Source organism: Parasteatoda tepidariorum, chromosome 11, assembly GCF_982258835.1.
Source record: "Parasteatoda tepidariorum strain Cologne lab strain chromosome 11, Ptep-v5.0, whole genome shotgun sequence".
NCBI classification, from domain to species: domain Eukaryota; kingdom Metazoa; phylum Arthropoda; class Arachnida; order Araneae; family Theridiidae; genus Parasteatoda; species Parasteatoda tepidariorum.
The window spans coordinates 95,036,226-95,098,388 of NC_141765.1; the positions used below are offsets into that span (position 1 = coordinate 95,036,226).

Below are 62,163 nucleotides of genomic sequence, written 5' to 3' on the forward strand. Positions count from 1 at the left end.
GAAATCCGAATTTATCGAAAGAAAGACATGTTTATTCAGAGGAATTTTGTTTTTGTGTCGGATTTCGTAACTTTAAATATCGTATAAGCTAATTAATTAGCATGTTTGAGATCACCCCTCGACTCATTAAAAATGAGTCCTAGAATGTGTGAAAATACAATCAATAGGTCAAAAATTATTCTGAGTGGTTCGTTTTTTTTCCGCACTGAACAGTGAGCAGAAAAAAATGATATCACTTTTAATAACTTTCGATCTAATGTTCAGGTTTTTACGTAATTAAGAGTCAATCTTAATGGTTTCTGGTTGTTGCTTCAAATATGCTAATTGATTAGTGCTAACAATTAATTAATTATATTTTTGTGAAATCAGACACGAAAACGCCCTTTCTCTGAATAAACATGTACATTTCTTTTTTAGTCATTTGAATTCCTGATTCTCGAAATAAGGGGGGGGGGGTAATAAACAGATTTTTGGAAAAATTGGATCAAAGTTTAGGGTGCTAAGAAGTTTTATATATTTGGAGGAAGAGGCAAAGACTGATCGAAATATTAGAAATTTAATATAACTATCCTCTAACAGCGTAAATGACAGGAGAGAAATAATACGTTGCTAAGCAACCAAGCTGAGAGAATAAAAAAGAATGAAATGAAAACTGAAAACTACTCTTCGTTTGTGTGTTAACTCTGGTCAGAAAGACTTTTTTTTAAAAATTGTTTATATGAAAATATCTTTTTATAATAAGTAATAATATTGTATATAAATATTATAAGTTTCTTGGCAGCAATTTTGTTTTTTGTTGCCCAAAACCCAAAGATTGCTTTCATTTTTATCTTTTTTAAAAATAAAATTTAAATCGATTTATAAATTATTTATAATTTTACAGATTTTAGTATATGAACAAAAACTTTTTATAAGACATTTTTATTTAAGTTTTTTTGAAAAATGTTTTTTAAGTTTTGAAAAATGCTTGTTTAAGAATATTGTATAACTCATTTTTTAAAAATCGTTTCATTCTATCGAATATGAGTTGTACGTGACTTTCCTTAGATAAAGATAATTTGCAAATAGCATCTGGATCTTTTTAAACATTCTGAAACGGATCTTCTTAAAATGTCGCTCAACATGTTGAACAGTTACGATCACCAAATATTGTTAATATAATTTAATTGCTTCATTTCTTTACTAACTTCAATTAAAAAAATAAGCCCTATTCAATAAAGCTCAATTCCCTTATTAACTATTCAAAACTTATTTTACGATTCCTTACAGTCATTACATACATTCATCTCCATTTAACCTTTTCCTTGCGGCTGATACGACATGTGGACCACATGTGATGGTAGAATATAGTACACCGTAAGCAAAGGGTTAAACAGAATTCGTGAGTTCCTTAAGAAACTACAACTAGTGGCATCAGAGCTAAAAACATAAATGTATTTCATTACCGTTACCACAGTATTTAATAGCCAATTAGAATATATAAAACTTCACATATCTGGTAACAAAATCTTCAGTTTTGAAATTTAAACTTTAAAGTTAAAAATAACATCTTTATTTCAATATAGGCGTCGCAGTTTTTTTAAAATGTTTTACGGACCGCAGGAACTCTGTTTAAAGAACAATTTACAAATCTTTGCTTTTTTCAGTATAAGATTCTGATCAAAATAATGATCAAGAAAGATCCGTTATAATAAAAACTTCACTTCCGGGAAATGCAAATCAGGGCAAAATGTATTTTTACGTTCCATGGATGGAGGGCGTGAGACTAATAGAGTTAACAAGAGAATCTACATTCATATGAAAAAAATAAGATTCCCGTGTATCAAGTTGAGCAGATGTGGCTGGGTTGATATTATCGAGATTAAATTTATTCTCAAGATGCAAAGAATTTGTGGCAATAGAATTATCGTATTCTTGAAAATGGACTTATCTACCGTGTTCCTTTAGTCTAAATGACTCCTCTAGTCCTAGGTAGAACGCGATAAACATTTGCTTCAAATGTTGCCATTCTGAGGACTCGCTAGACAATAATGACTCGCCACATGAATATTTGAATGCTCAAAACATCTCGACTTTTATTTATATTTTCATATTTTTGAAGATAATGCAATTTTTATCTTCCCACATTATTTTTGGGGATTATTTATTTATGGGCACAAAATATGAAATTAAAATATTTAATGTGATATTAAAATTAGTTTTACCTAAGATAATGGATATGGCTCTTAGATGGAAAAAAAATATAATATGTAATTTATCAAACTTTCTAAAAAATTCAAAGTGCATTTTTATTTATTTTATTTCATTTATTTATTTATTTATTGATTGCTGCTCTGAAAAACATTTTGTAGTATGTTAAACAATTCCGTCTACAAGTAAATTTTAAAAGTCGAGTGAATTATAGGAATGATCCCACTTCCCTGGAATCGAAGTTAAGTACATACCTGCCAACTCTCCCGCATTTTGCGGGAGATTTTATTTTCATATTTAAAGTGGTAGTAAATATATACTATTTTTTCTTTTATGAATTTAATTTTTAAATGATTTTGATCACCACTATTCTTACAAAAATTAAGCTTATATGTTAATATGTGTTACTATCATGATTGTCAACTTAATTTTTTTCAAATACAACGCATTTGTTTGCTTAAAATTGAAGTTTTAATTCCATTTTAATACCACTGGGAAAAATGATAATGGAAGGGATTAAAAGTTGGCAGGTCTGTAAGTAGCTACAAATCAATTATTTCGAACAAGTTAACGCCTAATTCGAAGTTCTTGGAAAATATATTTTTCATCTATCGATCCAAAATCTATCTTGCATATGTTTTAGTGTATACTTAAGGACATATTTCAATAGAATTTATATTTTACCCCTTATTTATTTATTTTTTTGTTTAACCAACTCAAGTTAAATGTATGAATAGTAAGTATGATGGCAAACGGGGTACTTTTCCTCTCTTTTCCTACAGCTCAAAACAAAATTATAAAATAAGTTTAATTTTTTTCTCTTTATTAAATAAGGAATAACTTAGACGACTACGAAAGAAACATCGTATTTTATAATTTAAGAAAATGATGAACAATCTGTTATTATATTTCGGGAAAATCGGTCAAAATTGGTAATCGGAAGCTACAAGCGCGTTAGTTTCTCATAAGTTATCTTCATTTAAATATTAATTGCCCCATTTAAATATTTATTTATTGTCCCCAAATTATTTCTTAAAAATAATTAATTACAATTTTTCTCGGCTTCTACAAAATATAACTCTAGAAACTTCAGATTTTGCAATAGAAAAATACGTGGATTAATATTTTATAAAAAATGTATACCTCGCAGAATTAAAAATTTTTTTATCCACAATTAAATTATTTTATAAAAAAATAATTACTATAAATTATTTTTGCATGGGTAAACTGGTTTTGTGAGTGGTTGCAATTTTTTTTTAAAATTCGCTTAATTAGTTTTAAAAATATGACTTAAAACATAGCAAAAGAAATTAACATTAAAATGTCCGAAACTTAGGATCACCCTCCTGACCAAACTAAGGCAACCATATTTCCCAGATTGCTGCTACGATTTCGTAAATTAACTAATAGGTAGCACTATATAATTAGCAAATTTAAAGTCACCCTCAGGAACCATTAAGATTGACAGTTAGTTCGTAGAAATTTCATTATTAGAACAAAAGTTATATTGGGTAATTGTTTTTTTTTTTTTGTGTGTGTGCTTGCTGTCCATAAACCGTTCTTCTGTCCATAACTGTTCGTTCTTCTAATCATCAGGTACCACTATATAATTAGCAAATTTAAAGTCACCCTCAGGAACCATTAAGATTGACAGTTAGTTCGTAGAAATTCCATCATTAGAACAAAAATTATATTGGGTGATTTTTTTCCTTTTTTTTTTTTTTTTTGTGCTTGCTGTCCATAAACTGTTCTTCTGTCCATAACCGTTCGTTCTTCTAATCATCAGGTACCTTTATAATTCCTATTTAAATTACTAATTCAAACAAAAGTAATTTTATAAGTTGTTGCAACAAGTGAATAAAATTTACTAAATTTCTCAAAAGATATGTTTAATTTTCTTTTTCAATATTCAGTAGTGAAAAATGATCCATTAAAAAATTTGCTTAATTATCTAATAATTTAAATTATATTTCAGGAGAGGCGAGTGAAACGTTTTAAGAAGAATGTTGCGTACGGGTAAGTAATCATCTGATTTATCGTTAATATTATGATGCTGGAATTATAATAAACTTCAAAAGTTATATTTTCTGAAAATTTTTATACTTTAATTTTAAGTTTTAATTTAATATATTTTAATTCAATTTAAAAGTAACCTTCATATTGGAAGATTTTTAAACTTTCGTATGAATAGTGGCACTCCTTAAAATTTTTACAGCTACTGAGTGTTCATTCAAATTTACCAAGTTTATGATCCAGCATCATTACGCATGAGTTTTTTTAATGTTATTAATAATTGAATTGTCACAATCCTGACCACGTATTTTAACAGAATATAATTTTTTTTCAGGGGCCAACCTCCCAGTTCAGAATCCTCTTCTGATTCAGAAGTTGATGTTCAACTGATTGCAGCCCAGGTGGCTTCAATTGACTATGCCTGCAGCCAGCGTGTAACAGCGGAGCGGAGACCGCAGGCCGTAAGTTTTTCTTAGAACTTTATCTCTAATGATGGTGTCGACATGTCTGTAATTAAATGAGAATTATGTTTAAAAAAAATTAGATATCTTACATAATATTGTTTTAAGCTTTTGGTGGTTTAAATAATAAGTAGTAAGATAACCAAGTGAAGGAACAGTTCTTACCTGTGAATAAACACTAAATTTTCCAGTGAATGAACACTTAATTTTGCAAATGTTTGATGCTCCTTAGGAGTCCATAGGCCACACAAATGTCTAAAAACAAGATTTTTCTTGGAATTACAATATATAACCACAGTTAACGTGGAAAATGTTACTTTTTTTCAGTCATGGAATGGAAAGTAAAATATGTTTGAATACATAATTTAAAAAAAAAATGTTTATCATTTTTTTCCCCTCACAGTTTAATAGTCCATTGTAAATTATGAATGTTTAGCATAGTGTAATCCGATGAAGTTTTTATTATTATTATTATTCGATCACTTTTCTGTTTACTCTTTTCCCCGTATTTTTGAAGTTTTTTTTTTTTTTGTCTTTTCGAGTATTTTTTTTTCTTTTCGTCATACTTTCTGCCTTAACTTTTTTTCCAGCTCTCTCAATCTCTTTAAATTTTCGTTCCTTTTCTGAAGTTAATGCAAAAAAGTAATTTGTTTCTTTTTCTTTTGATTTAACCTTCCTCTTTTCTCCAAATTTTCGACCAATGTAAATGTATCTTCGAAATATCTTTTGATTTTCCAGTACCATTTCTAGAATTCCTCACTGGATAATAAATGAGAAAAAGGAGTTTCAAAGTTTGAGTAAAATCCATCTCTCATTGACTTATATCTAGTGGGTCTTCAGCAGTACTGACCATTTACTTATGGAAACAATTGTGAATGCCTCAAGAGGACTTATCTTAAAATCAGTTTTCAAGATACTTTCATTATCAATGTTAGTTGTATCAGCTTCAGTGCCAAAATTTGATTAACTAAATGTTCTTTTTGAAATAAATTCTTCAATATTGAGAAAAGCACAGGCAACTGCACAATGGGCTATTGGCGACGGTCTGGGAAACATCCCTGAGAATGATCCGAAGACATGCCATCACAATTTTGATCCTCTGCAGAGGGGATGGCACCCCCGCTTTGGTAGCCCAACGACCTGCACGCGAAGTCGAGCACTTTACGGTAGCATAGTGTAACGAGGACCAATACCGCACACCCTCAGTCCATACGCAGACTGATCTAAGTGGGTCACCCACCCGCACACTGACCACAGCCAGTGATGCTTGACTACGGTGATCTGCTGGGAACCGTGTCTTAACGATCAGTCCACTGCGGGACGACAAAAGGTACAAGAAAATTAAAAATTTGCTTTTATTTTCATTAACTTGAAAAAATCCCAGTGAAGGAACACTTGTTTATTCATTGGTGTTTCATTGTTTGGTAATCCAGTTAATAAACACCCCCTAATCTCAGTCCTTGATACTAACAAATTCAAAACTTTTTCCAGAGTAGACTCTAAGACCAGGTAACTCAATGCATTGTTTGATGACTTCCTATTGTTAGCAAACATTTCTCCATTGTAACAAATATACTGTATCAAATATTTCTCTTATTAACTATTATGCATTTTTTTTTGAAAAACATGGTTTCTTTTTCAGGCTGCTTTTTATGCTTCTATAGCTGGCCCCTCGGGAGCTGGCCCGTCTGGAGCTGGCCCGTCTAGAGCTGGTCCCTCGGGAGCTGGCCCGTCTGGAGCTTCATCGCGGGAGCACACGAGGGATAGGGATACGTCGCAGAGAAGCTCCATCACTCCCGCTCATGGCGGTGGACAAAGGGCACCCCTCTTGCGGACACCGCAGAGGTTGTCTCTGCCTCTTGCAGACAGGGGGAATCTTTGTGATGCCTGCAGAGTGGACCTTTCCGTCATACGGGAGCTTGATGAGAGTCTTTCTCCAGGACGACATGCATCTCTCGATGACCTGCGCGAGAGGCTAAACACCTCTCGTCGTAACGAGGCAGCTGCCCTAGAACGAGCTGAGAGGGCAGAGCGGGAAGTCCAGTACTTGAGAAACCAGCTGGCTCTGGGTGTGGGAGGAGTCGGGGTTGACGATGGTGCGGTAAGTGATGGACCTGGTGGGAGAAGTGGTCAAGATGAAGTGAGGCAGGTGAGCGAGCCAGATTCAGTTCGTGGCTCAAATCCCAGCCCTTCGTCTTCTCCATCTTTACCTGCCAGTAGTTCATCTTCTGGACCTGGTGGGAGAAGTGGTCAAGATGAAGTGAGGCAGGTGAGCGAGCCAGATTCAGTTCGTGGCTCAAATCCCAGCCCTTCGTCTTCTCCATCTTCACCTGCCAGCAGTTCCTCTTCTGCACCTGTCCCTCCTCGAACTCCAACACCACCTCGACGTAGACGTCCTAGGAATCCTAGGAGCACCCAGTTAGCCATGCTGTTGTCTGATTTCTCGTACTCGGCACCCCCGTCTCAGGGTCAGTTAGATGATGCACGTCCAGTGTCTTCCAGACTGCGACCTCCAAATCCCTCGGTGACTTACCGACAGCCTAGGCTGCGTCCGCTCCGCCGCCGGCAGAGGTGAGTCATTTAATTTTTATTTATTTTTCTAAACTCTAAATAGCCCTTAATAAGTAATTTTTTTTAAAATTAAATTGCTAAATCAAGAAATTTATTTGATTTCGTAAATTACTTACATTTTAATTACTGAAATTAAATATTTCGATTAATATCTAGCTATTTTTTTCCTTCCATTTTAACCTTTTTAAAAATTTTATACCAACTTTGTAAGGAATTCTCCAAAACGTTCAAAAGAGATGGAATTCGGGGCGGGGGAAAAAATTCACAACTGTATGAGAGCTGTATTGAACCAGATATTGTGAAATTCAATCAAATACTAAAGTTAAAGTGGGCCTTCTTCAGGATAGCAGATAACAGAAATGCCAAAAAAGTTTTCGTGGCCGAACCATATGGCATTCGAGGAGTGGAAGAGCAAAACTATGATTTTCTTGAACAGGTTCGTGAAATATTCAAAATTAAGTTTTTTTTTTCAACTCTTACTTTTATTTTCTTTTATAATTATTTTTTTATGGAGAGTGTGAGAATGAATGAATGGCGCCTCTGGCGCGGCCGAAAGGCCCGTAAGTCGACTGAATCTAGACCTCTGGCGTGGCCCTAAAAGGCCCGTAAGTCTGAATGAAAGGGCAACCTCTGGCGTGGTGTAATAACCCGTAAGTTTAATGCCGTATGTCTGATGTGTGAATGGTGGTGTCAGGGGATTAAACTCTTATTTTTTCTACTTTTTTTTATTTCTATATTTTTTTTTAAATTTTATAATTAATCGTAGTCCTTAAAGTGGCTGCAAGGCAAATGGGTTTAGTCATAAACGTAGAGAAAACAAAATATATGCTTTTCTCAATAAACAGAGTCCCAGGCCCATAGCTTGAAATAAATTCTTATAGATTTGAAACAGTAATTAGTTTTACTTACATAGGACCAATTATTACCATTGACAACAGAATAATGGAGAAATCTTCAGAGGAAGGCATTGGCTCACATTGGGCTGTCTGGCCAACTATGATGATGAATTAATCATGGCATTTATGTATCATATTTAATTAGCCTAAATAGTTTTCATTAATTAAATAATATTTATTTTTAAATCATTAATTCAAAATAGACTCAAATAAATGTAAAATTCGGCTCATTAATTTAGATTTTTTTTTCAAACTCTTTTAAAAAACATTCCTGTTAGTAATTTATTTAATTTGATTGCCTCATTATAAAAAATAATATTTTTACATCGAAATGTAATTTTTTGAGTGATTAAAATGTAAGTAAATTTATTGAAATAAGCTTTCTTACTATTGAATCATCATGATTTTTTTTCCCTCTTTCAATGGAAGAAATTTTATCAAAATTAAAATAAAAAAACTAATTATGAATAAGTAAATATTGTTTTCAATGTGATGAAGAGCGATAACCTCTGTTAATTAAAACATGGTGCGTAGATTTTTAAAAAAAAAAGTGCTTAACGGTGCTTATTTTCGTTTTTTAAAAGTGATTAAAGGTGACTTTCTTATAGAGTGTATTTAAAAGGTGCTTAATTTTTCCTTCTCGAAAATGTGATTTTTTTTTCTGTACCATGTTGATTTTCACCATAGATTATGCAAAAGAGTGATTTTCCAACTAAAAGTATCTTCGATGTAAAAACAAATTTTTTATCATAAATAAGGTAAGTCTTTTTGAAAATTGTTTTGCCTTACGTTAAAGTATTTTTTATTGCTTAAAAATATTTTTTGAGAGCTTATTTTTTGTTGAAAGATTTTGCTACGCACCCTATAAAAATAAATTTGGGCCAATATTTGTTTTAACAAAATTTAAAAAACTTGGTGATTTTTTTAAAAAAATTTCTTGATTTAGCACCTTGAGCAGTTAACATAAAAGCCTTTCGAAGATGTTGTTATTATTAAAGTAAAAAATATATTGCCTCCTATTGTCTTTATATAATTGTCTCCATCTGAAATATGTCACATTTATGTCGTAAGCTGCTGATTTTTCTAAAATCTCTAATTTGTATTGAGCAAAAAAGTTACAAGTACGTTCCTTTTTTAAAAAAAATATTTGAACCTATTATTATTAATATTAGGTCCCTCGATAGCCTAGTGATTGTGTGCTTCCTCCTAATATATTCAGCACAGGGCAAACACTTTGAATTTTTTTTTACAGATTTGAGTCCTGATAGACTGATTAAATATCCATGTTTAACAGTGCATATAATTAATGGGTGTAAGAATTTTTTTTGTAGGAAATTAAAAAAAAAAAAAAAAAATATTATGCTAAGAGTTTATGATAACTGCTTTTACTTTTTTGAAGTTAGTTGAACAGTCTTACTTTAAGTTCATTCCTTTATGGATTTTTGTTATAGAAAACATATTATGAATATATATAGGAAATATATGGTTTTATATTTATCTTTAAGTATTTCTATTTCTGGAATAGCTATTAACCATTAAAAAACACTTGTTTTTCGTTAACGCTATTGTTCAGTTATTGATCTCCAGTTTAATCACAAAGCAAATTCAAATTAATTTTCAGTGAGCTACTTTTATCCATAAGAAATTTCCTTTAGGCAATAATTTATTTTATTCTGGGAAAAGGCTTTTCTAATTCATGGAATTAAATTGACATTATTAATTAAAAAATAGAAAATAAGTACATTTTGAGAGGTTATTTATTCAAGTATTCATCTCGTGAATATTTCAAGAAAAAATATAACGTAAAAATTAAATTAATATCAGATTTTTCTTAATTAGAAATCTAATATTTTAAAACAGAAAACGACTAAATACACAAAGTGTAGCAGTGTGTTGAATCAGTGAATGTAAAAAAAAATGTTTGTCAACAAACTAAAATCGAGATTTTAAAAAAAAATTGATGCAGACAGCTGTTTACAACTGCTTTTATTTATTATTTCACTTTTGGTATTTTTTGTAAAAAAAGAAAGAAAAAAAACATGTTTCCAACATTGTTTCTTCTCACAAAAAATATTTTATCAAATAATAAACTTTGGGCAATAATAAACTGTCAAGCAATCTACAGATTGAAACAAAGCTTTGCACAAAGTATTTCTTATTCGTATTTCTCGTACAAAGAAAAAAGAACTTAAACAATGAAAATCGAAACTTTTCTCAACTCTTTAAACATAAAGTCTAATTTTTACAAGAACTTCAGAAATTAAATTCGCTTTATTACTTTTGATATACATTTAATATTTATAAATGCGTTTCAGCCATTCAAATTATTTCTAAACAATCTTATTTTGAGGAGATAAAGAGAAAACAAATGTTATTTTAGTTTAAAAAAACATTCTAAGAAAGAATGGATATTTGAATAAAAAAAAATTTTTTTTTTCCAGTTCAGTTGATCTTTAAAAATGGTAACTGAAACAATGTAAAGGTTAAGTATTGTTATACATTCATTCTAAGATATATTTTGTTTATTACCAGATGTTGAATTGTAATTGATTAAAAGACAAACATCAAACTTTAAATGTTATTTTGCATTTAAAGTTTATCTAAAGTTAATTCTAAGTAAGTAACTTTACATTTAAAGTTACTTATAAATTTAAGAAATATATTTCAGTACACTTAATATTCCTTTCAAAATCAATCTTGTAAATTATCACATTCATTTAGCTTGTTAAAACAATGCATTGCATTAGAAAGAAAAATACACTGAGTGAAATAAAAAAAAAGTTTCACTCAGCAAAAAAAGAAAAGAAAAAAAATTTACTCAATTTTTTTGTCATTATATTATTTTTTCCTTTTAAAAAAAATATTTGGAGGACTTTAGTCCTTTAAATAATGTATCTCTTTTTTCCCTTTTGTTAAAAAAAAATTCTTAGACGGAATAAAACATCCGTACTGATGAATGTGATAATTTCTTAAAAAATAGACTGTAGAATTTTTTTTAAAATTTTCTTTTACTAGAATTTTAATTTTTCTTCAGAATATTTTTTAATGTTTTGCATTTAGCTTCAGGAGGTAAATTTTCTATACATTGGTCAATTTTACAAGAAAATTATTCATTTACGTATTCATTTATTTCTTCATTTTTTTTTTAATAATTGACTTGCAAACATGGTGGAAATTTTGACTGTTGTATAAAACTGTGATGTAATATTAAGAGTACAAAATGTTAAATGTGTTTATTGTGCTATCACACCACATTTTTAAAATATATTTGTAATACATTTAGCCATAGCCTTTTTTGCTATCTTTAAGAATGGCTTCTCTAACTTAATTTCAAGAATTGTGTCTTATTTTCTTAATATTTATTGTCTGATAGAAAAATGACTTCTATTATCTATCTAAATGTTCACGAGGAAACAAAAATAGTTAATATGAATTCATATGAATTTATTATTGTCATTTGGTCTGTGAAAAAAACATTTTAGGGGATGTTGTGGCCCTGGAAAGGAAATTGCGTATGGCAAACATTTTTTGACAGTGATCTTTACTAAAATTTTAAAGAGCCCTCCATCATCGAAATCATTGAGGCATACTATATAAGATAGTTTGGAACTGGCCAATAAATGGAGAAGGAGAGTTAACTTTGAACTCTACAAGATTTATAAACAATCTGATATTATTTAATACATGAAAATAAATCAAATGAATTGGATGGCCCACGTGATTCGAATGAGTGATGATTTTAGACCCACTGGAAAAAGAAAGCGGGGAAGGCCGCGGTTGAGATGGGCTGACTCAGTGGAGTCTGATTTTCTCGCAATTAATGAAAAGAATTGGAGATCAAAGGTGAATCAGAAGTCATCATGCAGAAATCTTCAGAGGAAGGCATGGGCTCACATTGGGCCGTCTGGCCAACTATGATGGTGATAAGATGACTTAACAAGATGTCTTGATAAGATGGCCTGGTAAGAAACTACTTGTCAACCCTTTGGCACCAGGAAAAGTGAGAACTGACAGAGACAGTGGCCTCAGATGGAAAGTGATGACGGAAAAGAGCAGTAAGATAGACTTGCCAAGGATCTTATTAATCTGAGCCTCATCTGCGTAACAAATGAATGATGGGCTCTTGATGAGCTGAACCATTATTTTAAAGATTTCTTTTTTTATGAGACTGTTAACTTTTTTCTGGCTTTAATGCTCATCTCAATTCTGAATAGATTTGATGAACTCAGACTCATGGTACAGGGGAAAGTGTTACAGCTTCTGTTGGCCGAAAGTGACCTGGAGCACCACAGGTAGAAGACTGATTTAGCTTCATAGTTTCACCTGCTAGCATTAGCTGGGCATAATGGAATGGGCTTCACGCCTAGGGTGGCCCTACCAGGAGCTAGGCTCCCGACGTACTTCGCCCAGTGGCACCCCCTCGCCACGGTGAGGCAGCTAGCAGGATTTGAGGGGAATAGATTTGATTGAACTTTTAGTGATAGCTAAAATTTTATTGTTTTATAGTACTCTTAAATTCTACTCAATACGAATTATTCGTATTTTGCATGATGTATTTTTTGTTGATATAATTGTATATAAAATTAACAGTTTGCATAAAAAAATTGAAAAAAAAAAAGTTTTAAAAAAAAGAAGAAAAAAAATGAAAAAAAGAAAAGAATAAATAAAAAAATGAGAAAAAAAATAAATAAAGAAAAAAAAAATAAAGAAAAATAATAACTAAAAAAAAAAAAAAAAAAAATGAAAAAAAAAAAAGAAAAAAAAAAAAAAGAAGAAAAAAAAATTGGAAAAAAAAAATGAGAAAAATAAATAAATAAATGCAAACTAAATATAATTGTTTTTCTTTTAAATTATGTTACAATTTTATGTTGTCCAACCTTACAATTTTATGTTGCTGTTATCTGTATAGTTCAGTTTCGAATTGTCTAAACTTCTTATTGTATGCAAATAAGTTCAAATGTATATTCTCAAAGAAAAATTGTATATGTTTGCAAGTCAGATTTTTTTTTTTAACTCTCAATTCGAGTGCATTAATTTAAGTTGAATTAACAGTTTGCAAATGGCAAAACTACAGTTTTAAACATTTTTTTCATAAATTTATTTCATTGAATCATAAACATTAAATTTCTTTCTTCCATTCTCCTTAAAAAATTTTTCTTTTTTTTTCAATTAATTAATAGTTATTGTAATGATCAATTGCAATATTAATTATGCAAATTTTTAAGATTATATAAATATTTAAAAATAGTAAGGAGTGGTAAAGATTATAAAATGATTTTTACCACCAAATTAGTAGCCTTGGTCTCGCCATTCCGCTTAGAGAGCTGTCTGTTAAGGGTTAATTCGTTTCACATTTAAAATTTATTTACTTAATTCATTTATTATTTTATTAATTTTGCATCTATTTTTCAAGATATTAATTACAATTATTTATAAATTTTTTAACTGAATTATGAGTTTCAGGTTTATCATTTTAAATCATTCATACTTGTACTGAAATATATTTCTTAAAAAATATATTTTAACACATAAAATCAAGGCATTTTAACACTGAAAATATGCCTATGAATATATGATCTATGACTAAAAAAATTTATATGATTTATTAGAATCTTTGAATCAGTTTTATTTCAACATTTGTTGTTAGTTAATCAGATAGAATAATTTTAGTTAGTGGGAGCAAATGCAGCTAAATGACTAGTTATAGTAAATACTAGTTCAACTGTTAGGAAAGATTCAACTTTCATAGTTGAACTTTGTCTTTAAAATTATAAGTACTTAACCTTTAAAAAGTGGAAGTTATCTTTATTTTTTTTCAAAAGTTTTGAAGTTTGAAAGTTGAAATGTCAAATATTCATTTTTACTTATTAGTAATTTTCATTTTTCTAAGACTTTAAAATACTCCTCATATGTTTTTTAGATTTTATAAATAAATTTGAATATATTTATAAAATCTAAAGTCATCTTATTAAATTTTATTTGTTTAAAAAATTCGATTTTTCTTAGTATGGTTTTGGTTGAAATACACAAGTATAAAAAAATATTAAATGCTATATCCATGATTTAAATAAATAAAATCTTCATTCTGATAATTATTATCACTGATTTGAATTAGGCTTCAGTACACACTTATTTCTGTAGATTGAATCACTTTTTCCAGTGAAATTATTCAATCCACTCTAAAATCAAATTCGAGATTTTAAATTACTAATCAGTTGATTCAAATGAAATCTGTTCGCCAATTACATGATGCGATTCCTTTGTTTCGAAATTTTACTAGTTTATTTTAATTAAATTTTTTAATGAATTAAATTTTTGCTTGTGAATCCCAAAATTGATCACGGGTAGTTCTCACGGTTTGGATAAAAACTTTATTTGCCTTCCAATTCAACAACACAAGCCATGAAAAATAGATATTTGCATGGCTTTTTTTTTAGAATAGGAGATTCGAAATTAAAGATTGATAAAGTATTATTAAATTTCTATAATCCAAATAGACATATACTGCTCTTGAACTGATTTCTGAGATAGCTTCTAATATAAATAAATGGTGAAAAAACAATTTAGAAACATGTTTTTTTTACATAAAAAAATATTTATGAAACAGAATTTGTGCATTCCAAAGTAAGTCAGTACTGTTTTTACTGAAACACAAATGATATAAATTTAGCATTGAACGATTATTTTTTTTCAAGAGAAATATATTCTCGAAGGAAATAAGAACAATATTTTTTAAATTAAATATTATGAAGTTCTTCTGTAACTAACAAAGCATCTAATACATATATCTTTGTAGATTATTTCAATGAATAAAAATTGATCGCATTTAGTTCTTTAACTTTCATTAATATAATTTTATAATTCCGAATTTAAGTGAAAATGCTTGAAAATTGGCGTAATTTCATCTAGTAAAACACGTAGTTTAGATCATCACATGGAGAGAGATTTTCAAATATATGTCGAATATGCCACCTCAAACCTAAAGAGTTTACCTTTATACAGAATAAAAAGAAATTTCAGAAACAAGAATTGAAATCCCAAACTTAAGATAATTAATCTCATTGCACATGTTGCTACACTAACATTAAATGAATCCAAATGAAGGCTGTTCAACATTTGCTTGATTTGAATGTAAAAATCAAAGAAAATTTATTTTTATCTTCAAAAAAGAGAAAAGCTGTTTTTATTTTGTTTCTAAGAGATATTTAATTAAAGATATTATATAATAGAGAGTTATTTTTCGAATCAATGTTTCTTAAGGAGATGTGTATCAAACCAAATTACATCTCCGTTTATTTAATCCTTCATAAGAAAATAATATACTTCTTAACTATTCATCGTTCTAAACTACGTAGATAAATTTTTGATCAAAAATTTTATAAAAAGTATTCATATTCAAAGTTTGCTTTTAAACATATTTTTTTTATTTTGATGGAGAAATCAGAAATATGAAGGGATACATAGTTGCATTGATTTCTGGTATGAATAAAGCTCTCATACATGTCTTTTTTTCTGTTCATTTAACTTTGAAATTGGCTCATATGTTCAGAATATTTAGGTTTGCACAACAAAAATGATCATTGCACTTTATACGATTTCGCATGTTTTAAAATGCAAAGTTGTAACAAAATAAAAAGCAAGATGAGTTTTCAAATTACAAATACTTTAATTTCTCTTAAAAGCAAACTTAATTTTAAGAATTTATTAATTAATTTTTATTCAAATATTAAAAAAATAACTTTAGGATGTTAATATTTATTTTTTATAAAAAATAATTGTTAGCCAATCTATAAATATCTAATTACTTGTTTTTAACTAATAATATATCGATGTAAATTTTCCAGTTATATTTTTTGAAGTTTGTAAAACAATTTTAAAATAATCTTAAACCTTCATATGAAATACTTAGAAAATTGCAAATTCACATATTTAATATTTAAGATAAATTATTTAAATTCAATACAAGTTAGAGCTATTGAACTCAATATTTATAATTAATTTAATGCAGTTTTTTTTAATTGGTTTTTTTAAATGGAGACAATTATATTTTTGGTTTAAAATTATATTGGATATTTTGTTGTGTGAGAAGTAGTTCTAAAAATTACTTATTTTTACTCTTTCAACTTATGTCATAAACGTGAAAAGTTTTGGCATTTATATTTAAATTTCAGTTTATGTTCCTAAATGTCTCTCTTGCAACAGATAGAGATATTCATATTTTGGAAATCTAAAAAGTAACTTTTTCAAACTCATAATGAAAATGCCGACTGGAATTTATTTTTGAATTTTTACATACCGATTAAATTTTTATTTACTTTATTATTTACTTTATTTTTTTATTATTAATAGTATATTTAAAAAAATTACTTTTCGAGAAATAATGAAACCAGAGGGGCCAACTATTACATTTATTCTTGATAATTACGATTTCATAGTAAAAATTTTGATCTTATGGTTGAGTAATAAAAATTGCTGTTCTCTTAGAATATCAGCAATAATCAGTATAAAATAAGTTTTTTTTCTTCTTCTTTAAATATCAAGGGTTATCAAAACTCTGTTTGCAACTAATTTAGGATATAAAAAAAATTTCTGCACTTTAAAGAATGTTGGTCGCAGAATGGAAAAGAATTTAGTTTGAATCCCGGGGTGACTTCAACTATAACTGATCTGGCTACTGAACTGTTTGATCGCCAACTGGTGCAGGAGTCCTCTAAAATGCTGTGATTCATGCGTATTTTCGCACCAAACTTTTTGTTTGAGGTCATGCAGTTTGAACAACATTCGTTATTATCACTGAAAATCTCCTCTCGAAAATATGGAAATGAAATAAAGTGGCCTACACCAAAGAGTTATATCCACCATAAAGATGTTGTTGCCTTTTGAGGTATTTTCTGGATGTGTGGCTTTACCATATTTTAAGAGTGTAGAGAGACGTTTAGCCAGACCACTTGCCACTAAGAAAGGTCATAGTCTTCAACCCTTGCATTGCCCTTTTTGCCTGCCATTTCTCACCAAAAATTGCACTCATTTACATTCTTTAAACGCTAATTGTATATTCGCACTTCAGATCGTACGCAATTATCGTACTTCTGATGGAATGTTGGCACCTCTGGTATTTCTTTTCAGTATTTAATCTTGAGCTATTTGGAGTTTTTGAAATTTCTATAGTTATTGTTTATTTATATTTATTGTAAATATATTTCGTGTATATAGATCAGAATTATTTGTAAATATATTGTTTTTGAACTTGTATATATATATTGAATCATGGAATTTAAATTCGAAAAGAATTAACAAATAATTTTACTCTTTAATCTGGTAAGAAAAAGTTAAAATTATCAAATTCCACCTGTAGTAAAATTAAATTTTAAGTAACGTGTATGTTTACAAATTCAAAGCGTAGAGATTTAAATTGAATCTCTACATTTAGCGAATAAATAATACCATCGAAATAAAGGAGAGAAAATGACAGAATGTAATCAAATTATATGAGCGAGATAGGAAACTGCGATAGAAAAAGACAGAGAATGAAACAAAGAATTAAATATATTGGTTTATGTAACATCCAACAACCTATTGAAATTTTCCTTCTCTTAATGAGCATAGAATATTTAGTGTTTTGTTCTTACCAAAAACACGGAAATATTGCTTTTTTTCAAACATTGCGAGTGTATCCAGATATTTTTATAATTTATTAAACCGAAAACCTTGCATAATTTTTAAAAAAATTTAACATAGTATATGGTAGCAAAAGATTATAACTGGACTAAGACTCGTTTTTGCTTTACATTAAAAAATCTAAAAAGCCATCTGTATAAACCATTTCATTGTCTGATAAGTGTTTCGAAGTTTAAAGTGTTCTCATTTCCAGACACAAGAGTATGTGACTGCAAAAAAAACAAAAAAGCGCAATTTTCCTGCGAATATTTTTTGCCAAACGTGACGCAAGGAATAAGTTTAAAACTTAGAAATAAATTAATTAAAAAAGTAATACCGCAGCAATTAAAATTTGATATCGGTTTGTTCTCCAAACATTGCTGTAAATATTTGCAAAATGTTATATTGTTCCTGAAATAGTTTTTAAGTTATGACTAACAGAAGCCAGATCGGTGATATTTTCTGAAACGGCAATGACGGCGGTAGCAATTTTTTTAATGTAAAGAAAAAGTGCTATACACAAGCAATTGTTCTGTTTTAAATAATTAGAATTTTTTAAGTTACTTTTCAAAAAAAATTTTGTTCAAGAACTTGTTTGTCTGAATGTGATGAATCAAATTATCATCATGTAATGAATCAAATTATCATCATGTGATCAATACAAGTCCCAATAATTTGTTATTTTTTCTGTTGTAATTTAAACTTCAAATTAAAAACGTAAAGCATAGGGTAACCTAACATTTTCATAAAACTTAAAACTTGATCCTTCAGCAAATTTATAATTAAGGAAAATTTGTAGGAAAATTAAAGGACTTGGTGCAAATCTTGGATGTAAAATAACTTTAACCGCAGCAATTCAATTTTGATATCAGAATGTTCTCCAAACGTTACTGTAAAAACATGCAAAATTTTATAATGTTCATGAAATAGTTTTTGAGTTATGAAAATCCAAAGCCAGGTCGATTGCATTTTCTGAATGTCGGTGGTAGAAAATTTTTTTAATGCAAAAAAAAAAAATTATTTGAGAATTATTTTGATGAAAAGAATGTATTAAGTTCCTTTTCCAAAAAGCTTTCGGTATGAGAAAATTTTGTTCAAGACATGGTTTGCACTGCTATGAATGTTATGAACAAGAGTATACAAGTCTTAATAATTTGATATATTTTCCGTTGTAATTAAGAATCTAAATTACTTAAAAGCGTAATGCATATTGTAAATAAATAAAACTTACACTTGATCCTTCATCAGTTTTATATTAAATTAAATTTTGTAGAAAAAGTATAGCACTTGTGAATTCATATTTCTCTTTAGTAAAGGTATTTTTACAAAGGTACTGTTACTAAATATTGTTTCCTGACAGATATTTAAAAACACTAATAGTGAGTATGCTGAAGTCTCAAAAGTAGTTCTAAATTATTTTTCATTCCGACATTTGAGAGGAAATTTTATTTTACCAAAATAGATCACAATCTTGACTGAAAAACATAAATTTAAAAATTTTTCCAAAATCTGACTATCCATTAATTGATAGTTATGAAAATAATGAACTATTTTGTTTTCAAAAGTTTGGAATTTATCCCCAGAATATTTGAAGAGAAGCCGACGGCACTTAAAAATGAATGGATCAATCAGAACAAAAGCAGATGCATGTTTATTACGATTGCGTTCCCGTTCGTTCTCGTTTATTTCGCGCTTACAATTTTATTACAAGTACTTCAAAATTTTTGCAATCATAGTTACTTCAAGATTTCAAAATCTTTTTATTTTTTCACCCTTAATCATGTTGACCATATCACATAATTTGATAATTCAATATGAAAAGGTCCCTTAAAGGCCAGACTGTGACAACTATAGTTTTATTGTGAGAGGACAATGATTCTACAATAATTTTTGAGTTCTTATATCTTGTGTAAAAATACTTAAACTTCTATAGAAAATATAAATCTGCCCGTAAAGTTATAAATTTGTATAAACTTTTGAAGATTTGCTTGCTAACCTGAAGAAAATAATCTGTTTTTCTTTTTTTTTTTAAATATTTCTTCCTTATTTATTAAAACGATATTTTCATTTTATTATAGATATCACTTTTATTTTCTTAGTAAACAAAATAACTATTTTATACAAATGACTATTTTGAAATTAAGTTTGACATGAAAAATTCCATTTGTATAAGATTCAAATAAAGATTTTTTTGGGCTTCTCTTAAATCTTCTACAAAAGCTTTAAAAAAAGCTAAATAAAACAGTGCCAAACAGATAGAACTACAAAGATATATGAAAATTATATAAAACAGTATATTTTTCACTCATTGAACATACTATTTTGCTACATAATTTTTTTTAAAAATTCAACATTTTTGTATTTTATTATTTAAAATTTTTATGATTTGTTACGGCATTAATTTTTAAAAAAAATGCGATAGATTTGGGAAAAAAGTTACTTAAATTGTAGAACTTGTTTTGATTAAATTAAAAATGCTTTTATATGTTATTTCAAGTTGTAAAAGCTATGTTTTTTCATAAAATGTAGTAAAAGGCAAATACAGAATGACCCTAAAATTTAAAACAAGTACTACTGGATAAATTTTTATTAATCAGGAGATTCCAGGTGATTATACTTCATTATATTTCAAAACTTAATCATGTTTTAAAATTTAATAATTTATTTGCATTTGACAATAGAGAAATTCCTCAGCTCCTTGCTCAAACAGTGCCCATTACGAAACATTTTTATAACCAATATCTACAAAGATGTTCTATGTCTAATTACAAAAATTGTCATGTCAGAGATTCTACAGTGAAAAATGACATAAATTATCTTAAATTTCATGATTTATTTTTAGTTTAGTTAACTGTTTTCTTTCCTCCATAGCTTAAAATACTATGTTCATGTAGAATCAAGAACAAAAAAAAGCGTGAAAATTTTTTTTCTTCTTCCGAATAAGCAAATATTAATAAAAAAATTATTTTCTAAATTTATACACCATTTAATGCGTAAAAAAAAGGCAATGACTTTGTAAAATTAAAATGCCAACAATATAAAATGTGCATTGTAGTCTACAAAAATGATCTGAGCTCAACGCTTTATTTTACTTATGTTGATGTGCAGCAAGTATTCTCAGTAAGGTAAGTATACTTTCTTTTATGTTTGTTTAGAAGAAATAAAGAGTGTTGAAAGCTTTTTGATTCGTTAAGTTTCATTCCTTTTAAAATAATTTTCTTACAAAAGGATAAATTTAAAGTGCATTGAATATTTATTTAATGTTATTTTCTTTTAACTTCCTTTTATCTACTAGGCTTTAGTTAAATAAACCATTAAAACGAACAGTTTCAAAAACAAAACTTACTTTTAGATCATTGTTAGTGAAGCAAAAATATTTTTATTTTTTATTTTCAATGGCAAGGCAAAAAGGCTGAATATGTATGAAGATAAAAATACAGAAATTTAAAAAAATGCAAAAGTGATATATACAGACATATTCCCATTAAAGTTGTATCTCAGCTAATATTATAAAATTGGGCAAACAATTCACACTTATTTTCCATATTTTTGTGTTTTATAATCGGAGACTAAGTTAAGTCAGAGAAGCATAAAAAGGTGACTGCCTGCACGATTCAAATTTCGAAACGAAAATCAAATAAAGATCAACAAAGCAGTAAAATTAAAATTTTATAAATATATAGTTGGCTTTTAAAAGAGCTCTTAAGTTAATTTTTTTTAAAAATTTCGAAGAATTAAAATAATAAAATGGAGAAAATTACCATCAATGCAACGATTTGTTTATAAACATTGCTGTAAGCGACTGTAAGGAGACAATGTGTGATTGGTTAGATTGGCAGAGAAAAAAATAATTCGAGGATTCCATTGGATGAGAGTGCGAAAGCTTCCAGAAAGAGTGCGGAGTAAAATCTATTGTTATTAAATTATGACCAAAAGATTTTGAAAGATTTTTTAGAAACTTACCGAATTATATCCAGAGATCACTGAATGAAGTGGTAACTAAACATTAGGATGAAAAAATTTCACAATTAAAGTGGTGGATAATTTACAGGCGAAATTGGTGACTGACAGTGACCTCTCGAGTGTAAATGGTTAAATTGTTTTGTAAATTGTTTAATTGATACTTAATGTTTTTAACTGATCTCATGGAACATTTGCAAACACTGAATTTACAATTTCAGATTAACCAATTCGCCAATTATTCATGCAAAAATTTTTTTTCATACCTTTTAAATACATATTTAATTACGGCTAGCAAAAAATTTAAAATTTTGAAAAATGGTTCGACTATCAAGGAGCTTGGCCACCCCTAATATAGCTTTTTCTATAGAACAACATATACAGTCCATCATATAGAGCCACATGTAGGCTACATCGACTAATATAGATGCCTGAATTTTGCCTCTACTATAGTACCACTTCTTTGAAGAATTAAATACAGCGAATAAATTCTGAAGCACTTTTCACATGAAGATCCATGCAAATGAATGAAATCACTGTGTACCAACGTTGAGGTTTTATTTAGTGAATCAGTTTTGTAAATTTTTTAGCATCCTGCGTGAGATAGTAGAAATACTATAATGTACATATTAGTCATTGCATCATTTATTTGTTAATAAAGTTATTCTGTTACATTCTATTTGTTTCTTTGATTGTTTGAGGCCAGGCATAACACTTTGTTTAAAACGTCACGTAATTGCAGCGATACCAACTAGCCTCGGACAGCAGATAAATATTTTCGAATGTATTCTTTTAATGTAAAATTCTTCGTTTAATAAATTCAATTAATTGGGTTCACAACTGTTTCTAAACTATTCAAAAGCTTATGCGGCAAACTCGATTTTGTAGCAGTTAAGCCGTGTTTAGTGTTTTAAACAATCGGCAAACGGAATCAAAAATTCGAGATTTTTTGTTTGCTGTTCCGTCTTTTAATATATATTGTGCTGTCCAGAGCAGTTGTCACCTCAGAATTAATCGCCTAAATAACACATCGCATGCAGTTTCGAATCCTACCGATATTATTTAAGAGCAACGTACCACCTTTAACTATTGAACAGATAATTTAAACTGTACTTCACCCAAACTGTTGAAAAGTGGAGGAAAACTGATTATAAATCAAATTTCGACCAAAGCCGAATTTCTCAACTCGCGAATAAGGCTTAACATAAGACAGAGACAATTAAGAACAATACGAATGCGTCAATCTTTAATTAAATTGACTTTGTGCGTCAATCTTTAATTTAATTGAGGATATCACACGAAGGGCAATTTATAATCCTTTTATAATGTTTTGACATGAGGCAGATTAATTGTATTAAACTATTAGAGGTCGAAAGAATGCTAGAAAATAAATTATTTAATATTAATATTTAAAAAAATCATTCAATATGATGAAATATGAGAGCGAAAATTTCGCTAAACACATACAAATTGTTCTATTTTTTAAAATAATTATGAGGTGTGATAGAAATGGACATTAGGTACATGTCACTCTACATGATCAGCGCAGCTGTTGCAACAAAGAATAATAATGGAAATTTTATATAAGGTGGGTCAAAAACATTCCCAGCGACCGATATTTAGTGTATATTATAGTTTCCTTCCGTAAAAAGGCGTTGCTCTCGCTTACTTTCGAATTCTTATTAATAACTGCATATGAGTGGGTCAATTGGCTGACACTTTAACAATTTTTTTATAATTTTTTGGCTTAAATAAGAACCTTGATCTTAATACCAAGTCAAAGGGCGGGCGTCAAAATTTCCAAAAACATATACGAATGCATAAAAAAAATATTTTTTACTCATTTTAAAAAATTTTTTATGTAGTCCATGTCACTCTACATGATCAGCGCAGTTGTGGCAACAAAGAATAATAATGGAAATTTTATATAAGGTGGGTCAAAAACATTCCCAGCGACCGATATTTAGTGTATACTATAGTTTCCTTCCGTTAGAAGGCGTTGCTCTCGCTTACTTTCGAATTCTTATTAATAACTGCATATGAGTGGGTCATTTGGCTGACACTTTAACAATTTTTTGGTTTAAATGAGAACCTTGATCTTAATACCAAGTCAAAGGGTGGGCGTCAAAATTTCCAAAAACATATACGAATGCATAAAAAAAATATTTTTTTATAATTTTAAAAAAAATTTTATGTTGTCCTTGTCACTCTACATGATCAGCGCAGTTGTTGCAACAAAGAATAATAATGGAAATTTTATATAAGGTGGGCCAAAAACATTCCCAGCGTCCGATATTTAGTGTATACTATAGTTTCCTTCCGTTAGAAGGCGTTGCTCTCGCTTACTTTCGAATTCTTATTAATAACTGCATATGAGTGGGTCATTTGGTTGACAATTTAACAATTTTTTATAATTTTTTGGTTTAAATGAGAACCTTGATCTTAATACCAAGTCAAAGGGTGGGCGTCAAAATTTCCAAAAACATATTCGTATGTAAAAAAATATTTTTTAATCATTTGAAAAAATTTTTTATGTAGCCCATGTCACTCTACATGATCAGCGCAGTTGTTGCAACAAAGAATAATAATGGAAATTTTATATAAGGTGGGCCAAAAACATTCCCAGCGACCGATATTTAGTGTATACTATAGTTTCCTTCCGTTGGAAGGCGTTGCTCTCGCTTACTTTCGAATTCTTATTAATAACTGCATATGAGTGGGTCATTTGGCTGACACTTTAACAATTTTTTGGTTTAAATGAGAACCTTGATCTTAATACCAAGTCAAAGGGTGGGCGTCAAAATTTCCAAGAACATATTCGTATGCAAAAAAATATTTTTTTAATCATTTTAAAAATTTTTTTATGTAGTCCATGTCACTCTACATGATCAGCGCAGTTGTTGCAACAAAGAATAATAATGGAAATTTTATATAAGGTGGGTCAAAAACATTCCCAGCGACCGATATTTAGTGTATATTATAGTTTCCTTCCGTGAGAAGGCGTTGCTCTCGCTTACTTTCGAATTCTTATCAATAACTGCCTATGAGTGGGTCATTTGGCTGACACTTTAACAATTTTTTGGTTTAAATGAGAACCTTGATCTTAATACCAAGTCAAAGGGTGGGCGTCAAAATTTCCAAAAACATATTCGTATGTAAAAAAATATTTTTTAATCATTTGAAAAAAATTTTATGTAGTCCATGTCACTCTACATGATCAGCGCAGTTGTTGCAACAAAGAATAATAATGGAAATTTTATATAAGGTGGGCCAAAAACATTCCCAGCGACCGATATTTAGTGTATACTATAGTTTCCTTCCGTTGGAAGGCGTTGCTCTCGCTTACTTTCGAATTCTTATTAATAACTGCATATGAGTGGGTCATTTGGCTGACAATTTAACAATTTTTTGGTTTAAATGAGAACCTTGATCTTTGATTTCGCCTTTCCATTCCAATTATTAATTCCTTAATAATTGATGTTAAACTAATTTAATAAATTAAAATAGAAAGTCCATATTATAATTTTTAAAAATTTGTGTGAAGTTTAAAAATCATGCAGAGGACGCGCCCGAGTTTATTTAAGCCACTGATAAGGAAACAAGTTCCCATACTAAAATGAATTAACACAAGCTACCATATTCACTTAAATAATGTTAGCAGTTTCTTAAAGCAATGGGATTTATCTGAGTTTTTAACTATCTGTGATTTAAAGTATCAAGTAATTGAAACAAAAAAAAAAGAATTTTAATTACAATCGGATGGAAATTTTGAGAAGGAAAAAATAATCTTGCTGTGTTCGAAGCAATAAATCAGCAAATCAGTTTAAAAAATGTTATAACCTTGGTTTTTAGGGACATATTTAAATGAATAATTATTTCAGATGAATGACTGTTATGTGACTGCACAGCAAAATCTTATAAATACTCATACTTTAATTATCATTAGTAAATGAGTAGTATAATTAAAGGAATGACTACTTTAAATGAGAATTATTTTTCTAAATTTACATATTTTAAATATTGTTAGTTTAAATTAAGTTTTTATAATAAGGAAATAATGATATTATTAGATCAAGTTCATGTTAAATAAAATTATAAAGCCGCTTCGGAGTTTTACTTTATAGATTGATAGATGGCACCACTACAATTTATAGAATAGGCTGTTTTAAAAATCAACTTAACTGAATTGTATATTTATTAATCGTGAATTGATGAGCAAATTTTTACAAAATTGTTTTCATATTTGTTATTATTCTGGGTAGAAAAAAACATAGCCAATAATCCTTAAATTAATAAAAAAAAAAACAATTTTATGCATCCATCACGTACAAGTTATTTTGAATTTATTGTATGTTTATTTACTAATATGATTAACCATTTATAAAAATAATTTATTAGTTTTTTTACATGTTATGAAGTCTTGTCATGATGAAATGTTTTAAATTCTCACTTTGAAAAAGTGAATTAGCGAACGTTTTTCTCCTCTCTTAAGCAATTATTTTATACTTTATTTATTTAATATAAATGCTTGTCAGGGCCTGATTACCGAAAAGGCACAGGAAGCAAGTGCTTCCCCTTTTAAATTCTAGGGGGGCCCCCAAATGACTGAAATTAAGGGCCCAATTTCTTATTTTTTGTAGCCAAAAAAATATTAATAATAAAAGAAATAAGAAAAAAAATGACTCCAACAAAAACTCTCGAAAAGAAAAAAAATGGGATGCTTTGTGTTGTTTTGCCGCTAGTAAAAAAATTGGCATAAAAAAAGAGACTCTTCTTGCAAAGAACCTTTCGTATAACAACAAGTAACTTTATAATTTAATTTAGTGAAATATTTAAATTTTTTCAACATATGTGCTAGCTACTCCCTCATGTTTTTGTTACTATATATAGTTGGCTACTATACATGTTGGACCCTACTTTACGTGCTTTATAAAGCACGTAAAGAAGGGTCCAACATGATTGCATAGGATCTCTGTATTCCTTTCTAAGGTTCTAATAGTTTTCACATGGTTCCTCCCTCTTTAAAATGTATTGTTTATGGGTGAAAAATATCAAAAGTTTCTTTTGCTCAAGTTAGGGGGGCCCCAAAATCCTATTATGCTTCCCCTATTTTCAGAGGTTAATCGGGCCCTGATGCTTGTCATCAATATTGAAAAGTTTTCTCACTATAATTAATTGTATTTTAATAATCAGAATCTACTGATGTTAAATACTTAATTATGACAAGTAAAAAAAAAAAAAGTTAGCTTAAAATTTTGATTGCTCTATCTATTGATTCATATAGTAACTACATAGAATGGTTGATACCGAAGACTCAATTCAAACATTTAAATGTTAGTCTAGTAAGTTACACAAAAATAAGGAAAAAAAAATACGTTCCTTCACTAGAAGTTATGGATTTATATATATATATTGCTGTATTAAAACCTGCTGTACGGGAAACAACAATTTTGAAACCAAGCAAAACAAGATCTAACAGCCCTTTTTCACTGCATATAAAAAGGAAGTAGACTTTAAACAATGCATTATTTGCCACTACAAGAAAAGGCTTAGAAATGGAGAAGAGGTTTTAAGAGAATGGATGGTATATTCCGTATTTCAAAACGCGTTGTACTGTTTTCCATATTGACTTTTTGCTGCACCATCTAGCTTGAGCGCTCTTGTCAATCTGGGATTTAAAGACTGGAAGCATTTAGGGAACTCTTTAGCAGATCATGAAAATGCTAAAACTCATATAGATTGTTTGAAATCATGGCTTGAATTGAAGCAAAGATTGAAAATAGGTGAAACAATAGATGCAGTTTCTCAGAGTCTCATTGATTCTGAGATAAATCACTGGTCTGAAGTTCTTTTACGCATTATATCAGTCCTTAAAATGCTAGGCTAGAGAGCTCTCTAGCTTTTCGAGGAACAAGCGATAAACTGTATGAACACAATAATGGAAACTTTTTGAAGTTAATTCAGTTATTGGCTGAGTTTGATCCAAAAATAGAGGAACACGTTAAATAATTGAATTATTGCATGACAACATAAAGCACCACATGAATGAGCAAGTTCAAAAGGCCAAATATTATTCCGTGATTCTTGACTGTACTCCCGATGCAAGTAAAGTAGAACAGATGACATTTGTGGTAAGATTTGTCTCCGTACAGGAATCAGAGTCTGAAGTTTAAGTTAATATCAACGAACATTTTTTGGGTTTTCTACCCATTGAGAGATCAACAGCTAAGGAATTGTCGGAGGTTTTACTAGAAGAGCTAGAGAGAAATTGGCTTAAAGTAGAAAACATGCGTGGTCAAGGGCATGACAATGGTTCCAATATGAGAGGAGAAAAATCGGGAGTACAAACAAGAATCAGAAATATAAACCCCAGAGCATTTTATGTTCCATGCAGCAGCCATTCGCTAAATTTGGTTGTAAACGTTATGGTAAAATCCTCGTTTGAGGCAGCCAACTTCTTCAATATTGTTCAAAAATTATATACATTTTTTTCTTCCTCTTCTTTTCGCTGGGCAATATTACGGAAATATATTGATACTTGCACCCTAAAACCATTGAGTGATACGCGATGGGAAAGTTCAGTCAACTCATTAAAAGCTCTGCGGCTTCAAATTGGTTCAATTCACGATGCTTTGTAACAGCATATATGAAGATTCAGAAATCGATAATAGGATCAGAGACGAGGCTAGCGGATTATTAAATAATTTGAAGCCGTTCAAATTTATACGCTCTGTTGTGATCTGGTACAAAATTTTGAGTCATATTAACCCCATCAGCAAACTTTTGCAAACTGTAAATTTTGTTATGTCACAAGCTATTGATATGCTTAGCAACTGCAAACTCTTCTTTGAAAACCTGAGATCAGATGAAACTTTTGAAAGCATCATTTTAGAAGCAACCGAGCTTCCTTCAGAGATTGACGTGGAAGTTAATTTCGAAACCACCACACCACGTCAGAAGCAAAACAAGAACGTTTTTGTATGAGGGCCCGGATGAACCCGTTCAAGACCTCAAACAAAAATATAAAATAGATTTTTTTCTTCACACTATAGATCAAGCAATAAATGCCTTGGAAACCAGATATAATTTGCTAAATACTCACAGTAATTATTTCAGATTTTTGGTCTAAAAGACATGCCCAGAAATGAGCTACTGGCTCATTGCAAGGATTTGGAAGTAATTTTAACTGATGAAAATTCAAGCGATCTTAACGCCCTGGAACTAGCCGATGAAATAAGCATTGTTTCGTCACTATTAACAAAAAAGGAAACCCCTGTTGAAGTTCTCAAGTTTATCGCTACACTTAAATTCGCACCAAACCTCAGCATAGCATTAAGAATCCTACTTACAGTGCCAGTCACTGTGGCTTCAGGGGAAAGAAGCTTTTCAAAACAAAAAATAATAAAAAATTATGTCAGAACAATGCAGACGCAAAATCGTCTCAATGGATTGGCAATGATAGCTATAGAACACCAAATTAGTGACAAATTAGACTTGAAATCACTGGTTCTTGAGTTTGCCGAAAGAAAAGTTAGAAAAAGGGCATTTTAATTACTTTGGTTAGTTAGAATTTATTTATAATATAGGATATTAGTTTAGTTAGCATTACTACACTTTAATTTTTCTAATTTTCGCTTAAGTGCTAAATTGCTTATCTTGTTATCTGATGATTGAGTTTTTAATAAAAGTTTTTTTTTTAAATATTTTTTTTCAATGTTTTCTTGACTTTCTGATATGGTCGCATGAGATTTACTTTTAAAAAAAACGGAGGGGGGGGGGGCGCAAAATTATGGTTTTGCCCGGAGCGCCAAAATGTCTAGGGCCGGCCCTGGTATTATGCTTTATATTATCACTGACCCCCCCCCGAAAAAGTAAAATAACGTTTATTCTTCTAATTACCTAACCCTAATCGATATAATCGGTTAACAACTCACATCAAGCAAATGAAACACGTTCTTTATAAAACTATATATGCGTAAATTAAATTAGACTTTTCCAGACCGAAAAAGTTTTCTTTCATTTACCCATTATTCGAATTTGTAGTAATGATAAGACGTTGTAACAGTTTATCACCTTATGTTCAGCACAGCATTTTGTATTTGTGCTGGTCAAGGTAATATATATATGAATAAAAAATAAAATGAATAAAAATATATTGAGTACAAAAATAACTTTCTCCAAATTTAAAATGTATCTGCTAGGACTAGACTTGATTTTAAAATTTGTTTTGGAGGTAAATGATGACACCAACACGAAATATTATTTTAATTACATCCACCAGTATATGAATATATACCGGTATATGAATATACCTGCATAATAAATGATCATCAGTGCACGCCATCAATATAATAATGTCTCATAATACTGTCAATATAATACTGAAATAAAATGTTCGAATCTATACATAGAGGATCAAGCTCATAATTAAGCGAATCCAATTCAAGCGATCATAAATAGAGCATTCGTTCTGTAGTAATTAATTGAACAACGTCTGTTGACTAACGACTTCCAGTAAAGCAGTCCCATAGATCTGAGTTCCCTTGTTGTAGACACTGTAATAAAAAGTACATTATTATTACCTCTTTATAACACATTTTTTATAATTATAGAATGATAACAAAGGCCTTCGTTTCTAAGTAGTAAAGAGGAAGACGGTTCTTTTGTTTTCATACAGGGTGGCCACTCAAATCAGATTTCAAATTTCCCTGATTTTTCCAGGTTTTCCAGATAAAAATCTTAAAATTTCCAGGTTTTCGTTTCTTTTTTCTTATTAAGTGTAGGATGTGTACAAGAAAAGTGCCTATATTATAAAATATTTTATTCAAAATGTTATTTTGACAATTTGGCAAGATTTTTCATTTATTTTTCAAATGTTTTGGTACAAAATATTGACCAACAAAAGAGTAAAATTAAATATTAATGTATAGTTGGTTCTTAAAAAAACCATTTTTTAAAAATATGTTATAAAAGGTTAAAATGAAATAGAAAAAATTAGCATTAATGCAACAATTGTAACGATTTATCGACAAACATTGCTGTCAGCGATGGTAAAAAAATGTGTGATTGGTTGGCTTGCTGAGAAAAAATAATTCATAGATTTCCTTGAATGGGAGTAGAAAAAATTTCAGAAAAAGAGTGCAATATAAAATCTATTATCAAATTATAACCAACTAATTTTTGGAGAATTTTATAAAGTTAAAAATACAAAAACATTTTGTCAAAATAGAAAAAAAAAATTAACACCAAAGCATCGGAACAAACTTGAGCCATAAATGGATTCATCCCAAAGACAGCATTTAAAAATAGAAGCTAATATCCTAAAATCTTTTTCCACCTACACCAGAATCTTTCCTAAATTGCACAGTCCCATAGCGGTCAAAAGTTTCTGCATTCGTTTAGCAACAGTAGGAGAATTTTATGTGACATTCTAGTTTAACAGCTGTAATGGAGCAAATTTTGATGCAAGCAAAGTATAGCTAAATTGATGATATTTCAACTGTTTGGCGATACATTTCCGTTAAAAAAAGTGAATATAATGGATGAAATAATTTAAATTATGAAAATTAGTAAATAATTTAAAAAAGTGAAATTAAAACAAATTATCAAAGAAAAAATTTCCATCTTTTCTTTAAAATTCCCTGATTTTTCCAGGTTTTTATCCAAATTTCCCTGATATTTCCAGGTTTTTTCCAGTATAAAAAAATTCCCTGATAATTCCAGGTTTTCAAGGTTTTCCAGGTGGGTGGCCACCCTGTCATATTGTAAATTTATTTACCATAAATTAAACTATGCACCGAAAATAATTAAAATATTGCTTAAAATTCTCCAAAATATTTCTCTAATTTCTTTCATTCATTTTCTGAATAAATGAAAAGAAATTATAAATCATTTAACAATCTAAAATTTTTTGCTCTAAAACGAGTCAATATTTTTTAAATAATATTTTTCTACAGAATTAAACAATTCCATCTATATCAATTTCAAATTAGATTTTTTTAAATTTATAATTTTTTGAAACTATAGATTGATTACAGAGACCTTTGTTTCTTATCAGTGAAGCAAAATCAAGGTTGTTGCTTTACTGATGTCTGGACATAAAAAAAGATCTATTTAGTAGTAAACTGTTAAACACCTGCCGTAGCTATTAATGATCTCTCATAGATAGTGAAAAAGGAGGATGGGTTAAATAAAGGGTTGATTAATATTGTTTCCTTCTGATATTGCCCAAATGTTATTTTATTATAATGCATAGATGTAGATTAAATTCATTATGAAGACTTGTAAATTCGAAGTTATGTTTAGATGTAGATTAAATTCATTATGAAGACTTATAAATTCGAAGTTATGTTTGGAAACAGAAAAAGTGTTCGAAAAAAGGTTGACCTCAAACTTCTTCTTTTCTAAATTGCTATAATACATCAATAAAAGTATCCAATTTAATAAAATAATCAATGTGAAAATGCAGAAGAAAAAATAAAAACATCGAAGTGATAAAAGAAAAATAAATAAAACAGCGTAATTTATATGAATGTTATAAGTTTGAAAAACAATATTTATTTCAGATAAGATTCCTTCAGTAAATGTAATTTTTAGTGAAAAATGTTCGTTGAATCAGAAAATTGTTATATAATTAGATAACATCTAGAAGTAAATAGGTCATGAGCTAAAGAAGCTATAAATTATTTATATAATCGATATAAATGTTCAATATTAAATTTGCTCCAAAACACACTCTAGTTCGTCTGAAATTATATTTAACATTATTCTTTTTTAATTCGCAATTAATAGAAATTATTAATTTATGTTTTAAATTTTTGGCTATTATATATTAACTGAAATCAAAGCTCCTTTTTTCACGGATGATGTTATTTTTCCGTTGCCATTCAGAATTGCAAGAAAATCTGCAGGATTTTTCTCATTATTGATGCAAACAAATACTAAATTAAAACAAAACAAAAAAAAATATGAAGGAAAAGAATTTCAAAGTCATAAAATAAAAGTTTTACTTTAATTTAACAAAAAAAAAATCAAATTCTGTATGATATACGAGAAACAATAAACAAAGATAATAGCAACAATTAAACAATAAACTAAGAAAAATTAACATAAAATAATAAGACTAACTAAAATGAATAAAAAAATTCATATTAACTTTCACAAAACTAAAATGAAAAAAATGAAATAAAAAATATATATAAAAGAAAGTAAATCATATTCTAACATTTAAGCAAAATTAATAGATCTATAAATAAATAAAAATAAATAAATAAATTAACTAACTAAATAAAATATATAAATAAGCAAAATAAGTAAATAAGAAAAAAAATTAATAAAAAGAAAAATAAATAAAAAAAATTAATTATGCTAATATTTTACTAAAATTAATTGCAATAATACAAAACCTTATACAATACAAATTTAAGTAAAACTCCAATCTATAGATAAAAAAGTGTTAGTAATTAAATAAATAATAATAACCTAAATAATAAAATAAAGTTGTGTTATAGAAGCACAAAATTACTAGAAAACTCAACAGTGAATTGAAACAAAACTACTTTTAAGTTTACTAAAGCTAAGCGTAGAGTAATTAAAAGTATTTAAAGAAAAAAGTACACAAAATACTCTAGCTCAAAAGATCATTCACAATTCAAAATAAAATTAAATTTCTTGAATTAAACAATAGCACACAAATCTAAAATCTACAGGCAAAATAATTTAATTTTGCAATCAAACAAGATTAACTGAAAATTTTAACAATATATTCAGACTACAACTAAAGTAATTCTTCAGTACAACATTACAAGTGCAGTAACATTTTGACAGAACTAATAATTGGTGACAAATATTAATTGTAGTAATATTCAATTAAACCTTATAAAAATGTATGTACATTTTTTTTCTTCTACAAACATAAGTTTAGAAAACTTTCAACCTATAAAGTAAGAGGAAACCAAATTCCGAAAAACCAATTCAATTCTACCTTTAAATGACATTAAATAAAACTGTTTAAAATTCGGAATACCAGTGAAATTCTAAAGTAAAAATAATTTAAAAATCAGATAAAAAAATTTTTTGAAAAAATATAAATAACAAATTTTGAAACTTAAACAAAAATAGGATAACAATAGATGGAAATAATAATGGTTCTATTAATGTAAACTGCTTACAGTGAGCTGGAAAAAAGAGATATCACCCTAAATAATTTTTGTTTTAATGAATGCTTTAAATAAGCTAAATAATTAGTATATCTATTTCTAAAATATGTCATTAGACACCAAAGTATGTTTTCTCTAAGTAAAAATATGACAGATTTGGCTTTTTAATTCTCAAAACACAAAGTAATGGGTAGTCTAAATTTGACACTGAAAAATAGTGGAAAGGATAAAATGTAAACACATAAAGCACAAATTATATATTATATTATTTATTTGGCAAAATAAAATGAAATTTAGTAAATTAAAGAAAAAACGTAGAAAAATTTTTTTTAATAAGTAATAATTATTTTAAAAACGAGTGAAAAATATGCGTAAGAAAAATTAGAATATATAATCATGTAAATCAAAATTTTTTTTTTTATAGAAACAATACAGTTAATAAAGATAAATTAATATTAATGGAAACTTATATTAATGGAGACTAATATTAATGGAAACTAATTTTAAATGTTTTAACAGTAAAATAAATTTAATACATAAATTAATGAAATAAAAAAAAGAGTTGCTAATACGTAGAATACAAAAACTTAAATATATTATTTAAATTCAAGTAAATTGAAATCTAAAAATTAAACAAGTAAATATACTAAATAACTAAAATGTAAAAGTAGATAAAGTAATACTATTATAAACTTATGTGAAGTGTACTAATACTTAAATTAAATTCATATATAAGTAATGTAAGAAAACACTTTTACATGCAAAAAAAAAACATTAACATATTATTCATAAATCAAAAAATGCTGTAATTGCATAACATTCATAAATGAAGGTATACGAGTATTACCATTCATTAAACAATATAGATCAAATTCTACAATTTACAGTACATATATATATACAAAATAAAATTAATTAAGCAGTAAAAAGGAGAAAAGTATTAATATAAATTTATGCTTAAATTTTATAACAAAAAAAATGCAATTTACAAATAAAAACATTGATTGATAATAAATTATACTAAACTAAAAGTAATTAAATATTAAAAAAAACGAAGTTAACAAATTAAAGTCTAATATAAAAATATATATTATTTATACAGCTAAAGATAAAATCTGTAGACAGAATAATGTACGAAAAAATCAAAAATCAATATATGATACAAAAGCAAAACACAGACTAAAGTGAAACTTTTGCATAAATAAAATTAAGAAAAAACTTGGAAAGGCATTAAACATAAAAAGAATGCGGTAAAGAACTCAAAAAAGTGTATTAAAATAACTCGACAACAAATTAATTAACAACCATTACAGTTTCGAAATAATATTAAAATACGAAAAGATATTATCTAAAGGCATGAAGTATAAAAACAAAAAATATAACATAAGTTAAGTAAAAGAAAATCAGAATTTCGTAAATCACATCAAAACATTTACTTGGAAGCTAAAATTAAATGAACACATAAACTAATATTAATGTTTTATACTAAACGTGTACTAATACTAAACTGAAACTTATAGAAAAATTAATGTAATAAAACTTTTAAAATCATTTTAAAAAAATTACTAAACAAAAAAAGTAAACTAAGAAAAAAGTAGCACTATCGTAACCTAAAACTATTTTAAAAATTATGGTAAGAAAAAACTTAAAATATAAAAAGGTGAAATAGTTTTAATGCAACAAAAGAAAGTGATATTCTGTAAATTAAAAAGAAGTTTACCAGAAAGAACAAATGTCCCTTTTTGTTAAAAAAAAATTCACAATACTGTTAAAAATAAGAACGTATGTAAGTTTCAAGAAACTTTTGAGTGATCACAAAAAATAAGGGGCTTCCAATAAAAAAAAAGGGAGAGTTGAGACCAATATTAGAAATAGCATCAAAAGAGTTTTCCAAATACAAAAAAAAAGCTTTTACACACATTAAATTTAATTATAAAATAAATACAAATCAAAAGATTTATTAAAAATTATTTATTTACCTGAACAGATCTTCTTAAACTTAAGAGCTCTTCTTCAAGGATGTAGATTTCTGTAAAAAAGAATTTTTATAAATAAAAAAATTATATTACTCTTACCTACAATACAATATCATCATACAAAATGGGATAAATATATAAGGTAAGGTAAGATAAATATGTAAAATAAAATTAGTTGAAGATAAGTTTTTTTTCAGGTATGTAACGAATATTCGGCCTTTTTGTGGAACATTCGGTTCGTCAAACATTTGGCCAAATATTAGGCCGAATAAAATTTGTTAAATTATTTATAAAAATTATTTTTCGACAAAGTTTTCTAGGGGGAAATTTTAAAATATTTAATAAAAAAACAATCTGAAATAATATATTTTGCAATGCATAATTAGAAATAGTTTTTATACATATTTATTAAGTTCTAAAACTTGTTAATTTATGTTCTGAAAGACACATGAAACTTTAGTTTTTTCTTTTTAAATAGCTGTTAGTCAGTGTTTTCAATCTTTATTTCTAATTATTTTAAACATTCCTATCAAAAGTTCTTTTTTATGCAATATCAAAAAAGTCGTGTGTAAATTTTGAAGAAAAAAAAGTAGTCACAAAAAAAAGTAGAAAAAAACATTAACATATTATTTATTCATAAATCAAAAAATGTTTTTTCAAAAGCATAACATGTAAAAATGAAGGTATACGAGTATTACATTCATTAAACAATATAAATCAAATTCTATAATTTGCAAACAAAAAATTATGCATAAAAATTTAAACAGTAAAAAGGAGAAAAGTATTAATATAAATTTATGCTTAAATTTTATAACAAAAAAATACAATTTACAAAACAAAATTGATTGAAAATAGCCTATACTTAACTAAAAGTAGTTAAAAAAATTCTAGTTAACAATTCAAACTCTAATATAAGAATATATATTATATTTATAAAGCTAAAGATTAAAAAAAACTACGTAGACAGAATAATGTACCAAAAAAATAAAAAATCAATACCAATGTTACAAAAGCAAAACACACACTAAGTTAAGTGAAACTATTGCATAAATAAAATTAAGAAAGAACTTGAAGAGGCATTAAACACAAAATGAATTCTGTATAATCCAAAAAAATGTATTAAAATAACTCGACAATAAATTAATTAACAGACATTACAGTTTTGAAATAATATTAAAATACGAAAAGATAATATCTAAAGGCATGAAATATAAAAACAAAAAATATAATATGGATTAAGTAAAAGAAATTGAGAATTTCGTAAATTACATCAGAAAATAAAATTGGAAGCTAAAAATTGAATGAACACAAAAACTCTTGTACTAAAAGTGTACTAATGATAAACTGATACGTATAGAAAAATGTATTTAAATAAAACTTTAAAAATCATTAAAAAATATTACAAAACAAAAAAATTAAATTAAGAAAAAACTATCACTATCGTAACCAAAAACTAATTTAAAAATTAATTTAAGAAAAAACATTTAAAAATCTTAAAATATGAAAAGGAGAAATAGTTTTAATATGGCAAAAGATAATGATATTCTGTAAATGAAAAACAAAATTTACCAAACAGAGAAAAATGAACAAATGTCCCTTTTTACAAAAAAAATTTTACATTGTTGTTAAAAATAAGGAGCTTTTACACACAAAAAAAGAGCTTTTACACACATTAAATTTAATTATGAAACAAATACAAAACAAAAGACTTATTAAAAATTATTTATTTACCTCAACAGATCTTGTTAAACTTAGAGCTCTTCTCCAAGGATGCATATTTCTGTAAAAAGAATTTTTATGAATGAAAAAATTGTATTACTCTTACCTACAATACAATATCATCATACAAAATGGGATAAATATATAAGGTAAGGTAAATATGTAAAATAAATCAAATTTTTAAAGAAATTCTGCTAATATAGACCTCCCTGCAAGTTCTAGATTGTTTCCATTACATGGCAGAATTTTCTCCTGATAAAATGAAATAAAATAAACATTTCATTCAGATATACTATTAGATATCTCATTAGATATGATTAGATTTTGTTATTTTATGACCGTTGCTGAACAGCCGACCCAATTTTGGGTTTATTACTACTCAAGTTCAACTCTGTAGTCTTGTTATTTTGAACCAATCCAGAAGACGAGGAAATTCCTAGATCAGTACCTCCAGAGGAGGTACTGATCTAACATGGAGGACTTTGTGACTCGACAGATTTAACGTGCACCGGTCACCATTTAATTCATGGGGAGTGTTCGGCCGACGGGGATCGAACCCACTCTCTCTTAGACATGGGCCCGGTGCCCTACTAACCAGGCTATCCCAGTCTCGATATCATTTAATTGCATTATCTCATTAGATATCACTTGGCCTTAAATATAAATAATTACTAAATATGGTTTTCTCAACTATAGGTAAACATAAACAAATAATTAAAATTCATGTTTATATTATCTACAGCCTAGAAACCTAGATGTAGAGACTATAAATTAACTGAAATATTCCTTAAAAACTCTATAAGCTTTCTGCATTATTCACTTTCCTCATCATATATTCCTAAAATACATTATTTTGATTAATTGCGATGCTTTTTATTCAAAGTTAAATCATGCATAATATTTCATTATAACTACGAATATAATTCTGATTCACATTATACAACATCTATATGAAATAAAGCCAAAATTATTGAAACTCATAATTGGTTTTTCTAAAAATAGGACACAATAATACTTTAGGATCAATAATACGAGCTATATTACAACTATTCAGTTCCTATTGCAGGTAAACAGTTGTAAATTGTCATCAATCTGAAGATCTATTTAAATTCTTTTATGTCTCAATTAAGGCAGATTTTTTGACTTAAATAAAAAGAAAGTGGTTGCCAATAATTGTCCGATCTCAGTTTGCGATTTTTTTTTACTTTTAATAATTGCAGTTAATGCTTCTATGCGCCAAAAAAAAGAGAGAGAAAAAAGATATCCTGAATAATTTTTGCTCTAATGATCCGATTTTTACGAGCTAAGTGTCAATCTTAAAGGTTCCAGAGAAGGATTTCAAACATGTTAATTAACTAGTTCTGGCTATTTTATTTTATAACAGTCGTTGAACAGCCAGCCAAATTGTTAGGTTTACGACTACTAATGTTCAACTCCGTAGCCTTGTCATTTTGTATCCAATCTTGAAGACAAGGGAACTACTAGATCTACTATTAAGAGAAATTTTGACTTTGTGAAGGACTTTTTGATGATACTAACCCACATTTGCGTTTCATGGAGAGGAGAAAAACGAGAACCTCCCATGGTTAGCCTGACTGCCAAAGGACTCTAACACATAATCCGTCTACCACTGAGGATATTTCACGTCAGCACAGTGGTTGGTGCAAGCCGGATGCGAATTCGTAGCGACCAGATATCGTGGGATTCGAACCCGGCTCACCGCAATGAAAGGCGAACGCTCTATCCTTTCAGCCATCGTGGCTTTAGTTTTTATTATTAATTACTTTACAAAATCAGGCACAAAAACGTATTTTCTCTGAATTAACGCATCTATGATTTTTTTCATAGTTTGATTCGTGAGCCCGATGGCTCAGGGGATAGAGCGTTCGCCTTCAAATAAGGAGAACCGGGTTCGATCCCGGCGACGGCTGGTCGATATCCGGCTAGCACTGATCACTGTGCTGACGTGAAATATCCTCAGTGGTAGACGGATCATGGGCTAGAGTCCCCTTGCCGTTAGGCTAACCGTCGGAGGTTCTCGTGGTCTTCCTCTCCGTGTAAAGCAAATGAGGGTTAGCTCCTAGAAAAAGTCCTCCACGATGGCATATTTCTCCCTATACTTAATCCAGGAGATTCCTCGTCTTCTGGATTGGGTTCACTATTACGAGGATACGGATTTGAACATTAGTAGTAGTAAACAAAAAAATTGGGTCTGCTGTTCAACAACCGTAATGAAATAAAATATTTTAATTCGTGACCCGCAATATAGGGGTGTAGACAAAATTTAAAAAAATTGGGGAGCTAGGAAGCTACATGTAGTGTAGTCCTAAAATAAGGGAAAGCAATTAGGAGGAGTAATTTAATAACCATAAACTAACTGTCTGATAGACAAGATAGAATTACTTAGTATTTCTCGGTTGAGATAATAAAAAAAAGAAACCTTATTATTTATTGTATTGTGTTCGCTGAGATCGAGAACACTTTTTTTAGTAGTTAATACAAAAATATCTCTAAGTTTCTAGGCAACAGACAATTTTTGGGCTTATTTCTGTCTAAAAAGCAAAGACTGCTTTCCTTTTAAAAAATTTTAATCGATACATAAATTTTTTATAATTTTACAAGATTTGAACACCTGAACTTTTTATGTGGCAAGTTGTATATTATGAGTATATATTATAAGTTGTTTTCAACTTTTTTAAAGTTTTCGTTGTACCAAATTTGCATTAGTTCTTTATACATAATTGTAAGGAAAATCATTAAAAAGATTCCGTAAAAATGTAGAGCATCTGGAAGAGATTATAATGCACATTATTAAGATTTTACATAATTCACGATATTTCTTTTTTCTATTATTGAAAAAATTAGTTCATTATTCATGGCATTTCAAAAGTATTGAAATATGAATGTTTAAGAATATTGTATGATTCATTTTTTTTTAAATCGTTTTATTTTGCCAAATATGTGAGCTACGTGTCTTTTTTTTTTGCGGTAAAGACAATTTGCAAGGAGCATACTAATGTTTCTATGCATTCTAAAACGAATTTTCGTAAATTTTCCATAAAATTTTGCAGAGCATGTTCTTTAATTACGATCTGCTGTATTTATCATGGAATATTGCTTCTTTGCTTAGTTCTTTTTATTATGTGAACTTACATTATGATTCTTACATACATATATCTAATATGATAGTTTTCTTTAAGAGTTGAGTTCGTAAGGTCTTGAAGAAAGTGAATCGTGGCAGCAAATGTATTTTATTACGTTTATATTCTCCACAACATTCAATTATCAATTTCAATAATTCCAAATATCTGAATATAAAATCTTGAAACTTTAATTTGAAATAAAAGATAACTTAAGATAACGTAAAAGATTACTTGAAATTCAAATAACTTCTTAATTTTAATATAGATGCAATTTTTTTAATGTTTTATGGAGCGCATCTGTTAAAATAATACAAATGTTTGTCTTAGTCAGCATAAAATTCTTATCAAAATAACGATTGAGATTCGAATGAAGTATACTAAAAGTATAAACTTCATTGGCCTTAAAAATATGAAAATGGTAATAAAAGTGGACATGTTTGGAGCACTCAGAAATAGAAGCCTATTCTAAAGAATCGCCATACGTGAATGAAGAAAACCGAAGCGATTCTAAACAGAAAACGTGAAGTTGCCAGCAAAATATGAAAAGGAAAAAAGAAAAAATTACAGTACCCGAGAGTGACATAGACAACAAAAAATTGAATAAAGACAAAAAAAAAAAAAAAAAAAAAAATAGAAAAACCGCAGTAGCCGAGAGTGGTATAACAAGGCAAAATGCATTTTGACGTGTGGTGAAATGTTGAGAAACTACAAGGGAAATTAAGCATTCGTATAAATAAAATAAGATTTGTGAGTATCAAAATGCGGGTGTGACACGGGTGTTTAAAAATGTTGGCATTATCGAAATTCAATGTATCCCCAATATTGAAAACATGTGCGGCAAAAAGGTGATTTATCGCATTTTTGATAACTGTTTTATCTACTGTTTTCATTTATTTAAATTTTCAAAACGCGTCTGGTTGAGCAAGAGTTGCACTGGTATTCTCTGTCTTACTCTCAGCTAACACGGTGCTTCTCATTTTGTATTTTACTTTTATTTTCCATTGGTAGGAAAAAAAAAACCCTTTTTGTTTTAAAACAGTTTCGTTTTCCTCATTCACGTCTGGCAAGTCTTGAAAATGGGTGCCTTAATTTTAACGAGCTAAACATTTGCTTCAAACACTGCCCAACACAGAACTGGCTAAACGTGAAAGACGTGGTATGAATTTTGGCTCTCTGAAAACATGTCGACTTTTACTTACATCTTCATATTTTTTGAATATAACTGAAATTTTTCATTTGTTCACTTCAGAGTCTTGGCCTTATTTACTTAGTAACAAAGTATATTAAATGAAAATAAGTTTTCGCGATATTAAAATAAGTTTTACGTAAGATAATCGTTTTCGCTCTTAATTTGAAAAAAATAATGACTTATAATTCATCGCAACTTTCTAAAAAAAAATAAAATAGTGCAGTTAACTTATTTTTTTAATTGTATTTATTCATTTATTATTATTTCTTAGTGCTACTCGGAAAAAACATTTCTTAGGAATTTAAACAATTCCGTTTACAGTTGAAATTTCAAAAGTCGAATGAGACAATGTAATAACTCTTCCCATGAATTAAAGTTAAATAACCACAACGTCAATTACTTCGATTAACTTAAAAAAGAAAAGTTTAAAAATATATTTTTTACTAATCAATCTAAAAACTATTCTAGATACATATTAGGGTATATTTAAGGGCATATTTCGATAGAGTTTTATTATACACCTATTATTATATTTTATTTTACTTAAAATTACTCAAGTTATATGATTAAATGCATGAATAGTATGATGGTTTTCACTGCTTGCCCTCATTTTTCCTGTCGTCTTAACAAAATTAAGAAATAATTTTAATACATTAAATTGTTTCTATTTGTTTCAAGCAATAAATTAATTAGCCCAAACTGATGCCAATTTTAGGGATAATAAAATTAGTCACAGTTCAATTGAACATTAATGAAACATTAACATTATTGTCTCCTTTACTGCGAAATAAGAACTAATTTTTTTCATAATTTATGAAAAAAAGTATATTGAAACAATTTTCTGGACATACTAAGTACAGCTATAAAATAATTTGAAATCCTAAAATGTATTAATATAACTTATTTAAGTATAAAGAAAAACTTAAAGTTATAAAAAAAGAACAATTTTTTTGAGATGATTCTAAAATTAGCATGGGGCTGGAATTCTTTTTTTTTTTACAATTTTTTATTTTTAGTATTTGTTGTTAAACAAAATCAAGCCTACCGAGCATCATTTTCCTGCTATAACAATACTTTATGAATTATGATTAAATTGAGAATTGTTTAGTTAAAAGTTGATTAAAAGCTTCTTTCAACAAATTTCTTCCTCATTATTTTTTTAAAAAGGCAAACTTCTTAAAGTTAACGGGCAAAAGTAAGTCTGAACGTCAAAAAAGAAAAAAAAAATTGTAGCTCCGTAATTTTTCATCCATTTAAAAAACAAAGTATACACACTTTGAGTTGCGCATACATGCATTTACTTTTTATTACTTAAATAGGAAACACTATTAAAAAAAACCAATAATTTAAATTCCTTTTTCGAAAATATAGCCTGCTGATTTAGATCGAGTAATAGATTGAGTAATTTTAAAGCAGCAGAATCTTTATAATTTTTTAATAAGGTTTAATTTTCAACTAACTGGCAATAATTCTAAGCTTTCTTTTATTAAAAACTTGACAATAATTTTTAAAAAAGTTTCGTGGTTTTACTCTCGATGTTACGCATATGCAGGTTAGTTCCATCAAAAAGCTCTCCACAAAGACAAAATTTCTCCCGATACTTGATACAGAAGTTCCCTTGTCTTCTGGATTGAGATCAAAATTTCAAGGCTACGGAGTTGTGCGTTAGTAGTCGTAAGCCTAAAAATCGGGTCGGCTGTTCACCAATAATATAAAATAATTTAAAAACGAACGAGGGTTAAAGAAAAAGCTAAATTAAATTGCTAAAACAATATATTAGTACATCATTGAAAATATAACACACGGAGTAGTGTAGACAGGGATGAGATTGGCGCCAAAGGGCAAAAAAGCTGAATTTCCAAGTGAGTAAATTTTACGTTGTCGATAGAAAAACAGGCACCTTTATAGTAACTAATTCAAGAAAAAAACTTACTTTTTACAAGAATCGCGATAATTGATTTTAAAATCGCGTGAATATGAATCGCGATAATGGATTTTGAAATCACGTGAATATGAATGAGAAAATACATTCTGCGTTATAGAATTTTTAAATGGCGTAAATACAAATTACGATTCATAATTTTTAGATCGCGTGAATGCGAATCCTATAACGCCTTACTTTAAAATCATGTATAAATACGAAAACGTTGTGTGATATTATAGCCGCATGAACAAATCACGACATAGGTTTTTAAAAACGCGTAAATACAAATCGTGATATTAGATTTTTAGTTGTTGTTGTTGGTTGTTGTTAATTTACGTCGCACTAGAGCTGCACAATGGGCTATTGGCGACGGTCTGGGAAACATCCCGGAGGATAATCCGAAGACATGCCATCACAATTTTGATCCTCTGCGGAAGGGATGGCACCCCCGCTTCGGTAGCCCGACGACCTGCGTATTAGATTTTTAAATCTCGTAAATAAGAATCGCAATGTACAATATTCAAATCGCGCGAATCCCAACGCGCAACTTTTGAATCACGTAATTACGAAAAGTTATGTTTGATATTAAAATTGCGTGAATGAGAATCGAAAGGATAGCAGATTCCGGGCTTGGGACTTCTAAAAGGTTTGTTTGACGCAGGGAAGTCTGAATTACGAAAATACGAGCTATGTGACAGGCGGGCAGAAGTGAGGAAAATCTTATCTTCGGCGCGTAAAAGCGGAGAAAATAGCTAAAATAAGTAAAAATGCGAAAGGTTGGCTGCTATATAGTTTGAATTTTCCGTTTATCTTTGAAAATCAGAAATAAATATAATTATTTTATTTCTATGGCTGAATTCTCTGAAAAATCGGAATATTTATTTTTTTTTAAGTTTAACTTTTGGATAATCAGAGTTTTTGATAAAAAGGCTGAAATTCGAGAGACGAAGGTAAAAAAAGCGGAAATCAGCTAAAAAGCGGAAAAATCTCACCCCTGTGTAGAGAATAATACTTTGAAAATTAAGAATATAATTAAATAGTTAGTAAAATAGTTAGCTGCAAAAACACGCACGGGCAGGTAGTAAAGAGATTATGTTTCATAATTTTTTTTAAAGAAATTGCTTAAAATTAGTGAATCAGAGTACTTATCGCTAGTACTTGGAAATCCGATTATAAGAACGGAAGTCATTTAGGGAGATATCTTTTTTTTCGTACTTAAACACTGCCTATGAATCATAAATATAATATATTCCTTGTTAAAAATTTGCACAGCAAGAGTTACTTTTAGTTTATGAATACACTCATGATATACCACACTAATACTTTCTTTACATTCAATTAATATTTTCGAAAAATATAATTTATAGTCTTTCGTTGATTAATATTTTCACGAATGCTAATTACTGTTCTTAAATCTCCGTCTAGAGAATTTTTATTACCTAAGAGTCCCATAGCCAGAAAGAAAATATACATGATAATATATTACCGTAATTCGAAAACAGGGAAGGGAAGGCCGAAAGGATCAATTTATTTTTATTTCAAAAAAGCAATGTTTATTTTTTATTATATTTTATACTAACTTGTACAAAATACTTTTTTTAGATAGCATGCGTACAAAAAAAATGCTTATTTTAATCTAATTTCTTTTATACATAATAATAATAGTTTGGTTTTCTTTTTAAAGTGTTAAGTGGAAACTGAAATAATTTGAAAAGTATTTTTTCTTAATATTTTGTTTGAAAATTATTAAACTGGATAATAAAATTTGTTTCTAATAAAGTGATTAGAATTTCATAAATAACCTAGGAAATATTAAAACATTTTATTCAATTTAAAGAGATTTTAAGATGGTTAAAGCATGAAAATAAAATTCTTACCAGAAAAGTGGTGTAGTACACAAATTCTTCTCTTTCATAGAGCTATAGAGGCTGCAGTTAATCCTGTAAAATACAAAAAAAAAAAAAAAGAATATTCAAAATTTCAAATATCACTTAAAAATAAAAATTAATCAGGGCACTGTTAAAAGCAACGTATTGAATATGTCACACGTGGCTTACTGTAAAACTACTACTTTTGTAGCAACTACTTTTGTAGTAACTACATAGTAACTACTTTTGTAGCAACCACATAGCTAAGCTACAACAGCGCCACCATATACAAGGCAGTAGATGCTCAGACATCGAACTGAATGGACCTTACACTTATTTCTCCTTTTCTTAATTAATTAAATTTATGTTTGTTTGGCCGTGTGCTATATGTGTACTAATAAAAATATTTGGCACTAAGCTTTTTCCCTTATTTTACACCCCCCGAGATCTAGCTAGGGCCACACTTTTAAGTTTACTAAAGCTAAGCGTAAAGTTATTAAAAGTATTTAAAGAAAAAAGTACACAAAATACTCTAGCTCAAAATATAATTTACAATTCAAAATAAAATTAAATTTTTTGAATTAAACAATAGCATGCAAATCTAAAATCTACAAGCAAAATAATTTAATTTTGCAATCAAACAAGATTAACTGAAAATTCTAACAATATATTCAGACTACAACTAAAGTAATTCTTCAGTAAGACATTACATGGATAGTAACATTTTGACAGAACTAATAATTGGTGACAAATATTAATTGTTGTAATATTCAATTAAACCTCATAAAAATGTATGTATATTTTTTTTTTCTTCTACAAACATAAGTTTAGAAAACTTTCAACCTATAAAGTAAGAGGAAACCAAATTCCGAAAGTTAAGCAATTCAATTCTACCTTTAAATGACATTAAATAAAACTGTTTAAAATTCGGAATACCAATGAAATTCTAAAGTAAAAATAATTTAAAAATCAGATAAAAAAATTTTTTTGAAAAAATATAAATAACAAATTTTTAAACTTAAACAAAAATAGGATAACAATAGATGGAAATAATAATAGTTCTATTAATGTAAACTGCTTACAGTGATTTGGGAAAAAGGGATATCATCCTAAGTAACTTTTGTTTCAATGAATGCTTTAAATAAGCCAAATAATTAGTATATCTATTTCTAAAATATGTTATTAGACACCAAAGTGTGTTTTCTAAGTAAAAATATGACAGATTTGGATTTTCAATTCTCAAAACACGAAGTAAAGGGTAGTCTAAATTTGACACTGAAAAATAGTGGAAAGGATAAATTGTAAACACATAAAGCACAAATTATTTATTATATTATTTAATTGGCAAAATAAAATGAGATTTAGTAAATTAAAGAAAAAAACGCAGAAGTAATAATTATTAATAAGTAATAATCATTTTAAAAACGAGTGAAAAATATGTCAAAAAAATTTAAATATATAATCTTGTAAATCAAGAAATAAAATTTTATAGAAACTAAACAGTTTATAAAGATAAATTAATATTAATGGAAACTTATATTAATGGAGACTAATATTAATGTACACTAATATTAATGGAAACTAGTATTAAATGTTTTAACAGTAAACTGAATTTAATACATAAATTTATGAAATAAAAAAAAGAGTTGCTAATACAAACAAGAGTTGCTAATACAAAAAAATTAAACAAGTAAACATACTAAAAAACTAAAATGTAAATAAAGTAATACTATAAAGTAATAATATAAACTTATGTGAAGTGTATTAATACTTAGATTAAATTTATATATAAGTAATGTAAGAAAAAACTTTCACATGCAAAAGAAACATTAACATATTATTCATAAATCAAAAAAATGCTGTAAATGCATAACATACAAAAATGAAGGTATACGAGTATTACCATTCATTAAACAATATAGATCAAATTCTACAATTTACATATATATATATATATATATATATATATATATATATATATATATATATATACATACATATATATACATACATATACATATACATATACATATATATATATATATATATATATATATATATACATACATATATATACATACATATACATATATATATATATATATATATATATATATATATATATATATATATATATATATATATATATATATATATATATATATAAATAAAGGAGAAAAGTATTAATATAAATTTATGCTTAAACTTTATAAAAAAAATGCAATTTACAAATAAAAACATTGATTGATAATAACTTCTACTAAACTAAAACTTAACTTATACTTAACTAAAAGTAATTAATTATAAAAAAAAAACGAAGTTAACAAATTTAAGTCTAATATAAAAATATATATTATCAGGGTGGCCACTCAAATCAGGTTTCAAATTTCCCTGATTTTTCAAGGTTTTCCAGTAAAAATCTTAGCATTTCCAGGTCAGCGTGTTTTTTTTTTACCTCATAAAGTAAAGGTGGATGTACAAGAAAAGAGCATATATTATGAAGTATTTTATTTATAATGTTATTTTTAATGAATCATCTTGAAAAGATGTGGAGAAAATAATATAGTTAGCTAGTAGAATACTTTGCTTTTAATGAATAAAAAAATGTTTTAAAGTGTTGAGTAGTTTAAGCACAAACTGTACCAAATAGCAAATACAGAGTAACCCCCCCCCCCCAAAAAAAAAAAAAAAAAAAATTGTTTAATATATTTTCCTTAAGCAAAAGTAAATAATTCCAGCTGATTATGCACTAATAAATTTTTATATTTATTCACATTTCAACATAGAACCATTTTATACTATATTTTATCCAAACAGTGCTCTTAATAAAATTCATTGATATAATTTTCTTTAAACCAATATCTAAAGTCAAATGTTTAAATAATGTTGTTTGTTTTGAATAAGCATTATTATTGTAGGAGATATTCAGTATTCAAAAAGGCAAAACTGTCAAATTTCTTGTTGCATATTCCATAGAAAAAAAAACTAGATAAAATTCTTTAAATTTCATGATTTTTTTCTTATTAGAAATTAGAATATCTAAAGAATTTGCTAACTACATGGTTTCTTAGCTTAGATTAGTTAATTGTTTTTACAACAGGGCAATTCCATGGTGCTGGACGTAAAAAATTAACATAAATTTCTCAGAACTATCTAATAAAACATAGGTTTATAATCATCAAATTTTTATATTAAATATTTAGTACATCATAACCTATCAAAAAACAATTTGTTTCACAGAAATTAATAGCAATAAGTTCAAACTAAATGGATTAAATTGTTGGTGTTAGATGTAAATTGCACAAAAGCAAAAAATTATTACTCATTTACAAATTGTCTAAACTCTGTGAATTTGTTTGTAATTTAAATGTAAACTTGACTGAACTTTGAAGCTGACATTTGAATAAAAAGTTCTATGCAGTTCTTAACTAAAATATGATATATAATTAATTTGAACTTTTTTACTTCCATGTCAGATGCAATTTTTCAAGTTGGACATAAATATAAGTTAATGGTAACCATTATAATGTCTGAAAGTTACTTTAATTTCAATCTTAATACTATAAACAATATTTTTCACTTGAATAGCTTCTTTAAATTTAAATTGTCTTCTATTTATAATGACTGAAAATTACTTTAATCTTAATACTATAAACATTATTTTACAATTTATTAGCTTCATTGAATTTAAATTGTCTTCTATTTATTGTTGGAATGTGTTTCATAACATCTTGTGAAAAAAGTTTGTCGAAAAATCACTCCTTTTAATTTTAACTGTTCAACATATATTAACAACAATGTAAATAAAACTCATATGTAAGCAATATTACCTTAAATTTAGTAATTTTAAAAATTCTAGAATAAAAAAAAAGTTGCTGAATATTTTTCTTTTTTTAAAAAAATATCAGAAAAAGATGCAAAAAGTTTCATTATTTTTATGCACAATAAAAAAAAAACTATTAAAAAAATTGTCATTGTATATTAAAAAGGAAAATGAAAAACAATTTTTTACAACAATGACGATTTTTATACATAATTATATAAAATATTTATATATTTTATGTAAATATAAATGCATAATATAATCTATAAACTGAACAAAAAACTTAAAAATTTATTCTAGAATTCCTATTATCTATTTTTAATATCCTCTTCTCTAGTTGCATTTGCCAATAACTACTAACAATTTTCATCCCATTTATCTAAAATTTGAATTGGATGAGAGCTATTATAGAAGTTTGCCATGCAAGTAGGTTTATTTTTTTTCAAAATTTTGTTTTCTTAACTTTATTAAAAAATAAATAAATAACTACAGAATGTTTTGAAAAAAAATTCTCTCTAAATACATACATTTTATAAGCTCTAATCAAAATGACTGATTTAAAATGTTCTAAATGAAGTTAAATTGTTAATTAAAACTGAGTTGCTTACCTCAAATAAATAAATTAAAAAATATATATATATAAGTTATGTTAGAAATAACTTTCAGTATGGCATAAACAAATTTTATTTTGTTACTGAGGTAAAATACATTATAGTAAATTAACCTAAAGGAATATTTAGATGGTTTATATTCACATAATTTTTTTCTTAAAGAAAAAGCGAAATAAGAGATGGAAATAAATAAAAATAAATGTAATGAAAAGAAAAGTAGTGGTGCCTGATGTAAAATTAATTTATTATTAATTTACAATAAAAATAAATATTATCAAAATCTTGCTTTAAATAGAAAAAATAATTTAATTATGTTAAATAATAGTTGCACAGAACAATTAATTATATATTTTAGTGTTGCACGTAAAATATCTGTAAAAGTGTGAAAGTCTATCTTGAGAATTTTTTTTGTATATCGTAATTTGAAATGATTCTATACATTTGTTCAAGATAACATGTATTTTAACAATTCATTTCAATTACTATTGTTTCCATTTTTTTGAATTTTTTTTAAAAAAAAGTTACACTTTGATTGAGATTCACTAATCATGGTAAAAAATTTCAAATGATGTAATCATTTAACAGCCTATAACTTATTGATAACTGATATTTATAAGTTAAAGTCATTATTTCTAAATCTTAAATTTTTTACCTTGAAAATGATACCTTCTTTACTTAATATTAAGTTTAAAATTTTGGTCAACTGGTTGCGCAACTTAAAACCTGTACCCGTACAGTGCAGAAGAACGAAAAAAAGTTTAATTTTTCTTCTTTCTAATAAGCAAATATAAATAAATTAATTCCATATTCTAAGTTTTTACATCATTAAACATGTTTTCCATACATTCCTTGGTCTTTCAGAGTAAAAGAAGAAACAGTTTTGGAAATATTATCTCTGGAATATAAGCAACATTTACAAACTTTCAACATTGTGATTAACACACAATTCTAATTTTGAATCAAAAATAAAATATTTAACAACAAAACAGTAAAATTTAATGTAAACATCTAGTTGGTTCATAAAAGAAATAAAATATGTTATAAAAAGTTAAAATGAAATCCAGAAAATTAGCATCAATGAAACAATTTTAGTGTTAGTGATTCAAGAAAATGAGTGACTAGTTGGCTTTGCTGAGGAAAAATAATTCATTGGATAAGAGAACAAAAGCTTTCAGAAAAAGAATGCAAGAAAAAATCTATTATTAAGTTATAAAAAATTATTTTTTGGAGAATTTTATACAGTAAAAAATACTAAAACATTTTTAATAATTTTGTTAAAAACAAAAAATACTCTCAAAGCAATGGAACAAACTTGAACAATAAATGAAATAAGCCCACAGACTAGAAGATAAAAAAAAAGTAAATAAATAATTTTAAAAACAGAAGCAAATATCCTAACTAAAGAGCTAATATCTTCCACCTCCTCCACAATTTTTGTCTTTCCTAAACTGCATAGTCCCATAACCTCCAAAGAGGTCAAAAGTTTCTCCATTCATTTAGCAACCATGGGTGAGTTTAATATGGCATTCTAGTTTAGCAAGGTAATAATGGAGAGAATTTTAATGCAAGCAAAGTATTGCCAAGTTGATGATATTTCAACTGTTTCACGACAAATTTCTGTCTAAATAAAGTGGATATAACGGATGGTAAAATAATTTAAATTAAGAAAAAAATCCCAGCTTTTCCTTAAAATTCCCTGATTTTTTCAAGTTTTCGTCCAAATTTCCCACCCTGACTTTTCCAGGGTTTTTTTCCAGTGTAAAAAAATGCCCTGATAATTCCAAGTGGGTGGCGACCCTGATAAAAACTATTTGGGGAAACAGAAGTTAGTTACACATTCTCTAGCTTCTAATTTTTTTTATTTCATTAAAAAATTATCAATAAATTTTGAATATTTTTTTCCCTACAAGACAATCTCTGCACACCATTCATGATTTTAAAAAAAATAATTTAAAAAAATGCTCGATTTGCAATTTTTTTTACGAAAGAGCTTTTAAGTGTGGGTGAATGTACTCCAACGGTGGGGTACTTTTAGCAATTTTAGGTATATACATAGTTGCCAACTTAGATAGAAAAAAATCCAGTAGATTTCACAAAATATAAAATAAATTTTATGATAATTGTTGCATAATGTACTAAATATTTTACACATAGGGAAGTTTAGGGTTTGGTATAGTCATCAAAAAAGAAAAACTGCAATACTTTCCAGTCATGAGTGGCATTAAATATGCTTGAAATATTATGTATTTTGTTTACTCATAATTTTGAATAGTAGTAGGCATTTAAATTCATATAAAATAATTTAAAATTTTTTAATTAATTTAAAGAGGGAGTTGTGAATAAAAACAAACTGAACATTTTAGAACAAAAAAAAAAGAGAAAAATTTTCAGCAGATTTGTATAAATGAGGCTCGCTTCATTATATATTAGTAATATTTATATAAATATTCAAGCAAGCAACAATCCATGCAAAAATTCTATTTCAAGAGAGATTTTTTAAAGAAACTTTCTCAATTTCAGGGAATTTTGGAAAATGCACAAAAATCGGGAGAATTTTTATTAAACTAGTAGACCAGGATAAACTAGCAAAATCCTGTAGTTTACTGGAAAATCTAGTAGAGTTGGCAGCTATGTATATATATATGTAGTGGTAACAGGTCTACTTTATGGGATGCATTGAACACACAATATAGTTAGAACCCCAAATTTTGAGTGTGACTGTTTAAACAACATGCATTGTGACTCAGAGACAATTTTCTTTAAAAAAAAAAAGCAATTTAAAAAACGCAAACATACAGATAAGGTTTTAGATATTTTCTGTTTTTCCATATGAATAGTAAATAGTTTTTTGTGGTGTTTCTTTTAGGAAAGTTCAAATTGAAAAAAAGGGTTATTTTTTTATCAAGAGCATTTTATATTTAGATATTCGATTAGATAAGAAAAATTAAAAATTCTTTTACCAAAAACAGAATTATAATAGCCAATACTGCAAGTTACATATCTAAATTTAACTGGTGTTTTGTGAAACTTAATTGTAGAAATAAATAAGGGTAATCCTATATTCTTGGAAAAAGTAAAAATTCTATTATCAATTTCTTTTTTAGAATTATTAATTTATGAGAAAAGTATTATTGTTTTCACATTCTTTACACATTAACTAATTAAAAAAATTTCTGCAAATCAAGCAATAATTATTAGAGGCTTTATCAACAACACAAATAATAACCCTGGTTTTTCATACTATTGTTCAAAAAACTCAATTTGAAATTATACAATACTTACAATTTCCACTCACTAAATCTTTCTACAGGCCAATTAAATTTCTTTGAGCATTTTCGCAATAAAACAATCTAAATTCTTACTGATTGAAGCAAGAATAAAATTTAAATGATAATTTTTTTTTGTCTAAACTTAGTCCCAAGTCCCATGAGAAATCTTAAATCTTTATTATTTATAAAGTTAAGGTCACCCGTGACAATGGGCATAAAATAATTATTAACAACTCAAATAAATATCTTTTAAATTATTTAAATTTTTATAATAGAAATTATAATTACAAATTCTTTTCTTTAAAGTTTTACAATATCTAAAACAAACAGAAACTCTGATCTTCTCTTTAACTGGGAAATATTCAGAAAGTTTATTAACAGTCATAGAAGGTAGTAAACCCCTTTCAAAATCTTTACCAAGAAAATAAATTACACCAAATTCTTTTTTAATTTTTGAAACATTTAATAAATCAAAATTGTCGATAGCAAGCTTAAATTTAATAAGATCTAAAGCAATATATTTAAATTCAGGGGTAGAAAATTTAATTGTTCTTTAATCATTCTTTTTAACACTGAACTTTTAATACTAAAAATAAAACTCCTAATCTTTTGAATGTTAAATTCATTGACATCCAATAAAAACAAAATTTTGAAAAGTACCAAACTAAATTTATTTTTAATTTTGCCTTTACGTTTACCCCATTTTATACTGATCATTTTATATTGTGATTCTATTAGACTTTAATCATCTGTCATAATGAAAATAGTAACAATTTCCTTAGGGTACTCATCTCAAATGAGTCAGGACTTAAATGAGTAGTAAAAACTTGAATTCTAATTAACTAACTTATTAACTTTGATGTGATCCTGTAGCAGAATTATCAAAGACAAAACTCTCTTGCACTAATATCTTTTTGCAAGATATTTTAATAATAACAAACATATATGTTAGTAAATTAAAATAACAAAAGCACTGGGTTTACAAAAATCTCTTTCTATATATTTTTAAATTGAACATTTTTATCCTAATATTATGAGTGATATTCTCGCATTTTAGTGGGGGGGGGATAAAGAAACAGCTTAAAAGATAATTTGATTCTAGAAATGATGTTTTTTCTTTCATTTTTTGAAAGAACACCATAATTTTTAAAAAACATGATCAAAACATTTTCTATTTTTTATAAAATGTGACTGTGAGAGGGGATTTTGTTACAAATTCAGATATTCGGAACACTATGAAATGGGGAGGGGGGGGGGTAAATTCCATTTCAAAAATTAGATTTTACAGCTACTTAAATCCATGACTTTTCATGATTTTTGTTTTAAAAAAAATAGTTAAAATCATGACATTTCATCACAAATTTGGTTTAGTACCGAAACTCATGACTTTCCAGGTGGGCAGATACCCTGTATATCGTTAAACTAAATTAATATCTAAAGATGATTTTAAAATAAGAAATCTAATGAAACCCTGAAAATTATGTCGCATGTGTGTAAAAGTCATAAAAAAATGTAAAAAATTGCTTCTAACTTCAATGCTTTTACTATATGAACCAATATGACTATAACAACGAATATGAAAAATCTTTAAAAAAAATCCTAATATTTAGCAGCTATGCAACACAAAAGGACAGCAAAAGTTAAATAATAATAAAAATTTAGAGCAAAATATTGCACAATATGCAATTCAAAAAGTAGGGAATTTTAAGTTGTTTTTTTTTTAAATTCAGTAAAAGATAATAAAACTTGAATACCTAAATATTAATTTGCATATATTGCTGCTGGTTAACATTTCCCATTTGTAATAGACATCAAACATACTTGAATATAAATTTATTATAATACAATTAAATTTAAAAGTTTGATTGAAATTTGGAATTTTATTCATTTTTAGATAATTGCTACTAATTTTTAATAAGTTACAATGAATAGATGTAAAAATATTTCAAGGGAAAAGCTAAATATTAGAATTAATTTCAAAATAGAAAATATTCATTTATGTATGTATGTACAATATAGTATTTCCCAGATCATAAAAATTTACTGAAATAGACAGAAGAAACTTTCATTGAAATCAAGAGAAACTGATATAAATATATTTAAAAACTCACAACATTCTCCAGACTTCCGATCAACAATGGCAACATGTCTAGTTTCTTTAATAAGACGTTCTCTGGCATCTTCAGCATGGTCCACAATGTCATCAATTATTTCTAAAACATCATAATGTTTTATATTAAAACAAAATAATTTAAATTATTAAATTCTTTTCAAATTTTTCAAAAGTTAACTAAAATATTTTTCAAATTATACCCAAATTTAATTACATGCAAAAAAGATACACATGACTTAGTTTGTCTTTTGTAATCAAGAAAAACTGATACAATAACAGGGTGGCCACTCAAATCAGATTTCAAATTTCCCTGATTTTTCCAGATAAAAATCTTAAAATTTCCAGGTTTTTGTTTCTTTTTTCTTATAAAGTATAGGATGTGTACAAGAAAAGTGTCTATATTATAAAATATTTTATTCAAAATGCTATTTTTTTAACATATCATCTTGAAAAAAATAATTTATTTTGACAATTTGGCAAGATTTTTTATTTATTTTTTAATATTTTGGTACAAAATTTTGAATCAAAAATCATATAATGACAAACATAAGAATAAAATTAAATATTAATATATAGTTGGCTCTTAAAAAAACCTTTTTTTAAAGTTAGAATATGTTATAAAATGTTAAAACGAAATAGAAAAAATTAGCATTAATGCAACAATTGTAATGATTTGTCAACAAACATTGCTGTTAGCGATTTTAAAAAATGTGTGATTGGTTGGTTTGCTGAGAAAAAATAATTCACAGATTTCCTTGAATGGGAGTAGAAAAGCCTTCTGAAAAAGAGTGCGACATAAAACCTTTTATTATTAAATTATAACCAACTAATTTTTGGAGAATTTTATAAAGTTAAAAATACAAAAACATTTTGTCAAAATGGAAAAAAAAATTACCACCAAAGCATCGGAACAAACTTGAGCCATAAATGGATTCAGTCCATGAAAGAATTTAAAAACAGAAGCTAATGTCCTAATCCCTTTTTCCACCAGAATCTTTCCTAAATTGCACAGTCCCATAGCCGTCAAAGATTTCTATATTCGTTTAGCAACCGTGGGAGAATTTTATGTGACATTCTAGTTTAACAGAGCTGTAATGGAGCAAATTTCGATGCAAGGAAAGTATCGCTAAGTTGATGATATTTCAACTGTTTGGCGATACATTTCTGTTTAAAAAAAATGGGTATAATGGATGAAATAATTTAAATTAAGAAAATTAGTAAATAATTTAAATTAGTGAAATTAAATAAATTATCAAAGAAAACAATTCCAGCCTTTCTTTAAAATTCCCTGATTTTTTCCAGGCTTTAATCCAAATTTCGCTGATATTTCCAGGTTTTTTCCAGTATAAAAAAAATCCCTGATAATTCCAGGTTTTCAAGGTTTTCCAGGTGGGTGGCCACCCTGATTATTTATACAGCTACAGATAAAATCTGTAGACAGAATAATGTACGAAAAAATCAAAAATCAATATATGTTACAAAAGCAAAACACAGATTAAAGTGAAACTTTTGCATAAAAGAAATCAAGAAAAAACTTGAAAAGGCATTAAACACAAAAAGAATTCTGTAAATAACTCAAAAAAGTGTATTAAAATAACTCGACAACAAATTAATTAACAACCATTACAGTTTCGAAATAATATTAAAATACGAAAAGATATTATCTAAAGGCATGAAGTATAAAAACAAAAAATATAACATAAGTTAAGTAAAAGAAAATCAGAATTTCGTAAATCACATCAAAACATTTACTTGGAAGCAAAAATTAAATTAACACAAAAACTAATATTAATGTTTTATACTTAACATGTACTAATACTAAACTGAAACTCATAGAAAAATTAATGTAAATGAAACTTTAAAAATCATTAAAAAAAATTACTAAACAAAAAAAGTAAACTAAGAAAAAAGTAGCACTATCGTAACCTAAAACTATTTTAAAAATTATGGTAAGAAAAAACTTAAAATATAAAAAGGTGAAATAGTTTTAATGCAACAAAAGAAAGTGATATTCTGTAAATTAAAAAGAAGTTTACCAGAAAGAACAAATGTCCCCTTTTGTAAAAAAAATTTCACATTACTGTGAAAAATAAGAACGTATGTAAGCTTTTGAGTGATCACAAAAAATAAGGGGCTTCCAATAAAAAAAAAGGGAGAGTTGAGACCAATATTAGAAATAGCATCAAAAGAGTATTCCAAATACAAAAAAAAGAGCTTTTACACACATTAAATTTAATTATAAAACAAATACAAAGCAAAAGACTTATTAAAAATTATTTATTTACCTCAACAGATCCTCTTAAACTTAGAGCTCTTCTCCAAGGAGGCAGATTTCTGTAAAAAGAATTTTTATAAATAAAAAAATTATATTACTCTTACCTACAATATAATATCATAATACAAAATGGGATAAATATATAAGGTAAGGTAAATATGTAAAATAAAATTTGTTGAAAATCGTTTTTTCTTGAGGGATGTAAAGAATATTCAGCCTTTTTGTGGAACATTAGGTTGGTCGAACATTTGGCCAAATATTAAGCCGAATAAAATTTCGTAAATTATTTATAAAAATTTGTAAAATTATTTTTCGACAAAGTTTTCTTGGGGGAAATTTTAAAAGATTTAATAAAAAAAGAATCAGAAATAATATTTTTTGCTATGCATAATTAGAAATAGTTATTATACATATTTATTAAGTTCTAATACTTTATGTTCTGAAAGACACATGAAACTTTAGTTTTTTCTTTTTAAATAGCTGTTAGTTAGTCAGTGTTTTCTATCTTTATTTCTAATTATTTTAAACATTCCTATCAAAAGTTCTTTTTTGCGCTATATCAAAAAAGTCGCGTGTAAATTTCGCAAAATAAAGTAAAAAGAAACATTAACATATTATTCATAAATCAAAAAATTTTGTAAAAGCATAACATGCAAAAATGAAGATATATGAGTTTTACATTCATTAAAAAATATAGATCAAATTCTAAAATTTGCGAACAAAAATTTATGCATAAAAAATTAAACAGTAAAAAGGAGAAAAGCATTAATATAAATTTATGATTAAATTATATAACAAAAAAATTGATTGATAATAACTTATACTTAACTAAAAGTAATTAAGGATAAAAAGAACGTAGTTAACAATTTAAACTCTAATATAAGAATATATATTATTTATAAAGCTAAAGATTAAAAAAACTCCGTAGACAGAATAATGCACCAAAAAAATAAGAAAAAATCAGTACCAATGCTGCAAAAGCAAAACACACACTAAAGCTTTATTGCATTAATAAAACTAAGAAAAAACTTGGAAAGGCATTAAACATAAAAAGAATTCTGTAAATAACCCAAAAAAGTGTATTAAAGTAACTCAACAATAAATTAATTAACAACCATTACAGTTTTGAAATAATATTAAAATAACTAAAAGAAGTAGAAAAATCTTAGAAAAGAAAAAAAAAAAAGAAAAACAAAGAAAAATGTTAGAAAAAAGTAAGCATTATTACCTCGACAGCAAGTAAGCTTCCAGTGTCCGGAAGGCGGACAGGTCCTAGATTAAGAAATTCATTGCAACTACACTCTGCAGATGAATTTCTAAATCGTTAATACGGCCCCGGCAATACAAGCACATAGATCAAGTAATTCTTTTACCGCTAGCGATACAGAATTACTCAATCATATTCCGGACTTCATGGAAGACATACCCCATCATCAACCAGTTCATCACTCGAACTGGTTGGGGCATAATAACTAGAAAAATCATATAAAAGAAAAAAAACAAAACAAAGAAAAATGTTAGAAAAAGTAAGCATTATTACCTCGACAGCAAGTAAGCTTCCAGTGCCCGGAAGGCGGACAGGTCCTAGATTAAGAAATTCATTGCAACTACACTCTGCAGATGAATTTCTAAATCGTTACTACGGCCCCGGCAATACAAGCACATAGATCAAGTAACTCTTTTACCGCGAGCGATACAGAATTACTCAATCATATTCCGGACTTTCTGGAAGACATACCCCATCATCAACCAGTTCATCACTCGAACTGGTTGGGGCATAATAACTAGAAAAATCATATAAAAGAAAAAAAAGCAAAACAAAGAAAAATGTTAGAAAAAAGTAAGCATTATTACCTCGACAGCAAGTAAGCTTCCAGTGTCCGGAAGGCGGACAGGTCCTAGATTAAGAAATTCATTGCAACTACACTCTGCAGATGAATTTCTAAATCGTTACTACGGCCCCGGCAATACAAGCACATAGATCAAGTAATTCTTTTACCGCGAGAGATACAGAATTACTCAATCATATTCCGGACTTTCTGGAAGACATACCCCATCATCAACCAGTTCATCACTCGAACTGGTTGGGGCATAATAACTAGAAAAATCATAGAAAAGAAAAAAAACAAAACAAAGAAAAATGTTAGAAAAAGTAAGCATTATTACCTCGACAGCAAGTAAGCTTCCAGTGCCCGGAAGGCGGACAGGTCCTAGATTAAGAAATTCATTGCAACTACACTCTGCAGATGAATTTCTAAATCGTTACTACGGCCCCGGCAATACAAGCACATAGATCAAGTAACTCTTTTACCGCTAGCGATACAGAATTACTCAATCATATTCCGGACTTTCTGGAAGACATACCCCATCATCAACCAGTTCATCACTCGAACTGGTTGGGGCATAATAACTAGAAAAATCATAGAAAAGAAAAAAAGCAAAACAAAGAAAAAATGTTAGAAAAAGTAAGCATTATTACCTCGACAGCAAGTAAGCTTCCAGTGCCCGGAAGGCGGACAGGTCCTAGATTAAGAAATTCATTGCAACTACACTCTGCAGATGAATTTCTAAATCGTTACTACGGCCCCGGCAATACAAGCACATAGATCAAGTAATTCTTTTACCGCTAGCGATACAGAATTACTCAATCATATTCCGGACTTCATGGAAGACATACCCCATCATCAACCAGTTCATCACTCGAACTGGTTGGGGCATAATAACTAGAAAAATCATATAAAAGAAAAAAAACAAAACAAAGAAAAATGTTAGAAAAAGTAAGCATTATTACCTCGACAGCAAGTAAGCTTCCAGTGCCCGGAAGGCGGACAGGTCCTAGATTAAGAAATTCATTGCAACTACACTCTGCAGATGAATTTCTAAATCGTTACTACGGCCCCGGCATTACAAGCACATAGATCAAGTAATTCTTTTACCGCGAGCGATACAGAATTACTCAATCATATTCCGGACTTTCTGGAAGACATACCCCATCATCAACCAGTTCATCACTCGAACTGGTTGGGGCATAATAACTAGAAAAATCATAGAAAAGAAAAAAACAAAAACAAAGAAAAATGTTAGAAAAAGTAAGCATTATTACCTCGACAGCAAGTAAGCTTCCAGTGCCCGGAAGGCGGACAGGTCCTAGATTAAGAAATTCATTGCAACTACACTCTGCAGATGAATTTCTAAATCGTTACTACGGCCCCGGCAATACAAGCACATAGATCAAGTAATTCTTTTACCGCGAGCGATACAGAATTACTCAATCATATTCCGGACTTTCTGGAAGACATACCCCATCATCAACCAGTTCATCACTCGAACTGGTTGGGGCATAATGACTCAAAAGAAAGTGAAAAGATATCGAACTGGCAGGAACATAATCGTATATAAAAATATTAGTAGAAAAAAGGAAAAACAAAGGAGAATAGTTATTAAAAAAATATTTACTATCACGATAGCAGCCGTGCCGATAACGACACATAATTTCTAAATCAGGACATAATATAATTTATATCGAGAGTATTATTAATTAATTTAACTTGACCTTCTGATCAAGAGAAATAAGGAAAGAACCAATAACGTATCAGTTACATATTAGAAAAAAAAATATTTAAAAAATATGAGGAAACGTTAGAGCTTTAATAATAACAGAAGAGAGTTTTGTACTGCCTGATACTTTGAAAGTGTTACTGGGCCTCCCTACCTCCAACGAGGTGGGACATCATCATCCTACAACGCCCATTGCACATTCTAGTGTCTTCCCCAGACAACAGCATTGCAGGCAACAAAGTGGTTATTAGTAAAAAGGAAGAAAAAAAAACATTAAAAATAAAGATTAAAAAAAGGTGAGAAAGGAAAGAACAAATAACGTATCAGTTACATATTAGAAAAAAAAATATTTAAAAAATATGAGGAAACGTTAGAGCTTTAATAATAACAGAAGAGAGTTTTGTACTGCCTGATACTTTGAAAGTGTTACTGGGCCTCCCTACCTCCAACGAGGTGGGACATCATCATCCTACAACGCCCATTGCACATTCTAGTGTCTTCCCCAGACAACAGCATTGCAGGCAACAAAGTGGTTATTAGTAAAAAGGAAGGAAAAAAAACATTAAAAATAAAGATTAAAAAAAGGTGAGAAAGGAAAGAACAAATAACGTATCAGTTACATATTAGAAAAAAAAATATTTAAAAAATATGAGGAAACGTTAGAGCTTTAATAATAACAGAAGAGAGTTTTGTACTGCCTGATACTTTGAAAGTGTTACTGGGCCTCCCTACCTCCAACGAGGTGGGACATCATCATCCTACAACGCCCATTGCACATTCTAGTGTCTT

The 62,163-nt window shown here is 27.9% G+C and overlaps 1 long non-coding RNA gene across 1 annotated transcript; it reads right to left on the reverse strand.

Moving 5' to 3' along the window:
• Nucleotides 1-29,619: 29,619 nt before the first annotated feature.
• LOC147801919 (uncharacterized) lies at nucleotides 29,620-58,590 on the reverse strand. Its single transcript, XR_015430392.1, has 6 exons — nucleotides 57,827-58,590; nucleotides 55,540-55,641; nucleotides 45,735-45,797; nucleotides 37,614-37,662; nucleotides 35,886-35,935; nucleotides 29,620-30,303 (listed from the first exon to the last, which is right to left on the reverse strand). It is a non-coding gene; the product is annotated as an uncharacterized LOC147801919 (long non-coding RNA).
• Nucleotides 58,591-62,163: the final 3,573 nt, after the last annotated feature.